Source organism: Lates calcarifer, linkage group LG15, assembly GCF_001640805.2.
Source record: "Lates calcarifer isolate ASB-BC8 linkage group LG15, TLL_Latcal_v3, whole genome shotgun sequence".
In the NCBI taxonomy this organism is placed as follows: domain Eukaryota; kingdom Metazoa; phylum Chordata; class Actinopteri; family Centropomidae; genus Lates; species Lates calcarifer.
Window position 1 is genome coordinate 13839858 of NC_066847.1, and position 62886 is coordinate 13902743.

General features: G+C 43.2%; 1 pseudogene; it reads right to left on the reverse strand.

Annotated features, from left to right (window-relative positions):
• Positions 1-3577: 3577 nt before the first annotated feature.
• On the reverse strand, positions 3578-44300 carry LOC127143372 (uncharacterized; annotated as a pseudogene).
• Between the last annotated feature and the right edge of the window lie 18586 nt (positions 44301-62886).

Sequence of the window (62886 nt, forward strand, 5' to 3'; positions counted from 1 at the left end):
TGTTGGGGCAGTCTGATAATAATGAATTACAGTAGTCCAGCCTAGAAGTAACAAATGCATGGACTAGTTTTTCTGCATCTTTTTGGGACAGAAAATGTCTAATTTTGGAGATGTTACGCAGATGAAAAAAAGGCAGTCCTAGAAGTTTGTTTTATGTGTGAGTTAAAGGACAAATCCTGATCAAAGGTGACTCCCAGATTCTTTACAGTGGAGCTGGGAGCCAGGGCAATGCTGTCTAATGGAGCTACATCATTAGAAAGTTTGTTTCTGATGTGTTCAGGACCAATTATAATGATTTCAGTTTTATCTGAGTTTAGTAGTAAGAAGTTGCTTGTCATCCAGATTTTAATGTCCCTAAGACAAGCTTGGAGTTTGGCTAGATGATTGGTTTCATTAGGTTCCATTGACAGATAAAGCTGTGTATCATCTGCATAACAATGGAAATTTATGGAGTGTTTCCTGATAATATTGCCCAAGGGAAGCATATACAGAGTGAAGAGGATTGGTCCAAGCACTGACCCTTGTGGAACTCCATGTCTAACTTTTGTGTACATGGAGGAGTAGTTGTTAACATGTACAAACTGAAGCCTATCAGATAGATAGGACTTAAACCAGTTTAGTGCCGTTCCTTTAATGCCAATAAAGTGCTCCAGTCTCTGTAAAAGGATGTGATGGTCAATTGTATCAAAAGCAGCACTGAGATCTAACAAGACAAGTACAGAAACAAGTCCGTTGTCTGATGCTATCAGAAGGTCGTTCGTAACTTTTACAAGTGCCGTCTCTGTGTTGTGATACAGCCTAAATCCTGACTGAAAAACCTCAAATAAACTATTGTCCTGTAGAAAGTCGCACAACTGTTTTGCAACTGCTTTCTCCAGGATCTTAGAAAGAAAGGGGAGGTTAGATATAGGTCTGTAGTTGGTTAATACATCTGGATCTAGAGTGGGCTTTTTTAGAAGAGGTTTGATTACAGCTGTTTTATACGTCTGCGGAACATAACCTGTTAACAAGGACAGATTTAACATATCTAATACAGGACTGCAAATTAAGGGCAGAGCTTCCTTAAGCAGCCTAGTTGGGATGGGGTCTAAGAGACAGGTTGAAGGTTTAGATGCTGAGATAATTGATGTGAGCTGGGCTAGGTCGATGGTAGAAAAGGAGTCAAGGTTAGGTTTTGCAGCTGACTCTATGGATCCTGTGTTATGGCATAAATCTGTACTGATTGAAGGCAGGATGTGATTAATTTTACCTCTAATGGTAGAGATTTTATCATTAAAAAAGTTCATAAAATCATTGCTACTGAGGGTTATAGGGATGCGTGGATCTATAGAGCTGTGACTCTCTGTCAGCCTGGCTACAGTGCTGAAGAGAAACCTGGGGTTGTTCTTATTATCTTCTATTAATGATGAGTAATAGGCACTTCTTGCATTACAGAGGGCCTTTTTATATCTTTTGACACTATCCTGCCAAGCTAAGTGGGATTCTTCCAGTTTGGTGGAACGCCACACTCTTTCAAGCCTACGTGCTGTTTGTTTCAGTGAACGGGTTTGGGAGTTGAACCATGGAGCTTGCCTCTTTCTCTTTATTGTTTTCATTTTTAGGGGGACGATGGAATCTAAAGTGGTACGTAATGAGTCTGCAACACTGTCTACAAGATGATCAAGCTGGGAGGGAGTAGCTTCTGCAAAATTAAGATGAGGCACTGGACCTAAGTTAGTGGGAATCATTTCCTTGAATTTAACTACTGCATTATCGGAAATATTTCTAGTCAGATAAGGTTAACTGAGGTTGTGCTGACTCTGAGATGTGTAATACTTGACAGTTAAAAATTTAACTTTATAAGGCAAAACACAAAGGTCTCTATGTGGGTGTCAGAGGGTTAAAGTGTACAGGGAGCATGTGTGAGTCTGTGTCTGTGTGTGTGTGTGTGTGTGTGTGTGTGTGTTGTTAGATGGGTGGGGTGGGAAAAGGAGAAATGGTTCAGTCTGGATGTTGTCAGTGTGCTGACAGGCATGTATGAAAGCAGGATAATGGTTTCTGAGATATTTGGGTCTACATTCATGGAGATAGGCGGTTCATATCACTGAACTCCCAAAATCCTTTTACTTCAGATGGAATCATAGCACTGTGTGAATAATCATGTCTCTACTTGTATATCTGGTTCCAGTGTATGTATCCCTTGAAGCTTTACCATCTTATCAAAGAAAAGAGCCTGTGTTAGTCACAGTGAGCTGTCTGTTTGCCTTCCAAACTGTCTGCACTATTTCAGGTTTTCCAAGGTGTCCAGCTGATCCAATCCAATCCAATCCAGCTGATGATGTGCCAACACAGAGACATGTGAACTGGTGGCAGCAGTGTGATAGAGGGGAAAAGATAGACATAGGTCATAGGTCATATATATATATATATATATATATATATATATATATATATATATATATATATATATATATGTGTGTGTGTGTGTGTGTGTGTGTGTGTGTGTGTGTGCCATATTCTATCATATGTTGCAGGTTTTCTCCCGATATTGTAGTGCAATACAATGAAAGTTTAATCAGTTTAATCATTTGTGATGGTAGGTTCTCTGATGTCTAGTTTACCAAATCATCAGAGCCAAAAAAGCCAAATCATTGGATCTTGTGGGATTTCAGACTCTGATGTCTTCTAGGTAAAGACAAGCCCGGATCATATGTAATCACCTTCCTTCCACTATCTTACACCTTTGGCAAATGGCACAGGTATTCCCATTGATTTTATGTAATCTGTGTGGGGTGAAATCAGTTCTGTGAAAGATATGAAATTGCATTTGCTTGTGTTAGAAATGAGAACTATTTGGGATCTTTCCAACATATTTTGCCAGTCAACGTCTTCATAATTACAACCTAGGTCTGTCTCCCACTTGGTTTTAATTGACAGTGTGTCAATTGACAAATTTCTGCTTAGAATGTCATATAAAGGGGATATCAGTCCCCATGTGGAGGAGACTTGCATATCAAGCAGATGCTTCTCAAAGGGGGATTCATTTGGTATACATGGGAAATCAGCAGAGTTATCTTGAAGCCAGTGTCTGAAAGGAATTTAAAGTGGTTATTTTGTGGAAGATTAAATTTGGAGGATAATTGTTGAAAGCTACAGATAAGGATGAAATTATTAGCCCCCCTATGAAAATTCCATTGTTTTAAAAGTATTTCCCAAGTGCTGTTAAACAGCAGGTCTAGACCATACTCTTTAAAATAGGTATTTACAGAGAGAGACCCAACAGTTCCCACCATGAGCAAGCACTAGGCGACAATGGCAAGGAAAAACTTCCTTTTAAGAGGCAGAAATCTCGAGCAGAACTGGACTCAGGGTGGGCGGCCATCTGCCTCGACTGGTTGGGTTGAGAAAGAGAGAGAAGGGGGAAGAGGATGAGAGGGGGTAGAGAATAGCGAGAGAAGAACATAGCATAACACAGGTTCCATGTAAAAAATGTAAAGTTATACCAGTAATACAGTAATAGTAATGATAGTAGTGATAATTAAAGTATTAACTGCTAACGGAGCAATAAAAGTAATGGCAGTACAAGTAATTTCTAATTCTAGCAGCAGGTGTTGAGTGGAGCTGTTGAGAGACTTGTCATCACAGATCAGACTCTACAGCTCCAGAGGCAGAAATACCTGCAGGAAGTGACAGAAGAGGAGAGAGAGACGGAAGAGCACAATACTACAGGAAAGGGGAGATAATGAGTTAGTAACATGTAACATGAGATATGAATCCATATTGAGTGGAGAGAGAGGGAGAGAGAAAGAGTGAGAGAGAGAAAGAGAGTGAGAGAGAGAGAGAGAGAGAGAGAGAGAGAGAAGCTCATTGCGTCATGGGAGATCTCCCGGCAGTCTAGGCCTATAGCAGCATAACTAAGGGATGGTCCAAACCTGAGCCAACCCTCACTATAAGCTTTATCAAAAAGGAAAGTTTTAAGCCTACTCTTAAAGGTACAGAGGGTGTCTGCCTCTTGGACCGAAGTTGGGAGAAGGTTCCACAGTAGAGGAGTGCAGTTTTAGTGGGACTGTAGGGGACTATGAGATCTTTAAGGTAAGATGGGGCCTGACCATTGAGGGCTTTGTAGGTGCGGAGGAGGATTTTGAATTCTATTTTGGATTTGACTGGGTGCCAATGTAGAGAGTCCAACACAAGAGAAATATGGTTTCTTTTTCTACTTCCTGTCAATAATCGTACTGCAGGATTTTGGATCAGCTGCAGAGTCTTTAGAGACTTGTTGGGGCAGCCTGATAACAATGAATTACAGTAGTCGAGTCTGGAAGTAACAAATGCATGGACTAGTTTTTCTGCATCCTTTTGGGACAGAAAATGTCTAATTCTGGTGATATTACGCAAGTGAAAGAAGGCAGTCCTAGAAGTTTGTTTTATGTGTGAGTTAAAGGACATATCCTGATCAAAGATGACTCCCAGATTCTTTACAGTGGAGCTGGGAGCCAGGGCAATGCCATCTAATGGAACTACACCATTAGAAAATGTATTTTTGATGTGTTTGGGACCAATTACAATGACTTTTAGTTCAAGAGTAAAAAATTGCTTGTCATCCAAGTTTTAATGTCAAAGCCTGGAGTTTGGCTAGATGATTGGTTTCGTTAGGCTTCACTGACAGATAAAGCTGTGTATCATATCATACCAAAAGCTGCACTGAGATCTAACAAATACAGAAACAAGTCTGTTGTCTGATGCAATTAGGAGATTGTAACTTTTACAAGTGCTGTCTCTGTGCTATGATACAATCTAAATCCTGACTGAAAATCCTCAAATAAACTATTATCTTGGAGAAAGTCACACAACTGTTTTTCAGCTTCTTTCTCCAGGATCTTAGAAAGAAAGGGGAGATTAGATATAGGTCTGTAGTTGGCTAATATATCTGAATCAACACTTTTTTTTAGAAGAGGTTTGATTACAGCTACTTTATATGACTGCGGCACATAACCTGTTTCCAAGGACAAATTTAACATATCTAATACAGAGCTGCAAATTAAGAGCAGAGCTTCTTTAAGCAGCCTAGTTGGGATGGGATCTAAGAGACATGTTGAAGATTTAGATGCGGTAATGGTTGATGTGAGCTGGGGGAGGTTGATGGTAGAAAAGAGTTAAGATTAGGTTTTGCAGTTGAGTCTATGGAAGTCTGAGTTTTGACTTAAATCAATGCTGGTTGAAGGCAGGATGTGATGAATTTTATCTCTAATAGTAGAAATTTCATCATTAAAGAAGTTCATAAAATCATCACTGCTGAGGGATAAAGGGATGCGTGGATCTATAGAGCTGTGACTGTCAGCCTGGCTACAGTGCTGAAAAGAAACCTGGGGTTCATATTATCCTCTATTAATGATGAGTAATAGGCGCCTCTTGCATTACAGAGGGCCTTCTTATATCTTTTTAAACTATCCTGCCAGGCTAAGTGGGATTCTTCCAGTTTGGTGGAACCCCACATTCTTTCGAGCCTACATGCTGTTTGTTTCAGTGTACGGGTTTAGGAGCTGAACCGTGGCGCTTGCCTCTTTCTCTTTATTGTTTTCATTTTTTTTTGGGGGGGGGGGTGGAGTCTAAAGTAGTATGCAGTGAGTCTGCAACACTGTCTGCAAGATGATTAAGCTGGGAGGGAGTAGCTTCTGCTAAATTAAGATGGACCTAGGTTAGCTGGAAGCATTTCCTTAAACTTAGCTACTGTACTATCAGAAATGTTTCTAGTTAGGACATTTTTACCTGTGGGAAGACTGTTACATGTTCAATGTCAAAACCATAGGCTAAAACAAGATCGAGAGTGTGACTGAGACAGTGAGTGGATTTATTTACACACTGAGAAAAGCCAATACAGTCGAGTAATAAGGAAAATGTGGTGCTAAGGCTGTCATTACTGACATCTACATGAATATTGAAGTCACCTACTATAATGACAGGAACTCTGAAAATTCAGATAAGAAATCAGAGTATGGGCCAGGAGGGTGGTACACTACAACAAATAAGACTGGCTTTAGTGTTTTCCACCTTGAGTGGGACAGACTAAGAATGAGGCTTTCAAATTAATTATAATTGAGTTTAGTTTTAGTGTTTGTGATTAGTAAACTGGAATTGAAAATGGCTGGGACTCCACCTCCATGACCGGTGTCTCGTGGGGTGTGACTTGGGGTGGGTGGGGGGTGGATTCATTCAGGCTAACATGCTCATCTTGTCACAGCCAGGTTTCAGCCAGACAGAAGTCACAGTCTCTATGGGGTAATGGGGGGTGACTACTCTAAAGAAGGCACAGAGAAGCAGGTAAGACTACAACTCTGTCTCCTGGCCTGAACTCTTGATTGTCAGGGCTTTGGCTTCCTAATAAACACTGTCAGATTTCTAGATATGAGAGATGCTCCATCAAAAGTGGGATGAATGCCGTTTCTCCTAATCAGACCAGGTCTCCCCCAGAAACTCTTCCAATGATCTACAAAGCCCACATCGTTTTCTGGACACCACCTCGACAGCCAGCGGTTGAGTGAAGACTTACGGCTATACATGTCATCATTGGTCAGATTGGGCAGGGGACCAGAGAAAACTGCTGTGTCTGACATGGTCTTTGAAAATGTACACACCCATTCTATATTAACTTTTGTGACCTCCGACTAGCGTAGTCAGGTGTCATTAGCGCCAACGTGAATAACAATTTTACCATATCTACGCTTATCCTTAGTCAGCAGCTTTAAATATGATTTTATGTTGCCTGCTCTGGCCCCAGGAATGCATTTAACTATCACTAGAGTCGCTATCTTCAGGTTCAGCAAAATGAAGTCGCCAATCACTAGAGTTGGCTCCTTAGCGAGTATGTTGCTAAATGGGGAGTATCTGTTTGAAACGTGAACTGGGTGGTGGTCGACAGTGGGCTTCTGCTTATGACTACACCTGTCCTTACGAACAGTCACCCAGCCAGCCTGCTTTCCCGGCTGCTTGGGAACTGCTGGGGGAAGGCTAACAGGAGCTACGCTAGGCTGCTCTGCACCGGCTTACAGGGGGCTGTTTAGCATTAGCTGCTGAATTAGATTCTATGGTGCAGAGCTGGGACTCTAATTCACTAAGCCTCGTCTCAAGTACAGCAAACAGACTACATTTATTACACATACCATTATCATTAAACAAAGCAGAGGTGTAACTAAACATCTGAAACGCAGAGCAAGAGGGACCAGGAGGAGGAGGAGGAGAGTGAGAGGCCATGGCCGTGAGTTCGTCTAAATCAGTAGCAGAAGATATCAGAATCAGCCAAATAGTAGCATTTAATTTTAATTAACTTCTTTTAGTATAAGGGGCTTGGAGGGTGGTTAATTTTAATTACTTTTTAATTTTACTCTGGAGTTTTTATTTCGCCACAAAAAGGAGGTGGTAACTTTGTTGATCTTATTGTAAAAGCTCATAGGGACATGCAGAGGAATACACTGGAATAAATCAAGTTTTGGTAACACATTAATTTTAATTATATTGACTCTGCCAATTAGGGATAGAGGTAGATCAATCCATCTTTGAGTGTCTGCCTTTATTTTCTCTAGGAGATTCAGGTAGTTATCTTTGAGTACCTTGTCAAGTTGTTTTCTAATATTTATGCCCAAATACTTAAACCCATGAGGAAATACCTTCAGTGGTTTAACAAGTGCTCTAATGTCCAAGTCCTGCATGTTTAAAGGCAAGACCTCGCTCTTTGTTATGTTTATGTTGTATCCAGATGCTGCACTGTACTCCTGAAGACATTGAAAGAGTGGAGAAACTGAGTCGGCTGGATCAGTTAAATGGATCAAAATGTCATCTGCATAGAGAGAGATTTTATGCTCAGAGATACCAACTTTGACACCAAAGATGGCAGCATTAGTTCTGATGGCAAGGGCAAAAGGTTCAATGGCAAAAACAACAACAGGGAGACACAACAGCCATGTCGGACCCCTCTAGAAAGTGAAAAGGCACCCGACAGGACCCCATTAGTTAATTTGTGCTTTAGGAGCTTGAAAGTGTTTTAATATACTGAATAAACCTTTCACCAAAATGTGTTTGAAATAGAAAGGTAGGTTTGATCCTGTCGAACGCCTTCTCAGTGTCCATTTGATATTTGTCATCTGTGCAGATTCAATTATATGAAATAAACGGCGGACATTATCTGATCCTTGCCTATTCCTGATCTGAGTGTATTATTTTTGGCATATTGTCATCTTATCTAGAGGCGAGCAACTTAGAAATAACTTTGTAATCAGCATTCAGGAGACTTAAGGGCCTGTAGGAGCCACACTTTTGTCTGTCTTAGTAGCTAATTCAAGGGAGCCTGGCAGGGTCTGCTCATTCAAAGCTTCCTTGATCATATTTGTAAGAGGTGAAACAGCTTTAAAATACTCAGTGGGAAAGTCATCTGACCCTGGGGCCTTATTATTCAGGGCAGCTGTGCCGAAGTATCCTTGGGCAAGATACTGAACCCCAAATTGCCTCCGATATGTGTCATCGGTGTGCGAATGTGTGTGAACACTTTGTATAGAACAAGTACTGTGTGAATGGGGTGAATGTGATCTGTAGTGTGAAGCGCTTTGAGTCGTCGAAAAGAATAGAAAAGCGCTACATAAGTACAGTCCATTTACCATTATTCTGCAAAGATTTCATGGCCAGGAGAATGTCTTTCTCAGTTATATCAGCATCCAACCAGCTTTTATCTTCAGCACTGTTCTGTGGGAGAGGCAGATCTTCCAGAAATCACTCCACTGTGATATTGCTAGTATTGTATTCTGATTTATGCAGTGCAGTGAATTCTGCCTTAGTCTCCAATGGGTCAGTCAGAGACTGAAGAGAAAAAGAACTCTTTCTTATTGGGAATAAAAGTACGCCAGACATCACACAGTCCCAGTTCTTTTATGCCATGGTTCAAAATTGATTTAGATGATGAAGTGACTTAGACAATGAGTGGTAGATAGTTGGGTTTAAAACCAAATTAAAATCCATATTGAATATTAAATATTTACTAATGTCACTCTATTCATATTCAGAACACAGTAAATGAGCAAAAATCTACCAGTCTTATAATGTTCAAATTGAATTCAGTTGAAAAAGATATTTTTATTTACGAGCACAGTAACTCATCTCGCATTTCAAATGTTCAACATCAGTGAGGCGCATTTCCTGAATGAATGCAATACTATAGCTTCTTTAAATAAGTAATAATTTTGTTCCTCTTTATCAGGGTGTTAATTCCCTTCACATTTCAGGATATACAGTTTAGATGACTATCCATGTGAGTGTGTAATTACTTGAGTAGTGAAGTGTTGACCATACCATATGAGTATTGTGTTGCATAATCTGGACATATTGAAATACATATGCATTTAGTGTACCATTTCATTCCCCAAAGAAACCCAGCTAAACAACTAACAAAAACAGAAACTTGAACATCAGGTGGGTTACTCTTCTTACCTATATGTCAGCCTCAACAGTTACTGTAGGTTTTAAACTAAACAACCTCTATCCATTATGTTAGAATAACTGGGCCAGGGAGCTTAGATGCCCTTATAGCTTCAAACCAAAGCACACAGAGAGAGAAAATATCATAATAAAATATATTAAATGAAATCAAAAAACAGCTGTAACTTACTCAGCTCCGTTGAATAAAACAGTCCAGTGGCGGATCTTGCCTTAAGGTCCAGCAGGTTATTCAATAATAAAACAAAAACAAAAAAAAACAAAAAAAAAACTAAGAATGATGGCTCATCTGGATTTAGTTCTTCAGGTGGCGCAAGGAGTCCCTGACCTCGGCAGGTGAAGTGAACAACTTCACGGTTCCCTCATGAGGGATGTGGAGCCTGGCTGGATGATGTGGGTTGTACTCAAGGCCCTTCTCTCCCTGTATCTTTTTCATTGCTTTGAATGTGTGGCGACACAAGGGGGGACTGAGAATACGAAATAGTCAGATAACGCCACCCTGGGAATTTCACCCAGAGAATTCTAAGTTGGTGACGGTAGAGCCCATCAGGTGCCCTGGTCTGTCCTACAAACAGGTAGGAGACGTGGTTCCAGGTAAAAGAAAAATACTTTATTACAAAAAGGCTAAAATTGTAACACACACACTATAACAAAATAAGGGGGGAAGAGCGATCAGGGCTGAGGCTTACCAGTGGAGGAAATGGGTCACAGAGGGGGTGAGGACTCCCAAAATAAACAAAGAAAAACAAAGATCACCCCAGTCACACGTGGCAAGCACACACATGCACCATGTCGGCCCGTGCCACGTGCAGGGCCAGCCAACCAGGCCGACTCCCGTGCTGGCTATCCACCGCGAGCAGAGCAATCAGGCGCCGCGGCCGTCAACAGTCGGCCCACGGCACTCCAGGCGGCGGTTGGGCAAGCGGGTTGGAGGAAGGGCAAGGCGATTAGCTGTAACTAAACAAACATGAACGGTGATCAACCGTGAGTTGCGCCATGCTCTTCAATATGACCGAGGCAGCCAATGCCACGTTACCTGCCAGGGGAGACCGGGGCGAGACAACCCGGAAGGAGCGGACTCGAAACCGACGAGCAAGAGAGAGAGACAGGAAGGGCGCCTCGTCCCTTTATGAGGTGGCCCGGAACGCTGGTTGGTTAACACGCAAAAGACACAATCGATACACCTGTGCTAGGGGCGGATGATGCCTTTCCTGCTACAAATGCATCCTTCTTTCACTGTGTCTCCGAGCGGCAGTCAGGGTAGTTGGAAATCCTTCTGTTTTCAAAAAAGATCTCCTTCATTTCCCTGGCTCGACTGAGCACCTTTTCTTCTTAAAGTTGAGGAATCTGGCTATCAGTGGCCTGATCTTGTTGGAGGCTTTGCCGAGCCTGTGGTATCTCTCAACAGGTGATTCGAAGGTGACAGGGTGGAGGATCTGTGGGATAATCCACGCGAGGAAAGCAGTGGCATCCTGGCCCTCTGACTTTTCCAGTATGTTTTATATTCGTATATTATTTCTCCTGCTCCTGTCCTCGAGGTCATCCAGTTTGTCTTTAACATATCTCAGTTCCTTCTCCATCTTGTGTAGTGGTTTGAGAATGTTGCCTACGTTGTCCTCAGTAGCCAAGATCCGTCCTTCCATCTCCTCAACTTGCTTGAAAGTGAGGTTTCAATCTTTGTAAGTGTGGTTTGGATGCTGGCAGTTTTTACATCAATCTGCATGGATAAGTCCTCTTTGCTTTCTTGTATCGCCATCATCACAGTTTCAAGCGGGAAGGTTTTTTTCTTTGTCAGCCACCATTTTTGTAGGAGATTGTTTGGCTTTGTTGAGTATTTCCAGTGAAAGTGTCTTGTTCCCACAAAGATTGTACTGTGCCGCACAACTACCTGCCGTGTTAGGTGTTTCTTACCTTGCGTGGTCAAGGTTCCAAGTAAATGAGTCCAATATTAAAAGTAACTGTTAAAAAATTAAAACTGAGAGGCAAACTGGCGGATCTCACAATTGCATGACTGTCCTCTGTGCTAGCTAAACCAGAAGCCCATAACCATATTTTTTAGTCTCATTCTCCAAACATGTCACACAACTGGGCTATGTTGCCTTTATCAGGGTGGAGATGAAGGTTTGGTGAGCTAAGGATAATGTACTGTGAAGAGTTGAGCCTTTTAACTTCAGTGGATTTGCATTGAACCTCACCCTGCTTTGCACCTCACCATGTCTGTGTTGTAAGAAATAGTTAATGTATATCTAATTCCAGTTCTTTCAGAAAATGAACACAGAATAAATTCTGCATGAACTAAGTCAACTGAATAGTCTTTTAGTCAAATTTTATTTATATAGCGACAATTCACAACAGAAGTTATCTCAAGGCACTGTACATATAGAGCAGGTCTTCTACTCTTTATCTTATAAAATTTACAGAGAGAGACCCAACAGTTCCCACCATGAGCAAGTACTAGGTGACGGATGCAAAGAAAAACTTCCCTTTAAGAGGCAGAAACCTTGAGTAGAACCAGACTCAGGGTGGTCAGCCATCTGCCTCGACTGGTTGGGTTTAGACAGAGAGAGAGAAATGGGGTGGAGGGGAATAAGGGAAAGACAACATTGCAAAATACACAGTCTATGCCAAGATGTAAGTAGTAATAATAATAATAGTAATGATAGCTATAGGAATAATAATGACAGAACAGTGAAACATTAATAGCAGTATCACTACCATCAACACTAATACATTTTAAATGTTGTGACAACATCCATTGAGCTGGATTGTGGGAGCAGCAGGAGACTCTACAGCTCAGAGAACCTGCAATAAGCGACAGAGAGAGAGAGAGAAGCACAGCCTGGGCACTAATGTGCTTGAGGGAAGTGATGCAGCAATTTTAAAACTGTTTACAGTAATCTCGTCGGCAGGACAACATGGACAACATTAACTAACTACTAAGCTTAACTGATGCATTGAGACTGACCCAACCCACTGAAGGTAAAGTGGTAACCAGTAAAGACTGAAAAAGAAACAGAATAAAGTGCTAACTGAAAATTAAGGCATAAGGATGAGTTTTTAGTTTGGATTTAAGGGCCTCAATGGACTCAGTCTGTCTAAAAGCAATAGGGATGTTATGGAGAGGAGAGGGGCCCAGTAGGAAAAGGCCTCTAGCCTGCTGACTTTTTTTTAATTCTGGGGACAGACAGCAGCACTCTGAGAATGCAGAGCACGGGGAGGAATGTAAGGATTAAGAAGATCAGACAAGTATGAGGAGGCTAGCTCATTTAGAATTTTGTGGGTCATTGGGAGCACTTCAAAGTCAGATCTAATATGAATAGGGAGAAATGAAGGGATGCTAAAATCAGAGTAATGTGGTCAGACTTTCTAGACTTAGCATTCTAGCTGCAGCATTCTGAACCATTTGTAGACTTTTAGTGCCAGCACATGGCAGGCCTGAAAACAAAACATTACAGTAGTCAAGTCTAGAGGAAACAAAAGCGTGAACTAGAATTTCAGCATCTGCCATGGAAAGGAAAGACCGAATTCTTAATATATTGTGTAGGTGAAAAAAGGCGGTTTTGGTAATGTCTTTAATGTGCTGATCAAAAGAGATTCTTGGCTGTTGTACTTTGAGAAATCACACAGTTGTCAAGGGATATAGTTACTTGATCAAACTGGTGTCTGTTTCGCACCGGGCCAATAACCAGCATTTCAGTTTTATCTGAGTTAAGAAGCAGGAATTTTTGAGACATCCAGCTTTTCAGAGAAGACAAACAGATTTCTAATTCCCTAATTTGAGAGGCATTTTCAGCCTATAGGCACATACAGCTGGGTATCATCAGCATAACAGTGAAAATTAATTCCATGACTCTGAATAATTTGGCCAAGAGGAGAAATGTAAAGAGAGAAAAGCAGGGGACCAAGAACAGAACCCTGGGGATTCCATGTATTTTAGTCAAACCTGGTGTCTAACATTGTTGCACATAAAGAATAGAGAATGTCATGACTTTTAGTAGGGTAGGCATAACCTTGGCTTATCACTGCCAGCAGTATATCCTTCAATCACTCAGCTCTGGAGAAGACAGACGATTCAGATAGACTATGCTCTTCTTGGTCTGACATTACAAACCTAAAATCAACATTTGCCCTGTTAGTAACTGCAATCATCATCTTTTCCTAACGTTAACAATGCTATAGCTGCATTGTAGAAAGTCAGTTATGAGCCAGCTGAGGTGGTTTGGAATGCTGATCAGGGTGCCATCTTCCTCTGGAGGTTTTATGGGCATGTCAACCATGGAGGAAAGGCCTTGACAAACCCCAGGCACACTGGAGGGATTATATATCCCTTCTGGTCTGGGGACATCTTGAGTTCCCCTACTGGTACTGAAGGACATCCCTCAAGAACAGGGGACTGCAGCTACGTTAACTATGGAGTGGCACTTACTGTGTTGGCAGGAGCTTAAAAAAAGAAATGAATATAACTGACAACAAACACTGCTTTCCTTAGACCACCTCTGAAAACCCAACCATCACTTTACAGCCTGAAACCATGGATTATGTCCATGTGTTCATGTACAACATCCAGAGACAATCACACATACATTAGCATGGCCCACAATGAGTATCATTCCTCCCCAGTCCAGATGGATTACGGATGGCACTGCCAAGAGCTGAGTCACTTACCATGGGACCAAGACTCAATTGGTTGAATCTACACTCGATAATGGGTATGAATATACCCGGTTTCTGTCTGAAAACAGGTTTGTATTAATTCTCTGGATATTGATTATATTTAATATATCAACATTAAATACTGATGGTGAGAGCCATATCTCTGTATCATAGAACTAGTTTATAACTGAACTGCTGTTTTTTATTACTTGCAAGTATGCTGCTGCTATGGGTTCTTGTAACCTCCCATTACATTTCTAGACCTGTATTGTTACAGGTTGTTTCAGCTCTTAACTGGAGTTGTTTTGGTAACTTTTTAAAGAAACCTTCACATAAAAAGAGAAAAAATAAGAACTAATCTTAACAATTTATTTTTAGTCCTGGAATCGTTACTTTATGACTATTTAAGTACTTTGCTGCTACCAAATGTCAATATTGTGATATTTGACCTGGTTCCAAGTGAAGATGTTTGCCTTAATCACAGATTTTTCTGTCCAGTCTCACCGGTTGTTATGGGTTTTACCCTTAGATAAATATTTGGGCTTGTTGAGTTTTATGAGCAGTTTGTTTAAAGGTTGGTGAGATTGTAAATGTAAGCATGAGACCAGGTGTCACTATCCTGCACTGGAGCTTTCCTCCCATGAACCCACCTGAATCTCAGTTCTGGACCTGCATATGCTAACACACACACGTTGGTCAAATAGCACCAGAAATCTGGCCAGTTTAACGCAACTGCAGTTAGTTTGTGTGGGCCACCAGTTGCTAGAGGAGCTTGTGTTGATGATGTCAGAGGTTGCTGGATGGCCTCCCAGACTTCCCAGTCCGTCAGACCTATGAGGAACCCAACTGTGACTCAGGCTCCCACCCACTGACATTAACTCAGTGAGTGTGTGTGTGTGCACACATGTGCATGGCATTTTGATTGTACTTGTACTTGATTGTAAATTCTAATTAAAATTGTAATACTTTTCACTCTGGATCAGTGTCAGACCAACAGACAGATTTCAGTGGGGTGTCCAGGCTGAGTCCAGTACTCACTATGGGGTGGAACAGAAGTTTGTATCTTAAACAGTTTTTTTTTCTGCTGCTTTAGGTGCGTCTAAAGCAAGCCTGTGATAGTTCGTGGATGCACAAATAATAAGAGATAAAGTGTCGTTTTATTTATTTACAATTTTTTTATTTAATAATATTATTAGCTGTTCTCTTATCTAAGGTCTTTTGACTTTCACCAGCAGATTTTGGCATCTCTGTTTACAGACCCATCCATAGCAAAGTATGGTGCTGGGTTCCTAGTGACCTCCACTCTGTGCATGTGTGCAGTGTGCTGCACTGTTCCATGGCCTTGAACACAAATGAATTCAGGAATTACTTAGCAGAGCAGTTAAGCACAAGATCAATTATAATAATGAATGCTTTAAAACTAGACAGAGCCTCAAGGTCAGGCAGTAAATGTTACTGGATCCTGTGCTTTTAATATGTATATTTCCAAACAAACTTACACTTAATCAAATGCCACTCAATAAACTGAGAATTTGGGCCAGCTGGCCACCTTCCCTAGATGGTAATCTTTTTTTTTTAGCTCACCACCATTTTACCATTTTATTTTATCTGAGGTCTGTGTGAAACATTTTGCTATCCCAAGATGGAAGGGAGGAGTTACTTATTATTCCAGTGATGTCATAATTTGACATCCACTGCAATGGTTACATGAGTGCTGGATGTGTGTGTGTGTGAATGTGTGCGTTAATTTGTAATGTGAGTTCATGGCGCAAGGAAGCTGTGCAGTCATGACACTCAGCGTTTCAACAAGGAGGGGAGGGGGTCTATATTTACCCCCCTGCCTTAATGTAGCCCTGAGTACGTCCTCACCTGGAGCAGCCAAGGAGCAGCAGTCACAGGACCTGAGGTCTCCTGCCCTCAAAGCGTAGCTGCAGATCAAGTACAACACAGCACTGAGCCCACACCCTGGTCAGGTGACCACAGCTTGGCTCAAACCATGGTGCCAAAACAAGGGCATGCAGGGATTGCTCATTATATCTTTGTTACAAGTGTGGACAGGGCTATATCCTCACATTTGTACAGAGAAAAACATACACTAATCCCTATGGAAGAATTTTGGCTTCTACTGTCAGTCACTGGGAGCTGCCCTCTGCAACCGCTGAATCCGAATCAGATTTTATTGCCAAGTAAGTTTACACATGCAAGAAATTTGTCTTGGTATACAGGTGCTAAAAACAGATAGTAACTCAAGATAGTAAATACTATATTTCAAACAAGTCCCACTAAATAACAAAATACAAAAAATTACTGAAGGTTGATTATCAGCCAGAGCCTCCCCAAAAGAACCATATGATTACAGAAAGAATTCCAAGACTCCAAGAATTTGAGTCTATTTTGACCTGTCACCTCTGGTTGAGGTTCGATTAAGTTTGGGCAGCTAACTACTTGGGGAAGGTTAGGAAAAGATCATGGTTCATGGTCAAGAAACCAACACTGGGGGAAACTGTAGGCAAACAGTGGACTCCTTTCCCAATTTGTATATAGGTCATTTGAAGTACTTGAATTAAATAAGCTTTGTTGTTTTTTGTCTGCTGACACTCTACATAGGGGAGGGTATTCTTTTTTTCACTACAACCATTAATCTGTTTATTGTGAGCAGCAGCACCCCCAGCCCCCCACTTGTAATAAACAATAATAATCTCATAAAGCACCTGGTGTCCAGGCTCAACAATCACATATCCATATCCACAGTTTGCTCAGAGCCACCTGAAACCACAGTCCATGATGGGAGTGGAATACTGCTGCTCTTCACACAGAACCGAGACTCTACGATCAGTTGGACATGTATCTACACTTGCTCATTTTATTGCTGTATAAAATCAGATGTCAAAGAATTGTACTTTTCACTAATAAGAGTGGAAGATCACTTCTTCCACTTCCACAAAATAAATCTGGTCATCAGTACCAGAAGTGACAGTTGGACTGGTGTAGAAACTCTTGTTATGATATGAGGTGTGCTGAGGCAGGTATGTAGCATGTTGGCTAAAAATTGAAAGCAGCATGATAGTATGGGACAACATTAGCACTGGCTGACGTATGATGGGAATCCATGGGAGTCACCTTGTGTATTGGTGGGAGGGAGAAGTCAATATGATGAACAGCAGTAACCTGTATGAGGTAATCAGCAGGACTGTAAGGTTTACCACAGGACATGCTCGGAGATACCGTAATGGAATATTTTGATACTGTCACAGCACAGGGTCAATGCATGACATGGATACTAGTGGCATACAGAGTAAACTACTGCCAACTTTTTGATTTTCCACCTCACATTTCTTACATACTATAGTTATGTCCTGGAAGATCCTACAGTTATGTCCTGAAAGGTCAGTAGTCCAACCTGTAGAGCAGGTGTTTCCAGCTGGAACACCAGCAGTAACTGTGCTACACTTCGATTTAAATTCACAAAATGAAAACTAAAATCACTTCAGCACAACTTCTTAAAGTTCAGTGAAATAAGAAGAACTTAGACAGACTTCATTATCTAAGTATATAATTGTATAACAAAGTGATGAATGTTATTCACTTCAGCTGTCAGTGGTTTTAATGTTATGGTTGATCGGTGTATAGCTTATAGTCAAACTATGATAACAGTGTAACTTTAGTTACCTCATCTACATGATGCTACATGATACAACACCTGCTGCTAGAATTAGAAATTACTTACACTGCTATTAGTTGTATTGCTATGTTAGCAGTTAATACTTTCATTATCATTACTATCATTACTACTGCTGTATTACTGGCCTCACCTTACATCTGATATGGAACCTGTGTTATGCTATGTTCTTCTTTCGCTATACTCTATTTTGCAGCACTCTATTTTTTGAATTGAATGCTGGCCAGTCAATCACATTCAGTCTCATTCATGTAGTTGGACTGGCCAATGGGAGTACTGGGACAAATTCTGGTGAGTCTTCAGTGAAGGTCAAATAATCCACAAAGATCCCTGTCAGTTTCTTTACAAGCCCCCTCTCTGCCTGTCATTCAGGGTGCTGCGTGTGTCTTCCCGCAGGTAAGTCCAGAGCGTTACACTGCCACCTGTAGACCTTCCCTCCACAACTTCTTGTCATGTCACTGTATGCAGTCCCAATCAATTCCATTCAAAACTCCACATGGTCTCGCAGTGACAGAAGCATAAACTACTGCTTGTCCTTTCCCAGTAATCCTCGAATTTATTAGAGTGCCATTGTTACGCCAAGCCTAGGGAAGACCTGAGCGCAGCATAAAGAGTGACTTCCCCTTTCCCTCCCGAGAGTGACCAGTCCCACAACCGAATTGCTGTCCAAAAACACAAACCTACTGTATGGCTACAGTAACTCGGATTACAACCGTGGTGAGCTTCATCTTAGTGTGAACACTACAGTGTACACCTATAGCCCTGAGGTGGATGAGCTACAATAGCAGAAGAACATGTCAGGTTCCACTCGTAAGCTAAGAACAGAAATCTGAGGCTTCAGTGGACACAGACTCACCAAAACTGGAAATTTTGCCTACCTACGGAGTGTTACCAAAAGGATACTGAGTACAGTTCACTTTATGGCCACCAGTGTGGGTTTATCTGAATGTTACAGAACCTTCAAGGGCTGTTACAATGTATCTGTCATTTAATTTTTAACTTGTTGCAGTGCTATGCATCAAAGGTACAGATGAGGTAATATTCTAACACCCAACCATTAATATTACATATAATACATATAAGTCATACCTGCACTTAAATTGGTAGACTGGCACTGATGGGTAGAAACCATATAGGTATTTGCTCTCTACTCACACAGATCATTCAGTGACTGCACTGATCATCAATGAGACAAACCAGTCTTTAAGTGTTGAAACCACTGAAACCACTCCCACAAGAAAATAGGGTTAGTTAGGAGGAAATAGGGCAGTATACTCACTGTTATATAATAACCTAAGATAACATAAGTTATGCAGGGTCATGTACAGAATACAGTGTGTTGAGTAGGAATGTGTTTGGTGAAAAGAACACTGTGCAAGAGTATTGTATAAGATATAAGTTTAGAACATAAACACTACCACAGACCTTTTCAATACTACACATGTATTCATGTGCTCATTTTGGGTCAACTTCAACTCCTCTATGAAGCCTGGAACATTTCCTTTTCTATTGTTTAACATTTTACAATTTAATGTAAAGATGTGTTAAGTCCAACAGAGCATTTTTGTGTCGCACTCCAGGCTCCATACACTCTGGGACTTTGAGGATATACATTTAAAAACAAGCAAACAAGTAATAGCCTAATTATAATATTGTACTGTTTCATGAGAAGCTAACGGACCTACTGTATGGCAACAGTAACTCAGATTACAACTGTGGTGAGCTTCATCTCAGTGTGAACAACACCTCAACCCTGAGATGGATGAGCTACAACAGTAGAGGACCATGTCAGGTTCCACTCCTGTCAGCCAACAGAAATCTGAGAGTGCAGTGGACACAGACTCACCAAGACTGGAAACACATAGCCTGGTCTCATGGATCTGAATTTCTGCTGGGGTAGCAAAGGGTAGTGCCAGAATTTGGCTTCAACAACATGAATCCATGGAGCCAACTTGCCTCGTGCCAACAGCCCAGGCTGGCAGTGGTGGTGTAAAGGTGCAGGGAATTGTGGAATTGTTTTCTTGGCTCACTTTTGGCCCTCAACAGCAATCAATCACGGTTTGAATGCCACAGCCTATCTGAGTAGTGTTGCTGACCACGTTCATGGCTATAGTGTATCATCTTCCAATGGCTACTTCCAACAGGAATATGCTCCATAATCACAAAGCAAAAGTCTTAAACTGGTTTTATGAACATGACGGTGAGTTTGGTAAACGTCAGTGGCCTCCCCAGTCACCAGATTTGAATCCAGTAGAACATCTTTGGGATGTGGTAGAACAGGAGATCGGCAGCATAACTGTGAAGCTGACACATGTGCAGAAATGATGTGATGCAGTAACATCAACATGGAGCAGAATCTCAGAGGAAGGTTTCCAATATCTGGAGGAATCCAGAGCAAAGAGGAAGTACCCAGTGTTAGTGTGGTGTTCCTAATTAAGTGCTCATGAGTACATAGTATGTGTAGTTTGAGGAAACTTTGATAAATATACACATATATAATGTACTATAAAATAGCAGGGGCATTTGTTGCTGTTGTACTCATTGAGTACACACACCATCCCAGTGCCAGTACACAGTGGCAGTGTGGTACACCCTTGGGTGACCTCCTGGGGATGTTTATGGACCAAGGTCCAGGTCATGTTCTCAGTGCTGTGTGGGAATCACACGCTCTGTGAGGTCACCAGCCAGCTGACCATGGATAACATCTCTGACATCTGCAAATAAACTCAGAAGGGGACGTGGAGGGGCTGTTGCTGTGCTGACACTACAACACTGTCCTGTAAACAAAGTTGAAACCCTTATAATACATATATACATAACTGTAAATTGATTTACATAAAGCTTTTCTAGTCTTAACATCCACCCAGAGCACTTTACACTGTCACTGTGTCACACGTGCACTCACACACTGATGGTATATCATCGGGGGCAATTTGGGATTAAGTATCTTGCTTAAGGATACTTCAACACATTATCTCATACATAAACCAGTTTCTGTTGTGAGTTAAATGGGATCTAGTGGGAAGCATAATGCTGTTGACATGGTCACCTGACAGATGATCAGAAACACATATTTTTTGTTGCCTGTGTCGCTGAACAAACTGCTGTAACACTTCCTCAACAAGACAGGACACATACACAGCTGCAGAAAAATGAATGAATTGCTGTGTTCCAGTAGCACTAGGGTTATAGAAGCTCCTATCTGTATGTCACAAAAATATCTTTTTCAGAATGTTTCATTTTATTCTTTATTTGTTTTGCTCATGGTAATGCACAGCTTCAAAAAACGAATGAAAATGGTGACCAAAAATGAGCAAGGAGCAGAGAAATCTTATCTACCCATTATTCAAAACATGAATAAATGTATAGATGGTGGGGCAGCTGTGGCTCAGGAGGTAGAGTGGGTCACCCACTAACCCACTGTTTAAGGTGAGCTGCAGTTTTAGTTGTTGAGGTGCTGGAAAGTGTCTACCGTGGATGGCACTAATATACAACACAAATAAAATGGGTTGCTATGAAAATGTGCTGCACAACTGAAACACAATGGCCACAGTGCATTGTTTGGTGTGTATTTATGTCAGTGATCATGTCAGGTTTACACAAGGCTCTAACTGTACAGCTACTTGTTTGACAATATCAAAGGGCACACATCACCTGAAAACCCTCTGTAAAAAGCTACACACATGCATGTGAAGCCAAGCAAAGGTCACCTGGATGGTTGAAAAAGTGAGAGGCCCATGGATCAGAATTTCTGCTGGGGTAGCAAAGGGTAGTGCCAGAATTTGGCTTCAACAGCATGAATCCATGGAGCCAACTTGCCTCGTGCCAACAGCCCAGGCTGGCAGTGGTGGTGTAAAGGTGTGGGGAATTGTGGAATCGTTTTCTTGGTTCACAAAACCCTCTGTAAAAAGCTACACACATACATGTGAAGCCACGCGAAGGTCACCTGGATGGTTGAAAAAGTGAGAGGCCCAGAGCAGCACAGGACCCTCTAGGTTACTCTGTTATTAGCAGCAATGACAATCACTCAAGATCAGAAAACCTGGAGGTGTCTGTACCAGCAGTCAAGCCAAGCTTTTTGCTCTGGTTGATTTTGCCATTACAACATGGCCTGTATCTGACTGGTCCAGTGAAAACTTGTGCAATGAAAGGCTTCCATTTATAGCAGCTGCACATGACGACTGGGAAACCTAGTGAGGAGGCAATCTGATACAGGAGTGACATGCTTCTCTTGGCAGGGTGACAAAACAGATATTTTGAGGGAGGGCAGCCCTACAGGAAGCAAAAATCAGAGACGCTTATGAGTCTGACAGCCTCCACATCCCTAAGTGTCCAGTACACAAACACATGCACATCAGGAGTCCTTATCCTGTCACAACAGGAACGTTTGCAGACATACAGACAGACTAACACACACAGCACTCACTTCAATTTGATATTCACTGGTCTTGCCTCAACTGTTGTGTGAATGTCCCAGGGAACATGATGAATAAGTAAGTAGAAACGGTGCAGCACTGCATTGTCTGTGTTTAACTCTGGCCTTCTTGATGAACTCTCACAAGTTGGACTGCAGATTTGTTTGCAGGTGTTTCCCTACTGACAGGAACATAGAGACAGCTGACCACTCTGCAGTTTAGCAGCAGATGGCAGTTTCATTTGATTCATCATGACAGGAACCCCTAACTGTCCTCAGTGACCAAAAGATTTAGACCGACATTGTTGCTTCAGGAAGTATTCAGATCCCTTCACTTTTTACACTTTATTGTGTTGTAAATTTAATAATCAATTTAATAAATTGTTAAAATTGCCAGTTCACACATGTTCTCTGGGGTTTAAGCCTGGTCTTTGGTTGGTCCACTCAGGGACAGTCAGAGACTTGACCTGATGACACTCCAGCCTTGGCTGTTTGCTTCAGGTCCTTGTTAGGTTGATAGGTGAACCATCAGCCCAGTGTCAGGTCACTCTAGATCAGATTTTCTGCAAGGGCCTCTCTGTATTTACTTACTTCCCTCAGTTCTGACCAGGCTAGTGACAGTTAAATGATGACTGTATGTGATTACATGTCCAGCAGTTCAGCAGCTAAAAAAATAGCCAATGCATTTTATAGTTTATCCAACAGGTTTTGAAATAGTTTCAAATTTGTAAAATCATGTAAGCTTAGAAAGAAACAGGCTTTCAGCCAAAACTCCCACGTAGCAATATTCTCTTTAAATTAACTGAGGTCAACATCAGCAAAAGGCTGAAAACAGACCTGTCTTCACACTGAGCTGTCAATCATTAGAGAGGCTTCAGAATCAACCGTGCTCAGTGTTTGAGTGCTGAAACTTTATCACCCTCAGAGAAATGGCTGTCCTCTTACTACTGTGAAACAGGCTTTTTAGCTCCGTATCTGTGTGGTTTCCTTGGTTCCATCCATACATACTTGTTTATTAGAGAAGTTGTATGTGAGTTTGTGTTGTCATCCCTGCAGCTGATAATAGTAAAAGAATGCTCCCAGTGAAACATACCTGTTTACCTAATCTGTGGTTATACTGGTGCATGGGTGTATTAAGAGAAGTGAATGCTGTGTTCCAGAATGGTGCCTGATTCATTCCAATGTACGTGGTTCCGCCAGATGTAAACACTGAAATCACTTTTTAGGGTTTTGAGTGACTCCCAACACACAGAAATGGCATGAAAATACTCACTTTTTGTTTTTTTATTGGACCTCATGGCTCAAAATACAAAAAGAGAATGAGTCATCATTTCTCTGGTAATGACAGTATATGAGGAAATGTGTTTGGCTATGTGGTCATGTGACCTGCAGCTCTAACTTTGGCCAGTGAACATGAAGCAACCACACCCCCTCCAAACTGCCTTATTTTTATGTGACACAGTGTTTGACACTGAGCTGAAACACAGTGCAGGTTTGAAACCAGGCTGTCCTCAGGACCCCATGGTGTCACTTTTTAACAACCTAGATCCCACTGTAACATAATTTTTCTGATAGACTGTTCTGTGATGTGTTGAATGTTCGAGCAGAATGTTGAGCAGACTGTAGCCCATTGTCTATTGACACATACAGGGTGAGAACGCAATACAGTTGAAGTCACAGTCAACTTTTCCTGTACTAAATCATAACCACCATTTCTCCTAACCTGAACCACAACACTTTTGTTGCCAAAAGGGACCTAGACTGAACCCTGGTCTCTGGTGTGACAGTGGTGCACTTTGTATGCCCATTGTCTATCTCAGCCATCTTCTGGTCACTCTGCTGGTGTCAAGAAATGTAGCGCTTCATTCATTCAAAGAACTTGTCGCCTCTGTGTGTTGAAAAATACACGTTAAAGTGACACTTTCTGATGTTTCTGACTTTCTGATCTTTTCATTCTGATGGTTCACATGTGACAAGTTTGGAGTGAGAATGCATTGTTGAAGCTGAACTGAACATTGCTAACAGATTGGACTCAAATTGTTCCAGTACGGGTTTATTGGTGTGAGTTTGTTTGTCTGCTTCCTTCACAAAGGATTTCAGCCTCACCATCCATTATAAAGTCAGTTTCAAAACTAAACAAGCCACATGGAAAAGAGAAAACTTAGGAAAGAGTGAACTTAACAAAAAGATCTTTTAAAATGATTGTGTTTTTTTCTTTTTAATTTTACCGTGATCATATTAATAAAATAATAATTCATTGACTTCATATTTTATTATTTTCTTTATAGCTCTTTTATTTCTTCCAGTTGATTGTCTTTACTACTTGATAATTACATTTTTGTGTTCAGACACAGAAGCACATCCTCTGTTGGTCACTTTACTGATCATGTAGGCAGGGACTGGACTGTCCACGGCCTGAGGTTAGTTTATGGACATCCTGTCTCACAAATCAAACGTGCTTCATTTCCTTCTTATTAGGAGCTATTAGTGGCCCAGGCTAAGAGATGCCATATTTGTTGCCAGGGACAGCTGGAAGACAGATGTGTGTCTCATGTTGATACAGAGGGACTAATGCCTCCCATTAACATTGAGACCTGTTTGTTCCACAGGAGAGCACTGCCAAAGTACACAGTGATGTATCAACAGGTGGAGCAGAAAGCTTTACTAAAATGGAAAAGAGAAGTAGATAAAATGATGGGAATCAAGAGTATGAAATGAAGGCCCATTGTTTTGGGATCTTCTCTAGAGATACTCATTTTGGCATAACTGTGGATCATTTATCTTGGAGAGAGGTTTAATTGTTTCCAAAACTTAGCCTCTCTGATAAAACCTCTGATCAAACTTCAGTCCAGTGTATTTTCTACATTCAGTTTTCAGACTGTCAGTCTTTTTTCATCATGACTTTTAGTCACAGCAAAAATTGACTAATTATTTCTGCAGTATTAATATTATTAGTCACTTTCCACTTGTTTTATTTCCTCTAAGTCATTACAAACTCCTGCAGGTTAAAATGGATAAAATGAAGAGTGGGGGCTTATGAGCTTTAAAAGATATAAAGAGACTGGTCTGTAGATCCATAGCAACATTTAGGTTAGAAACAACCCATGATTAATCTTCACAACAGCAGATGTTCAAAGAGAGAATAGCATTGATATAGCATTTTTCTAGTCAACCACTCAAAGATAGCATGTGCTGTTGTGAAAATCTAAATGCTATGTCCTTGGATACGATAAAACCCTTCTTTATCAAAAATAATATCCAAAAGTATAACCTTAAACAACTTCTAATCATTTGCAGTTTTTGTAAACTCTTTTGATCTGTTTGATTATCACATGAAAAGACTCAAAAATTCTGACCTCTATACTGTATGAATATTCTTAACAGCAGTTAAATACAGATTCAGATTGTTTTATGTAACAAACCTAGCTGATATTTTGCCCTGCAAACACTTTCCATTAGGTCTCAAAATGATCATGATTTGTCATTATACAGTTACCATGGATGAATTATAAGAACTGAATTCCAGACTCTAAAGTACTGTCTATTCCATTTTGAGTCTGAGTCTGTCTGCAGACTCTGGTAGCTTCTGGACTCACCAAATGTTCTCATGTACCAGATGTTCTCTTTGGCATTCTGTACTTAAAAGGAAGTGCTGAGGGCATCAGGTGTGCATTAGAGTTGGTTTTAAGTCAAGCTGAGTTTGTATTAGAGCTTCCATGTTAGTATTGCTGGTTAGTTTGGTGGCATAGAAGCTGATTAGAAGGGAGAAGGTTAAAGTATTTGTCATGTCTTTACAGCATACAGCTGTTGCCTGGAAATAGTCTGTGTGTAAACTCAGTTTGTATCAAACTCACAAAGAGTAGAAAAGTTTACTTTGTTCATTTTTGGACAGCAGTCTTCGACATGCAACAAAGGTCAGGGGATTTTTTTTGTTGCAGTATCACAAGTGACAACTAAATTGTCTGCTCATGAAGACACTGCTAACATACTAAAGATGATGCTAATATTCGTTAATTAGCATTAGCCATAAGCAAATGTTCCTATATGACAGGTATTTGGCCATGAATCAAAGTGCTGATGAGAGGATCATCAAAGTTATTACATTTCATCCTGAGAGGAACATTAATGTCTGAACCAAATGACACATTTTACAACAACAACAATAATAATAATAATAACAAAAATAATAAAATATCAAGCCCATGGTGGAGCTAGAGTGAGAGCCACACCACAGTCAGTAGGATTCAGGAACAAATGTCATGGCAATCCATCCAACAGTTATGTGGCTGCTGCTCCTACATGTGCAATCTCACAGAAAAAGCTGAGTCAAAGTGTCCCCGGTCAAAGCTTCACTCATCATTGTCTGTCCCTTAGAGAGGAAAGCATGAGCTGAACTGTAAAGTCTTTGTTTTTATCACTTCAGTTTTACAGAGCCATCTATATCACACATCTCTCAACACACTGTCACCCCTTTATCATACAGGGAGGATCCTGCATTGCCACATCGTCATTGGGGTGAGTTGGAAGAAGCAGTGACACGGTTTGGTAACCAGACCTGGCATCCAACAATCACAGTGGGCGGTATGGCCATCTGCATTTTTTACCCATATTGCACCAATGTTATGTAACACAGCAAGGAGTGAGAAAGAGGAGCTAAACTTTGACTCTGTGGCTGTCTATGACTGTCTGTGTGGTCGGCAGGACCCAGAGACTGTGACACTAAAGGCATTTCTCAGCAAACAGGGTTCAGTGTGTTGGTGAAGTATCCTGAGGCAGCTGGCTCAACCATGCACATTATCTTTACTGTACACTAAACAAACATTTTACTGTCCATAACATGAGATCTGTGTGTAAAACTGGATTTCCTGTGAGGCTTATGGCAGATGTGATACAACCCGATCATGTGGTTGGTGAAGATGATCAGGATTAATCATGTTTTATATACAGTATGTTCCCCACAGTGTTTACATTCTGTCATTACCTGGTGATAGACAGTGATTTACCTTGTCTTATTTTGATGTCTTGGTTTGATGTTTGATACTGAAAAGAAGATAAGAGCTTTTTTAAAACTTGCTTCATGTTGTCTTCACCATGAACAATCTGGACAAGCATCAGAATCCTGTAGATTATAACACTGTTTATCTAATGTAGCTGCTGTTGCCCTGACATGTAGAGCAGTGTTTCCCAACCTTTTTGAGCCATGGCACAGCCGCACCGTTGTCTCACTCACAGCATGACTATGTACTTTCGTATTTAGCACGATACTGCCTCTAGTGGAAGAGCATGTAATTGTTCTGCCTGTCACTACACACTGCTCGCTTAGTGTACCAATCAGGTGAAATTGGATAATCTTCCACGGCACACCTGATGATTTCTCACAGCACACTTATGTGCCGCAGCACACTGGTTGGGAAACACTGATGTAGAGACATTTCTCTGGAGGTGCACATTAGCTCCAGTGCAGCCACTGTGGTGGTTACATTAGTAGCCTCTGTTACAGCGCAGCTATAAATCTGCCTTCATTTTTGTCTCCATGTTCTCCAGCCTCCACTTTCCATGTTCCTCCATGTATATGACATGGAACATGGAGGCTGCTGGGAGGTTCACTGGATTTACTGAAGGTATTAAGACTGAAGTGAATATTCACCTTATGTTATTTGACCTCTGGACTTCTTTTGCAGTGTTTATTTTCCCCAGACAGTCTGTGCACCAACTGTACAGACATTAGCTGTAGACACTAGCTACCATTTTATACACTGACATTGTGTGTGCTGAGAATAGCTGTACTGTGAGTGTAACTCAGCCTGAAGAATTTCAAAACATGTCAGGAACTCTGCTTCTTTCTGTCATACAGTCACAAGATTTGATTTGATAAGGAGGGCTTTTTTCAATACGGGCATGTTGTTACTTCAGTTCACTTCTACTCATTTCTTTGTATTGACTTTTTATGCAATCATACTGTCTCACGGGTCTAAATACACCTATGACTTGGGCCAGCCCAGGCAACATCAACTTGGGAATGGCCAGGAGGAAATTTGCATACTATTAATAACATGCTTAGATAACTTACATGCACCAATCAACAACAACTATCTTTTCTAATATGAAAATGCTAATATGGCCATATTAGACTGAAGAGGAAAATGTGTGATGGGGAGCCACATCAGCTCCCTCTCAACTAATCAGCATTACAACAACTTTCAGAAAAGCCTGCGGTGTAAATGTCACATCAGTATCAGTGTTATCTCTGGATTTCTTCAAACTAAAATATGACCACATGATTTATGTCATTTACAACCTTCTGTGCCAGAGATCTGTGGAGCCTGCAGTGTTTAGGTCCATAACAGTCAGACATGTCTTCATGTTCCCGTAGGTGTCTACAATGTCTCCCAGTCACAGCTCAGCAGGTTCCCAGTGCCTCAGGCTAAAATAAGATCTGTGCTATAATGGCAACCATGTAGTTAAATCTAAATCGGTGCATGTGTATTTGCGTGGGCGGCATATTTTATAACCAGGAAAGTGAAAGCATGGATTTGAGGAAAAAGCATGGATTTGTGCCAAGGGGAACCGTAATGATAGGGCCACGGGCTGGAAGACATGAACACTATCATCCACGTTGCACGACAACCTCAGGGGAAGGGCGAGCCTGCCAAGGATGCTTGGTCAGATAAATGTGGGCCATGTCACATTACTTTGCTGTAACAAGCTTTTTTACATGCAATTACAGGCATGCAGAATGAGTTTGCTCAGCATTAACAGAGCATTTTTAGGGCCTCACAGCACTCAGTTAACTGACTGACCTTGTGTCACTCTGCATAGACTATTTTCAGGTTGGAAACAGCCTTTTTCCACATGGAGCGTGACAAATGACCTCGTTGCAACAGGTCTGCGTGCCAGAGAAAGGCAAAGAGGAGAAAATATATTGTGCATATGCTGGCATGGCCCATATTATGCTGCGGTTGGAGAAGCTTGTTTCCTGTGTCTTTTGTTCCATCAAGTTGAAGGATTTTTGCACCAACACGTGGCTGTAAATAGCTACATATTCTTACTTGATGGACATGTCATTTCCTTTGCTATACAGAAGTTGTTTCTGACCCTATAAATTACTGAGTTGCATGTTTTTCCACCAGTCACATTCTTGGTTTTTCTTCTTTGGAACTTAACATAAACTTGAAGTGTATGAGCTTGAGCCTGCAGCCAGAAGTGCTTGAATTTATCTGTTACGACTGAACGTCCCTGTGCTTCAGTGTGTGTCCGTTATATAAGGACATATCACTCTCAGAGAGTCTTGTAGTGCTGTTCTCTGTCACTCCTGTGTTTCCCTGAGGAACTGAGACGCTTTGAGTCCTGCCTGTGTGTGTAGTTAGGTTCATTGCAATAAAACAGTTTGGTTAAGGACAGAATAGACTAAGAGTCTTCAGCTACCCCAGCATCTCTGTGAGGTCATTCACATGACAATGACAAGCTAAATCATTGCTGTTAACCATGTTCATCATCTTAGTTTAGCATTTGAAAATAGGCACCAACCATAAAGTGGTGAGGCAAAGAACTGGATTGATTATATTTTGATCTGGGTATAGCACTAAATGAAAAGTCAGAAAATCTGCAAAGTTATTCCAGTTCACTCTGAGGGGAACATGAACCTCTGAACTGAATTTCACAGCAAACAATTTAACAGACATTTAACAAAAAAACACAGATGCCAGCATCATGGTGTCACCAGATGAAGTCAGCAGATCACAGCAGTCAGTAGGATTCATCCTCAAGGGAACATGTTTGTAGTAAATGAGATGGGAATCCACTGTAGTCTGGACCAAAGTGGTGGACAAAGCGATGGACTCCATAGAGCCATGGCTGACTAAAAGGTAAACACATCCTGTCTGCAGCTTCAAGTCACTGTTGACTTTGTCAGTGTTTAACCAACACCACTGAGGCTTTGAGTCGCCATAATAGAACCATAAAAACATTCATCATGCTTTAGTTGTTGTGAGTAGATATTGTGGGAAGACCATTATGTTTTCAAAGAATGTTTTGGAGACATTTCCCTGCTACACAGATAAAAACTGATCCAAGCAGCAGGACGGTTCAGGTCAGTTATATAATCATAATTCTTAGGAGACAGGATTGATTAAAAGATAAGTGTCATGGTCTGTCTGCGTCGTGATCATAAGTTGATCCTGTGTTTCGCCAGTCCGGTTCCTTTGAGTATTTGTAGTGCCCTGCGGATGTGTTTGGTTGTGAGTCTTGTTAGGTGTTGTGTGTTCCAGTGTTTTCCTGTGTTCCCTTGTGTCTTTCTGTGTTCCTTTTGGATTTGTTTTAGACCTCTTGCTTTCTTGGACTTTTTCCTGCGCCTTTCGCCAGTGAGTTTTTGTTGGTTTGGCTTTTGTTAATAAATCTTTTGTTTTGTCTGCATTTGGGTCCTTGTCCCTGTGTCCTCGCCCCTATCTGTGACAATAAGTCTGGTGTTAGTCTGTGTTTTTCCTATTGTCAACAAATGTCGTGAAAGGATCAAATGTACAGTGTGTTAGTCCATTTCTCAACACCTCCTGACTTCCATACTCTATCTGTGGCTCTCAGCTTCAACCACTGGTTCCTACTGAGGACATAGCTCTCAGTGAAAGACTCATTGTCTCACAGTCATTTCCACAAACAGCTGCTCAGGAGGAAGCTGGGATTTTGTTGGGGACTATTTTTATCCACTAGGATTAATGGGGACAGGAGAACATAGCATAACACAGATTCCATGAGAAGATGGTGGTGTAGATGATACAATAGTGGTAATAATAGTAATAACTATTAAAGAAGTAATAACAATAATAGCAGTAGTAGTAGAAGTAGTAGTAATAATATCTAAATATAACAGCAGGTGTTGAGTGGAGTTGTAGGAGCATCAGGAGGCTTGTCATCACAGATCTGACTCTACAGCTCCAGAGGGTGAAATACTGTCATGATGCGGCAGCTGAGGCCGCATCGGGGAGGGTTCAGGGATTATTTTCTGTTTTGTGTTCTTTTCTCGTTTGCTGCAGGCTGGGAGGCGGAGCCGGAGGTTGAGTTCTCTGAGTAGCGACGACCAGGCACACCTGCGCAGCCTTCCACACCTGTCTCCACTTTCCCCTCATCACTCTCCCTATTTAACCTGCCTTCTGTTTTCCCTTCCTCGCCAGTTCTTCATTGCAGTTCACCACTGATCATACCATATGCTCCAGGCTGTACTGACTCCTCCTGCTGCTCCCCGGTTCCTCGTCCCTAGCGTGTTTCCACACCGCTGTGCCTCCCTTGGGTTCCTGGCTGTTCCCTCGCCTGCCTTCTACCTGCGCTATTCCCCGGGCCCCGCTCTGGTCACGGACCCAGACCCTGCCAGACCCACCGCTCTTTTGGCGGCCTCTTTGTGTTCTTCCCCAGCCCTTTTGGCTCCTTGTTTTCTGTGGACAATAAACGCCCTGGTAAATCCGCATCTTTGAGTCCTCCCTTTTTCAGCGCCAAGGCGCTTCATAACAAATACCTGCAGAAAATGACAGGAGAGAAAGAGAGATGAAAGAGCACGGACTACGGAAAAGGGAAGATAACGAGTTAGTAATGTGTATTTATAGTTGACTCAGGCCTGAGTCAACTAAGCTTTATCAAAAAGGAAAATTTTGAGCAGACCATTAAAAGTGCAGAGGGTGAGGATTACAGATATATCAGGCTTCTTTTTCTTTTTTAACCATGAATATTTTGAGCTGATTTGGGCTGATGTTGAACTTAATCTCCTGTCTGATGTTGCATGCTTCCTGGCTCTAAATCATTACCAACCTGTTTTTCAGGTGGAACATTTGGTCCAGTTAATCATTCTCTGTACATCTCTTCAGCCTGTCTGAAGCCATGCTGGGTTTCTGCTGTGTTCACTGAGGCTGGGGTGGGATCATGGTTCTGTCAGTCACACTCACACCACTCTCATGACTGTGCTGAAATGCTCTGGTTATTTTGGTTCCACTCTTCATACCATTTGCGAGTCACCACAGTGCGGGTGGAGGCCCTGTGAGTGTATGGTCAGTCTGACACTCTCCCAAACTGAGACACACCCCCTTTTCCATGTCCTTATGTGACCTGACGACCTCATTTAAGCCATCTACTCACACACACACACACACACACACACTTTGACATTCACACTTGCTCTTTCACAATGTAATACACATCCACTGACCTCTAAGCAGACCTCTATTTCAGTCCTTGATTGTATTCAGAGCTCTACACTTAGATCTGATTGGACTGTATTGGTTCATGTGTTCATCTATAGATTTTTTTTTTTATTCTTTAATGATTTCCTGTAAGTAGATACATTATGTAGACTTGTTCTAAGGCAGAGCAGTCTGATTATCATTGGAACCACATCAATCTAAGAAGAGTTCAGCAGTCTTTAATAAGCTCTGTTGTCTCTGAGAGGCACAGCATTGGTATTTTTCATCAGGACAGGAGTCAAGCAGCAGTTACACCACAGCATAACATCCCCTCATCCACCTGAACTATGTGGTGCTGAAGCTTGATGATGATGTCTGGCGTTTTGTTCAATAAAAAGTCCCTGAAAGCTCAAGACACAGTTTATTCCAAAGAGACATTACATAGAAGTATTGTCTCCCATTTTTACTCTGACAGAGGAGCATCAATAAGAGTGAATGATGTAAAACAGCTACTGATACAATACCCTGCTCAGCAGGACACAGGCAGTGCTGATTAAGGTTTCATTGGATTAAATTAGCCTCCAGAGGATGCTGGCTGCTGGCTAGAGTTCGCATTCAGGAGTTTTTAACTCCTCTGTTCAGTTCTATTGCCCGAATGTCATGTGTCTCCGGTCACTGTAAGGAATCTGAGATCATCCAACATGGAATCTTTACTGGCAACATAGAGGCTATTTTCACTGCAGCTTAGATGTTATATTTTGATGGTAGATTTTTATTCCTTACATGTACATGACACAAACATGGTGCCACATTCATAGAACATCCTCAGAAACAGAAATAACAAACAAAACTTTTCAGAACCAATCTCTCTCAGTCAGGACTCATGAGTCACTGAGCCTTGCTCACTATCAGCCACATGTTACAGATAATGTTCCTAATCTAATAATAATGAACTTTTAAAAGCACACGTGGATGCTGGGTGAGTTTTTAAAAATAAGATTAAATGCCTGCTGTTCACAGCACTGTTGAACTGAAAAATAAATCATTCCTCACTTTCCAGATCCAGTTCATGAAGTGTGCATTAAATAATCAACTTTTGAAATAAATAAATCATTGATGGATTATTTGTAAAAATATTCAGTCAATACATGAGACAGTATTATAAAATTATACACTTTGATGAGTTATGAAGAAAGAGTGAACTGTGTCTTCATCTCCTGTGTGTCACAGCCACAGCCAGCATCTATATGTACTACAGTCAGATCCTTTATCTGAGGAACAGAAACAGCTGATGTGTGTGGAAAGTGAACAATCTTAAAATAGTCAGAAACATCTGTAAACTGAAATAGTTGCTTGGGAAGGTTCTTTCTTTTTCCATTTGTTACTGATTGAGGTTAGTAGTAGTGTGTGTTTGTTGATTTTTATTTTTGTATATTTTGTTTTAATTTTGAATCACATGCATTGTCAATTTGATCTTTTTTTTTTTGGGGGGGGGGGTTCTATGTAGCTTTAGTTAACCAAACTTTCTAAGAGCAGCTTTGCTGTAGTTCAGCTTCGTCCAGTGTGAAGTTATTGGTAGCTTGCAAAGTTATGCTTTCTTGTGTTTGGGCACAGATAGTCACATACAGCTGCCTGGTCCCTTGGACAAAAGTATGATAAAGGTGTGAAGCAGAGGACAACACAGAAGAAATGTCTCCCAGCTCATTAGTGCCACATGCCTCTCACTGAGCTAATTTTAGGTGTTGTTTATGGTGCTGGGTTAATCAACTTTGTCATTACAAACACAGCATTAGTTATATATATGTAATATTTAGAGTATTCACAATAATCACTCAAAATCAGCAGACACAGTTCTATTTACAACCATAGAAAGCAAGCAGGCTAAGAAATCAAACCAAGTGACAGTTCAATAGACCACTATCACACCTATACACAGCAAACAGTGTTGTCAACTTCAGCCTGCTGAGGGTCCCACTGACCCACTGGTTTGAAGAAATAAATATGAATATGTTTTTAACATTTTACCAGTTTCCCCCTTGTTGCTGAGGTTCAAATCACAATAACATTGGCTCATGTGACAACCACAAAAGTCTCTCTCTCTCTCTCCCTCCCTCTTTTTCTGATTTAAAGAGCAAAACAAGCAAAAAAGGCAGACAGTTACATGTAACTGAAGTTGTTCATGACATTTTTCATTCTGGTTTGTCATCAACTTCACAACCTCTCACAGTCATTATCAGTACTACAGACTGAGTCTTGCTTCTTTCAGTCAGGCACAGAAATGGACAAATATAGAAATTCCATTTTTAGACAAAATTTCAGCTATCACCAGCTTCAATCAAACAAATATTAGCCTTTAAATTCAATTTGATTTAACTGTTATTTAAAAAATACTATAAATCCCTAGCTTGTTTTATATGCTGAGCTGTAGTTGATATTCCACTGTCATCAAAATAAGGAGACTGGATATATTGCATGTCTTTGTCTTTTAACTGTCCTCAGGACCCTATTGACCACTCAGCTGCAGTGGATAATTTGAAACATGAGTCAGTGTAGATGGAAGCCAGATGGTGAGAGAAAGGGTAAAGTGCCTCTTGAAAGGACAGAGGGAACACTTGCTCCTACTGAGTTCTAACATGAGTTACGTAAGACTAGTGTTTTTCCATAAAGGGTCGAGTGTTGAATTATTAGCCATGTTTAAACTCTGCCACACCAGGGAGATCTCACGAAGACTCATGTGACATGTTACCTCAGAAATGTTTGATCTGTGGTCAAACGAGTCGAGGAGTGCTCTCAGTAGGTCTGACTGCAAGAAACCCAACTCCTAACTGCTCACTTGTCCTATATTAATGTAGGTTAGATGTTGTCCTTTCTAGACCTGCTAAATGTAATTGAAGTTTAAGATTTAGATAAGTTTATTTTTTTTATCCACATAGATAACCTTACTCTGATATTAGTTGGTAGTTAACCAAGTCACAAATACTTCTCCCATAAGTGCTTAATCATCACTTAAACCTCATAAACAGGAGCTTTAGCTTGTGTTTGTAATGTTAATCATTGCTTTACCAAAGGTGAGAAGGAACTGTATAAGTGTATAAAAAATATCACACCAGTAATATTTGTGTTATAATACTGTGGGTAAGGTTGCTATAAGTCATTCACAGGCAAAGCTTGAATGACATGCCAGATAAAAAAGTGTGATACAATACTGCTGTTGAATTTTGTGCATGAAACTGCAAATATGTTGTTAAATGTGTCACTTCCAGCCATTACTACCATATATAAAACTACATTATTAAAGCAAATAATCCATAATGCTCTCAGTAGACATTTCTTGTTAACTAGTATAGAGCTATTTGCCCATCCATCCAGCTCTCCTCAATCTTTCAGAGGACCTCGGTATACATACATCTTGTGTCTGAATCCACCTTTCAACAGTGCAATCGAGGGGGCTGTATCTGACAACTTATGCAGTCTTTCCTAAACTGACAACCTGACATTCAATCCTGTTTTACATACTTATTGGCCAGGTGTGTGGACATGTAAAAATAGCTCCTGTTTGTCGTTCTTTACACAGCTACTTCTGTCACTTAGCATATGAAAAGCCAAGTGCAACACCATGAATGTCTTCAAGGAGAGACTGTCTGAAAATTGTGCTACTGTCCCATTTGTATGATTCATCGTGTCCTGCACCTCTCTACACTGGCAGGCTTTTCACCTCGCCTTCAGGCAAGTATAAACACTTCATTTTAGTCATGGCCAGAGGACACTATAATCTCTGTCTATGAGTCCATTCATCTATCTGAGTCACTTCTGTTTGTCGATTGGTCTATCCATCAGTCCTGGGTGATACGATATGCAGGCATCAATGAAACACATTCACTTCTTTCACAGTGTGTGCATGTTTGGAGGTGACATGTTTACAACAGAGGAATTAAAGGAGGCACAGTAGATGGCAGATTAGATATCATGTTGAAATGAACCAATCATGAATTAATAAACTGTTAATTAATTTAATTTATTCAATTACCGTAAGTGTTTCATCAAGTTGGCTTCATATTTAATTTGGAGCCCAGGCAGCACGGTTTCTTGTCATCATTTTAGAGCTCAGAGGCATTCTGGAGTCAGCCAGGGAGGAATATTATCCTAATAGCCCTGAAGGTAATGTGAATCAGAAGTGTTAGTGCACTTACACTCCATGAGGACACAGGACCTGTAATCAGATATCAGCTATTTGGTACTGCTATGATGTGGTCATGTCAAAGCCCTGAACTTAATGTTAGTGTCTAGTGCTCAAAGGGACTGTTGTCTGTAGAGTGTGAGTAGATGTTTCCACTTAACCTTTGGGTGGGTATGTCAGCCTTAGGTGTGTAAGTAAATCTTGGCATAGATTTTGGTGAACTAACTACTTTCTCATTGCTAACCAGTAAAGAATAAGGAACCCGGAGAGTCCGAAATGATTAAAGCCACTATGTTAGCTTTGTCATGCCATCCAATTTCATGCAAGCCTATATTTATAAAGTTACACGAAAGAGTTGAGGCATGGTTTACAGTCAGTCTTGAGAGCTCAGTAAATGGTACAACATTCTCTTGAGGTCTAAGTATGACTTGTCATCCTACCACGTCTAAAGGTAAAAGGTTTATACCTGTTTCAAATGGACTCACTCAATAGCGGGGAAGAAGACCAGCTATCATAGACAGGCGTCAGGGGAATGAGATGTAGAAATGGGGAAAACAACTCAAACAATTTTAGAGATGTTCTTCTTGAAAGCATTTATGGTGTTGCACATGTTAGCATAAAAAGCGATAGAGGTAAAATGCATTCATCCATCCGTTATCTTATCCATTAAGGGTTGTGGGAGAGCTGGAGTCTATCCCAGCTGACACTGGGCAAGAGGCAGGGTGCACCCTGGACAGATCACCAGTCCATCACAGGGAAGTAACTGCATATAGAAAGAAATAAGACAGTCTGTTGCCAAGCTAACAGCTTTGTGAGGCTTCAGTTGTCATTGTAGGGAAAACCAAACTATAAGACAGAAACATATTTAGTAAAAGTGTTGTGCAAATTAAATTTTGACCTGATGGCTCTCTCTGGTGACACTAAAGTGACACTAATCTAAGGTTTAGGCTTTTCCACCCACAAGACAATAACTCTCCCTACAGCACAGTCATCTGTCAGCGATATAAATTCTGTCACCTGACCTGTCCCATGTCTTATTGCCATCCCAGAAATGACCCCAATAGTATGAGCCCTTGGTTGATACTCCTCTTTTAAACATTAACCAAGCAGCAGCTGCCTTTATCTCAAAGCCCTATGAGGAATGTTTTGACCACGGTAAAAAGGTTGGTCTTCACTGGCTTGTTGATGGAGATCCTCACAGACTTCCACACAGTGCTGCTTCTACTCCATAGTGAAATCACAAACATACATCTGCAAGTAGTCCCTTCCTTGTTCCTAGAATCAGTTTATAGTACCAGGGGGCATCACACCTAGGTTTCTGCACTTGTCTGCTGCCCTCCTAATAATGCACCAATGCATCTATGATCAAGTGGATCAATGCTGGGCCACCAGATGTTAACTGGTAAGCTCCTCTCACAGTTCTGACTCCAGCAGTGGGGGCTTTTCTGAGGAGGAGGAGAGACTTAGAAGAAAAACCTGCATGAATCTGGATTAGAATAGAATTTTATTGTGCACAGGAGAAAGAGAGTTTTGGCGCTTAGACCCCAGCAGGAAGTAGATCCCCATGGAAAGCATTCAGATTTTAAGTGGTGCTACCCCCCCAAAAATTAAGGTAAACCATACCTGACACATCATGCTAAATGGGAAAAGGAGCAAAAAAAATTTTTGATCTGCACATAAAAGCAGCTACCATGGAATGGTAAAGAGGAAAGAGTGGTAGCTATGCTGGGAAGAAACGTGAGCTATTAGGGATTAAGGGGCTGGTGAAAATAAAGAGGTCAAAAATCATTAGAGTGGGGAATGCTACATGATGCATGAAGAGATGCTCTAGGTGATTGTGAAAGGTGGTGATTGAATGAATATAGCAGTGAGTAGGGGAAGCTTAGCAGAGATGGGAAACATTCATAAAATTCAGATGACGTGCGCGGGGGATAGCTTTCCTTAGTGAAGTATCATTTCAATCAGGACAATATAATAGGAGTGTTAGGATTCAGCAGTATGCCTCTCTTCCCTCGTGTCAGTGTGTTTCCCTTCCTTGTGTCTCCTGTTTGTCTCCCCCTGTCTGTGTTTGTTCTCCAGGGCGTGGCCATCCGGTTGTTCCTTCCTACCCGAGTTTCCCGCCACTCACTCAAGCACTCCTGTCTTCAATCTGGCTGATTACCTCACCTGCCTACTGCTGTATTTATACCCGTGCCCTTCACTCCAGTCTTCGTCAGATCGTCCGTTTGCCTGCATGGTATTCCTGCGCATGACTCCAAGCCTTTTTGAAACTCTCTCCCTGAACTGGCTAACTTTGTCTCTCCTCCTCACCAGATCCCAGTTCCTCACCTCTGCTCGCCTGCCACACCCTGGAGATCTTTTCCTGAAGTTTTTGACTCATGACAGAGTCCACCTTTTGTTGGAAGCCTGCCTGCTTGCTCTTTTGTCCTGAGTTCTGTTTTGTCCTTAATAAAACCTTCTTCGTCATTTCGAGTTCTGCATCTTGGCTCCTTTACTGTCGGTGAATTACAACAAGGAGAACAAAAGACTGTGAGAAAGAAGAGAAATGAAGAGGGATAAATTGCGTGAACATGAAATAATAGACTTGAGCACGGAAGAAGATTGCAACAAACCCTTTACTGTGCAGAAGAACCTCCCCCCAAAAGTACGGTATACTGTACCTGATGAGCAACCTAAATCAGAGGAGTTTGATTGGAAGCAAACAAAGGGGAGTACCATGAAGCAGAGGAATGCAATGGTGATGCACCGAAAAGCAGTTGCTGGGAGATGGCCATAATGCGAGAATGCAACAGGGATGCAGGAGATGTGAGAATGCAGCAGAGATGCAGGAGAAATGCAGGGATGGCCATTATGCAGGAAATGTGGGGAATGATGCTGGAGACCAATATGCAGGGAATGCGGGGAATGCGGGAGTAATGCGGGAGGAATGCAGGGATGGCCAGTATGCGGGGAATGATGCTGGAGAAAGGCAGGGATGGCCATTATGCAGGGAATGCGGGAATGATACGGGAGAAATGCAGGGATGGCCATTATGCAGGGAATGTGGGAATGATGCTGGAGAAATGCAGGGATGGCCATTACGCAGGGAATGTGGGAATGATGCTGGAGAAATGCATGGAATGGTAAATGGACTGTACTTATAAAGCGCTTTTCCACCACGACCACTCGCAGTGCTTCATGTTACATGTCACATTCACCCAATCACATGCACATTCGCAGAGAACTTATTATGAACATGGTACTCTTCTTAACACACACACGCAATTTTGGGGTTCAGTATCTTGCCCAAGGATACTTCGGCATGCGGACTGGAGGAGCCGGGGAACGACCACCCACCTCAGTAGGTGGGCGACCGCTCTACCTCCTGGGCCAACGCTGCCCCATTATGCTATTATGTGGGAAATGCAGGAGTGATGTGGGAGAAATGCTGGAAAGAGGCCATGATGCGGGGAATGCAAAAGGGATGCAGGAAAATGCAATAATGTGGGAAAGGCCAAAATGGGAAATGCAACTGGAATGCAGGAATGCCACGATGTATGAAATGCAAGGTGAAATGGGGAGCATGCAAAGAGCCACAGAGAATGCTTGTGACACCACCCCCACCACCAGTATATGCAAGACATACATGTAATCGGCCTACGAAGCTAGCTGAGCAGCCAAAGCTGCAGAATCTAGACTGCAGAATCTAGACTGCAATGAGTAGGTGCAGGAGGAGCAGAGGCCCATTGTTGAAGAAAGGCAGAGTGGATTTCTTGCATTGGAACTGAGGTGACAGTACCTATTCTAAACAAATAACCTGAATATGCTGAGGAGATAGATTACACTTGTGAAGAACGTTATGAGTGAAGATTAAACCATGCTAAACATGGGGTGATTGCCTGAATTTAAAACATGACCCTCTCTAAGCAGGACAGAAGCAGAACTTGAAAAGTGATAGGGCATCTGTTACCTGGAGCAGAGGGAATCAATAGCAGTTAAAGCAGGGGAATTGCCAGTAATGATGCTATTCTGCCCCTGCTTGTGTACGTCCTCTAGCCTGCTACACCAGCTCAGCAGACAGCGAACAGTTTCCCAATAAAGAAGATGAGATTTCTTTCCCACTTTATTTAGGAATCACTGTAAAACTAAACAAACATACAAATATATGTTACTCATTTCATCATAGAATTTTAACGAATACATTCACATACAAACATAAAGTACCATGTTTAAACTGAGAAACGAGTCCGCTAGCTTAATGCCAACTTATATAGGAAAATACATGGTGATGCTAGCGGTCAGCATGTACGGATTAGCAAATGTATTTCCTACTGAGCGAAACATTCTCTAAATGTGTTACAACATCTAAACACATATAATACTTACAGGCAAACGTTTTCTGGCCATATAATGAAGAATAAACAAAGGAATGTGTAATTGAGTTTTCCTGCTGTCTGTATCTCCATGACGACCTGTCGTCTGATCCAGCTACGGAAACACTGAAGGCACAAAATTAACATTACTGTGTTAAACTCGAACCAAAAACCACAACGTCACACTCCCCGCCTGTTATAATGTGTTATAACACTACTTTCTCTTTACAGGCATCACAACCTCTGAAACAGGTCTAGAGTATATCTTCTGAGTACCATGTCTGACTACTTTAACATCTACCTTGCGGACTTTAGAGTCTTTGCTAGGAATGGCGTTCACCACCACTCCCACAGGCCACTCATTTCTCTTGACTTGTGCATCTTTAAGAAGCACAACATCTCCTTCAATCAGGCTCGGCTTGTCCACATGCCACTTACACCTTGGTTGAAGTGACATCAGGAACTCTGGACGAAGGTCCATGTGCTGCCTTTCTCTTGAAGGTAAGTTGTCAGTTCAGGGTCTTGAGAGTTAATTTTTAACTCCTTGCATGCCCCAACGAAGTTTGTTCCTCGATCAGAATGGAAGAGGCGAACAGGACCACGGACAGCGGTAAATATTCTCAATGCATTTACAAAGCTTGAGGAGGAAAGAGATTCAAGCACTTCAATATGCACTGCTCTTGTAACTAGGCAGGTAAAGATGACTGCCCAGCGTTTGTTCTCTGCAATGCCACCTCAGATTCGTCTTGTGCTGATGATCCATGGGCCAAACACATCAACTCCTACATTTGTGAATGGAGGACCTGGTTCGAGTCGTTCAGCAGGTAAGTTTGACATTTTTTGTTCTTCCATTCTTCCTCTTAGCTTGTTACAGATTACACATTTCTGTATGATGTTTGACACCAGCCTTTTGCCTCCACTCAGCCACAGACCAGCAGAACGTACAGCACCTTCTGTAAGGTGCCTGCCCTGATGTGCCACCTGTTCATGGTAATGCCTCACCAATAAAGTAGCTACATGGTGTTTCTTGGGAACAATGATCAGGTGTTTCTCTTCCCAGGGGATGTCAGCCAAAGGGATATATCCTCCAACTCTCAGCAGGCCATCTGCATCCACAATTGGGTTCAGTTTTCTCAGGGGACTAGATTTGGAGATAACATCACCCTTAGAAAGACATTTCATCTCTTCAGCAAACACATCGTGTTGAGCATTTCTGATGATTACTAGTCTTGCTTGTGTCAGAGCATCTGTCTTGCTGTTCAGGTTTTTTGTGTGTGCTCTGGCCTTGTCTATGAGCTTGGCCATAGCCTGATTGATTATCTTCCAGCTAGAGAAGCGTTCAAATCGGTGTGAACTAAGCTCTCCTTCAAAAGCTTTGGTTGTGAAAGTTGTGACCTGCTGTGCACGTATATCTACATCAGCATCAGGTTCTATAAGCTCAAATGTCTCTGGTTGAGGGCAGGTGTCTCTGGACAAGAAAGATGGACCTTTAAACCAGTTGGTTTCTTTCAACACGACGGCTGGAACTGAGCGGGTCCCATGGTCTGCAGGGTTGTGCTCTGTGCTGACAAAGTGCCACTGTTCAGGGCTTCTGGACTTCCTGATGCGGGCAACTCTGTTGGCTACATATACATAGAATTGTCTGCTTGTGTTGTGAATGTAGCCCAAAACAATCCGACTGTTTGTGTAGAATGAGACCTTGTGGATGTCTACGTCCAGTTCATCTGTGATTAAGTCTGCCATTTCGGTGGCCAAGACAGCTGCACAAAGTTCTAAACATGGGATGGTGTGTGGAGGATCTAGAGCCAGCTTTGACTTGCCCATGACGAATCCAATGTAAGTGTTTCCCTCCGTGTCTACTGCTTTCACCATGCGGATCTGGTCTTTGAGGAAACACTGGAGGCACAAAATTAACATTGCTGTGTTAAACTCGAACCAAAAACCAGAACGTCACAGATGCTGAGAAAATTAGAACATGAGCAGAAATCATGACCAGTATATTGTCAAGAAAGGTTGAGATCTACCCACTCCTGACGCCAAAAGAAAGGATCTAATGCTAGATTCTCCCCATGGTAGTAAGATGCACAGTTTTGATTAATCTCTTAAAACGTTAATCAATATAATGTGAAGCACTGTAGTCGATGTGTGGTGTGTGTATGAATGAAATGAATGGAAAAATCATATGATACTGTGATTAAGCAATGGCAGGATTGAGACATGACTGGAAAGTACCAGATGGCCTGTCTGGTCTTAGAAAAAGAGAAGTTGGTAAAACACTAAGATTGGTATGAGAGTATGAAAATCATGATTTGTGATTTAAACAGTGATTGTAATTCAAAGAGTAAAAGACGAAGAATAACTGTACCGATGGTATTATCGAATGTAATGATTAATTGTATTAATGGTAACTAAGAATAAGAATGATTGAGAGAAGCGGTATGTAGGATGGGTGCGGTCACTATTGGTAAAGATTTGAAGCCAAAAAGGATTGCAACATAACGGACAGTACCAGACCTGAGGGATTGCGACAGCGTTGCCGGAGCTGGCATTGTCGAAAATGGTTTGGTAAAGGAAGTCAGAGCGGGAGGGTTGGAGAGCTGGCGAAAACCAGATAAAAGGTGATGTACCAGACAACTTATTCGGACTCTTCGTTGACCTTTGGTGGATCATCACCTAAGGAAGACCCCTCCTCGACCATCATCGAGAGAGCTGGATTCTGCAAACTTGTCTTCATGTAGAACTAAGGAATCTGGGAGATTATTTGCTGCCAAGAAGACTAAAGGCACGGGGAGTTTCACAAAGGATTATTAATTTCCCTACTGCAGTGAAGGAATTGTTCTCTGAAGATTTAATACGTTCACCAGGCCCAGAAAGAGGAACTGTGAATCGGGCGAGGTCCTCCGGGACTTTGTAAGGAGTCAGGAGGCTCACCCCACTCAGGACCGGCCTGAAAAGAGGATAGGTCAGCTAAGGCCAAGCTGCCAACCCCTCCATCTCTCACTAAATTATTCACCCATCCTAGTGACCAGCTTCAGCATTTATTATGGGAATTAGTGAGTTACTCATTCCAGAACTATACTAACTGGGAGATTGATTATATTATCTTGACTTTTTATATGATTATGCTGTATGCTTTGCCCTTGCTAAAATTATATTCAATAAAATTTATAAACTGGATCTAGGGATAAGTCGTGGACAGTTGTTCTGTACTTCTCAGAAAGGTAAAATACTAGGTCAGAGTGAGTAATACATTATAAGGTTCTTAAAAGGTTATTTCAGCCTCTCAAATTAACAGACCCTTGGAGCTTATAGAGTCACTAAATAATTTCCTAGCACCATACCAAGTGCAAAGGTCTCTAAGAGGAGAGCTGTCGTAAACAGGTGTGACTGGTGATCATACCTGACCCATAGGGCTACTCGGTTGGGTGTGACACTAGTGGTAGCACAGTAGTGGACTGGAAGTAGACAGTTAGTAGCTAGGCGTATCTCCTCACCACCAGCTTATAAAGCCGCAGAAACTGTAAGTTGGGTGAAAACACGACAGCTGTGAGCTCGGACCCTTTAAACGGAGAGCTGGTCCAGACCTTCTGTACCGGGGTAATACTGGCGATCTAACACATGGTGCCCAACGTGGGGCTCAACGGAGAGACAGCCGACAAGCCAACAAGAACCAACCAACTCAGTCTGCAACTCGTCCCTACTCAAGATGCAACAAGAGGCTTCAAGGAGCAGACGACTCGAGACAACAAAGATGGATGGAGTGTCAACGGAGGACAAATCTTCACCAGCACGCAAAGAGCAGCACTGACAAAGACCCAAACCAGCAGCCAAGGGCAGCTGCAGAGAATGGGGAAGCTCCACAAACTCCCGTGGCTCATAAGATATCGACCATAATTATACCATGGGGTAATGGAATAACAAGTTGGAATCAGAAAGCAGTTAACTTCCTACAGCAGTGCAACCCGAGTGTAGGAGCTGACGACCTCCCAGAGGAGCTGAGTAGGGCCATCACCAGTGAAGGTTATCACTTCTCGGCAGTGAGGTATGAGGAGCAGTTGGTGGTAGTGGTGAAAAGTCCTACCAATGCCGGCGGAAAAAAGGACACACCAGACTGGATTGAGTGGTGGATTGAAATGCTGAAGAGTTCCCGAATAGGCAGGGTGGTAGAGCTGATGAGCCCTACACCCCAGTATGATGCTATCATAAAGATGCTGGCCCAGGAATCGGGGGTCCCGGCTGACCTAATAGGCTCCGAAGTCAAGGCAGCGGCCAGGCACAAGGACTTCAATGAGGCTCTGGGGAGGCTTGAAGCCTGGGTGCAGCAGAACAAAGAGGAACTCCAAGGTGAAGCCGATCGACAGAGCCTCCAAGATTACACAGATGCAAGGCGGGGGGATGAATCTGAATGAATCTGACCAGGAGGAAGACCCGGATGGGGCACCTGGAGGGACAAGCCAAAGTGAACCAGATTCAGAAGGAGACTTGATAGTCCACCAGTCAGGGGTGAGAGCTTACCGCCATATAGGAACACCATGGGACATCAACGGAGACGGACTGGTCGTGTTCAGTAATGAGAAAATGAAGATCCGGAACAAGAAGTTCCTGAAGGAACTGAAGAGACGAGCTGGCCAAGGATACCAGCAAGAAGTGGAAGACAGGCGAACAAGTGGAGCTGGAAAACTTGGCCCAGTAAGACTGGTGAGTGGAGTTGACCTTCCTTACTATGGAGTACTGCATGTCATAATAGAGGAGTACGGGAGCACGGAGAGTCTTCCCCAATACCGGGACCAAATGCTGAGAGCCCTAGAAAAAGGATTGGATGCCGCAGGGAACCTGGGGCTCAGAAGGGTGGTCATCTGCACGGACGATCTCAGGTCAGGCAACCTGCCCTGGGAGGAGGCAGAGAAAGCTGCGCTGGCCATGGTAAAGATGTATCTGAAAATGATGCAGGGAATAAGCCCTCTCAAAGAAATTGTAATTGTCACATCAGTTGAACAAGACAATGAGCACAAGAAGGGGGCACTGGCCCTCATGAGGAGTGAGAAAGAAGAAAGGAAAGACCGGGAGAAAGAGAGAGAGTGCCCAGCTGAGCCGAGGAGCCTGCTCCCACACCAGAAACACCTGCCAAGCCGAAGAAGGCCAAAGCCAAGTCCGCTGAAGGAAGTGCAGCACTGCGAGCCAGAGCCAAGGAAACGGGGTGGAAGCCCGCAGTTTACCAGGACCAACGGCACCGAAGAACAAGACGAGGAATCCCAGCTAACCCAGGGAATGGCAGGGCTCGGCTTATATGGCTACGGCATAAGAGGAGAAATATCAGGTGCAGGCGACTATGACAACCAGGAGAATGACACGGAAGATGAAGGCAGACTCCCTGAGGCAGAAACGGATGACCAGGCATCAAACGGTGAAGGCCCGGCCAGCCCAAGCTTGGTACAGAATCCACCAGTCCCAGCATACCCGGATTTGGGTACAGGTAACAGGCCGCTACAGAGGGACCAAGCATCCAGTAAAAGTAGTCAGTGTGTACAAAACCACTGAGAAGATGGCAAGAGACATCAGGTATGATACAATAGAGACCACAGATGGAAAACAGGCCTACACTCCAGAGGTTGGACAGACGGGATATGAGGTTCCTGATGGATGGATTGATCGGCTGGAGGAGAAAAAGACCTTGGAGGTGACCGCCAAAATAGGCGAATGGGCAAACCTGCTGATGACGCCATCATACAGCACACTAGCAAACTGCAAGGAGCTGACATGTAACTTCAGGACAGCCTACGTGGCTGTGGTGTATGATGTGATGAAGAAAGCAGCCCACCAGTATGCGAAGGAAGTGACTGAGGAGACGCGCTAGGACTTCTCGGATGACGACGACGAAGCACCTGCGTCCAAATCCTCAAAACTCAAAAAGAAAGTCAAGATGCTCCTGGGACCTCTACACTCAGATGAGGAAGAGCGGGAACCTGGAAAGGCATCACAGGAGTCAGCCAAGACAGAACAAGCAAATTTCCAGGAGTTCAAGAAACTCAAGATCGTGATAAGGCCAAAAAGAGATCGGGAAAGCACATCTGAGTACCTGAAAAAGGTGTGGGGCTTAGTGGAGAGTTGCACCAACTGGGAGGAGGCGATCAGGTTGTGGCTGGCACACGTAACCTCCCAGCCCGTTCAGGCAGGAGAACCAGTTCGAGAACATTACCAGAGACTGGTGCTTGAGGACCTGGATGCGTACATCGAAAAATCTTGAGCTAGGATGGAACAAGGGCAGTCCCTGGCACAAGCCTGGCAAGAGTTAAAGGCTGTGGTGACCCCAAAGAGGTATGTGAAAGCCCTGAGGATAGTGACCAAAGGGTCCAGAGGGGAGTTGGCCTTTGCTAAAATGCTGGCGGATAATACCACAGTCAAGCAGTTGAATATAGCTGTGAAGAGTTACAACCTAGAGCGAAGATACTACGAGGAAAAGAGAAAGAAGGAGACACGGCAGTCAGCCAAACCAGCGTACAAGCCAATGCCTAAAGCACCTCAACCACCACTCTACGGATTTTCTCCTCTAGTCCATAGAGGGGGAAATCATCGTCCTCTGGTGCCGTTAGGGTGAAAATCTCTTCGTCAGGTATCGTCCCAGCTTGTTCTTCAGGCTGGGGCTGATCCTCTGGTGTCACTGGAGCGTCCCATTGGTCGATCACTTCCAACTCATCCAGGCAGGTGGTCTTAGGTGTTAGTGCTTCCACCTCTTTTGGCCCCCCTAAGACTGCTTCCAGAGCGTCCACTTCTGCGGTTACTTCTTTCACGTCTTCTGGCAGGGGCGGTGGCAGCAACACCATATTTGGGCTAACTGGTTCTAGCTTGAGATCAGTTATCTGAGCCTCTTCACCAGATCTGATGTTGCTCAGAGCGTTGGGTTGCTCCCAGATTTCTTCCTTCATCTCTTTTATGTCTTCTGCTACTGGGCTCAAATCCCAAAACGGCTCCAGATCCTTTTTCTGTGGCTTGATAGCTGGCAGCTGTGGTCCTATGGCAATGAACCTTCCATCGACCAGGTGAGCCGTAGACACTCGTTCCCCATTTGGGTATTCCCACATCTTGGTGTACACTGGGCAAAAGACTCCATTGCTGTAGTAATAGGTGTTCACACCTTGTTGCCTCATAGTTGATGCAGAATTCTTGAGTGCCTTGGTTTGCGCTTCTATTTCCAGGGAATATGCCATGGGCACTGATGGTAGCTGAGGGACATTTGTGTGACTGAAGATCCCCTGTGCCATTTGGATTGGAAATCCGTCGATGTAGCACTTCGTGCACCAAAGGGTTTTAGCGACCTCCCAAAGGTAGCTTGCTATCTCTGATGTTGTTCCACACTTGATACAGCCATCTCCCTCCTATGGATCCAATAACACAGTTAAATACAGCATTTAGCGAAGACTCAGCTTTACTGCCAAGCCTTTTAAACTCTTGTGGAGCACCTTTGAGCCAGCGCAGACAACCATGGGGATTGAATAACTGGTGGTGTAACCCCCGGGCTAGTTGCTTGTCTTTCTGCAGGGAAAAATGCAGCATAGGTCATGAACCAGGCCACTAGAACCATTTGGGTTATACTGCCCATCCAGTATAATACTGTTAAGGCTCCCCAACCCAGGCCCCATAGTATGACACAGCCTATTTTGATCAGCCAGTGCCCTCTTCCCCTTTTCTGGAGTCCCATTGTCAGGGCAATGAGATGGGCCAATAAGCCAAGCACCATTAAGGCTTCACATGCAGTGCTCACTATGGCTAATGGCTCGTAAAACAGTGAGATAGTATCGATGATCATCCATCCACCGACCATCGCTCCTTTGTAGAGGTCCTCAGGGGTGGTACCGAGATGATGGCGCCCCATAATGTAGGATGGCAAACAGGGGCAAGACTAATTTTTGTTGCTTGTAAAAGAAGTTGAGTACTATAATTCTGACCCATCCGTGCAGTAAGGACAACGGCCTTAGAAACTGCTCAGCTGACCATTCCCCCTAAACAGCTGTAATACGTCTAGATGACTTGAATCAGCCAAAATTCAAGTGTACTCACTGGCTAGATGTTGGTGTTGCCATGAGTGGTAGTGCTATTATTCATGGTTTTTGTTTGCTTCCCTTTTCTCTTATGCTTTTTGTATGCTAGCTGTCTGTTCGTTGACTGGCTCTGGCGCTCCGGTGCCCTAATTCTTATAGGTGCATGTGCTCCTCCTTTTTCCAGAGAAGGGGTTTCTGATTTTCCTCTTGCGATATTCTCCTCCCACAGGGACGCAAGGCAGCCTTGATCCCACCTTTCACAATGATGTACCCAATGATTCCTGCAATGACGATTCCTACAGCCATCAGGAGGTAGGGCCACAACCGGGCGAGTAAGTCTCCAATCCAACCTTCTAACATGGCAATTCCTTCCCCAATTATGCCAACCGTCTACTCCACTACTGTAGTGAAGACTCCTGAAATCATGGCTCCTGCAGTCTCGTACCAAGCACATTCATGCTCTTCTTTTCCTGAGCCGCATTTCATTCAGTGTTCTTCTGGTGAATGACAGGTTCCATTGTTGTAGAGTCGGTTAGGGCCCAACCACTTGTACCCTGTGATCTCCTTACCTTCGCAGAGGCTTTTCCTGAAGGCATGCCCTTCGGCCACTAAGATGTTAGGGCTGGCTACATAGGGAACGACACTGCCATTTACATTTTTTCTCTGCATCATACCATGCCCTAAGATTACTTTGGCACAGCCGACTTTCATAGGGAACGTTCTTCTCCATACTCCTTGGATCTTTTTCCACACAGCTTGTTGCTCGTACATATGATATTCATTTCCATAGTGGCTGTCACAGTGATCCTTCCATCCTGGGATGTCACCACAATGTCTTCTGGCAAGGCTAATGTTGCAGGTGGTGTTGGCTTTGTCGCATATCATACTCCAGGGTCTTGGGCTGACGTAGGGCTCCGGTCTACTCCAGAAGAATGGCCAAATGTCACGATCTTTCACATACACTGTGGCCACATACTGATACTTCACCCAATAATTGTTAGTTTGCATTAGGCACGGTTTTACCCAGCTCCTTACTTCTTCCTCTTGTAGTCCCCACCAAGTCGTACCATTGTCTCTTGTGTGCACTTCTTTCCAGGCTTGCAATACCCCTTTCACTGTGTTGTTTTTCTTTAATTGAGTACAGTCATACTTCCAGACTCCCCACACCTTTTACCATTCCTGCCACAATGGGCAGCGAGGAGAATTGCCTGTGTTCATGTAGTCTGTGCCATTCAACTCCTCCACTATTTTAGCAACCACGCATTCGTCTATTTTTTGAAAGTCCCCACTTGTCACATTCATCAACTCACTGGGTTTTGGAAGTTTTTGTACATACATTTCGGCTTCTAGGGGTCCCTGTAGTCCTCTGCCGGATCTTGCATATCCTGCTTGGAAGGCTCCTTTAAAATGAATTAGTTTTACCTTCCATATCCAAGGCAGGGTCTCATTAAGCCAGTCCTCATGGTATGCACTCAGTGTTGAACCATATGTTGCTTTGTTATAATAATAGATTGGTTTCGTGGCTGGTGTAATAACCTGGTACTTCTGAGTCTCGCACTTTGTGTACAGGTTCCAATAACATGGGTTTAGAGAGTTTTTGGTTGACGCATTCCTCTGCGATTTGTTGGGATTTGCTGTGCCTGCGGGCTCTTACTTCCCCAAAATCGGGGTCTATTATTTGTAGTGTTGATGAGCTCGCTGCTTTGGGTGGTGGTGTGGCTCCTGGTGGAGGGGTGATGGGTTCTGTACTGTTGGTCTCTTTTCGGGGTGTTGGCTCCGTTTCCAAATGCCAGGTGCTACTCCTGCTTTTGGCTTTGTGGATCCGGGTCTTGGGATTCTTACAAGTTAGGTTATAATTTCCCTAAAACTGTCCCCACTTCTGGATTATCGTGAGGCACGACTTGTTGCGGTACGGTGCTTCGAACTTAACTTTGTTATCCCAATATCATTGCTTCTTGATCCCCTCCAACGGTATGCAACCCCACGTGCAGTACCAACTCGGGGTATCTCCCTCTGGGTGTATCCAATTACACTGTGCCTTCTTTCCTTCTGGCTTTACTAGTACCAATAATTGGAACAGCAGTCCATCTTTTAGTACCTGTATGTCCTCCAATGACCATTTCCCTTTAGTCGGGCTCAGGGTTGAATTGTCTCAAGTGCTGTTTATCTCCTCCTGCCATAATGTCACATTTTGGCCTGAGGTTTGATATCGCTGGGTCAAGTTTCCTTGAGTTCCGTTTGTGTCCCATGCAACAAACGTGTCTTTTGGTTCCACCGTCCAACAAGTTTGGTTGAACTATTTAGTTCCATAATGGACCTTGGCATGGGTTAAGGCCCAGGGTTCACTACCATATTGGTATAGGATGGCTAGGACCGTTGCTACTCCGGTCATCACTAATATGATTTTAATTGTCAGACAAAAACAAAATAATCCTTTTCCGTTCCTTGGTTGTTCCTTTGTCGTCAGCCACTGCTTGTCACCGGTTCTTAGGTCTGATTTGTTCAGGGTTTCATAACCCTCTTTTGGTCCCTTTCCTCCAATGGCTTTTGGTTGCAGCTCCATTCCTTCACCGTTGATTGGGGACTGGTGCGCCGCTGCTGGAGTATTCTACTAAGAAATTGTTTCTTCTGTTTTGTTAGGTTTTGCAGACTCTTTATCATGGGCGGACTTGTCTCCCAGCCACGGCAGGTCCTTCTGGCACGACCTTTGAGAAGCTTCATATATAACGGTGATGGGAAACGACTGAGTTCTGGGTCCAACCCACGCCACACCCACCTCCAGGTGGTGAAGATCAATTCTTCAAGTTGGGGCAAGGGTCCAAAGGCGTACTTGAACTCATGCTCTTCTTCCAGGACAAGGCCGTCTCTTGCCGTTCTGTGAGCTTTCCCTTCTCCTCGCAACCTAGATAGTTCTGAATAAAGTGGTTCATTCTTCTCAGTCACTAACTCCACCATGGTTGCCCAACCATCTCCCCTGAAGCCATTCCTGCGGTGGAACTGGAATCCTCCCTCATCTATTGGAGGAAGAGTTGGTATTAAGATATCCAGCCGTTTACAAGCTACTCTTAATGGCAGGTGTTGGGTTTCAAGGATGTATCTTTCGGGGTCACTGGCTCGTTTGTTGAGCTGCCTGTGCATATAAGGGCTGGTAGTCCAAATCACACAGGGTCCGACCCAGATTTCAACATACACTTTCTGCTCCTACCTCGGTTGGTGATCCATTGACTGTGAAGTAAACCGTGTTCAGTATCCATGGGGCTGATTTTGGGCAAAGTGGCACTGGCTGCTCAGCCCAATATGCTGGACATAAGACATTTCTTCTTTCTTGTAGTTGCTGCCCTGTCATCACATGTGACTTCAGTAATTACTGCCCTGCTATCCGCAGGTCTGTACTTCGACTGTATTCCTTTGTTGTACAGAAATATCCGCCAGTGCCACATCCCCAGAATGTTGGTTCAAAATCTCTTTTTGGGTGGTCCAGCCATATGATCTTTCTAGGTAACTTTAAATAGGGTGTACCGTAGGTTCTTTGTTTTCTCTGCTTGGTTCTAGCTCCGGCTTCTCTGGGGTTAGTGGTGCATCATCCAGCACCTCTATTTCTGCTCCCACCAAGTACACGCCTTTGTATGGAACTATTACCATCTGCACTGTAATCCTAACCTTTACTGATTGGTCAGGTCTGATGGGCATGGCCGCTCTTGTGGCCTTCGTCCCTGGTGCCTGCAACACACCTCCACGATGCCATCCCTCCGGAGTTACTATGAAGTCAGCGCTTTTTGCCTTAGCTCTGGCTCCAGGCTCTTCCCAGGCATCGAGGCTCGTGCTGGTGTAGTGCAGGCTTGTTGTTCTGGCTCCCTCTTCTTTTGGAACCTCTGGCAGGTCCTCCAGTCCCACCTCTGGGTCTTTAAGGACCTCTCCGATCAGTTTTCCCCAGGTTGTAAGCTCCCAGGGCCCTTCCCAGCCATGTTCACGGGCTTCCTCCCGCTCTTGATCTCCCAACTACTCCATACCAGTACTGTACCCTGGTTTAGTAGGGTCCCGATACACTCTGATAACTTGTGCTGTGAGTTGTGCTAAGCAGGGGGTTCGCCAGCTGTCCACAGACAGGATTATAGGGCCATGATGCCCTAACTGCTTCTTCCAGGAGCGTTCGATGTCGTGGAGCCACGTCTTGACAGCCCTCCTCCTCCCCTACCGCTAGGTTGGGATAGATCAGAGTGGCAGTCGGCCCCCTCCATGCCTCTTCTCCTGGATTTCTTACTGGTGCTCTTTGCACCAAGGCTGCTTCTGAGGTTTCCCCACTTCCTGGGGCAGGCTTCGCACTCATAAGGGGATCCACATACCTTCTCACTTGCCATCCTTTGGCCTGTCCTACCTGCAACAGCCTCCCAGTTCGTTGTTGGAGAGCACAACTATTGCAGGGGAACAAACTTGTTCCATCCCATTGGCATGAACAGCTGGATGGTTCTGGCTTCGTCCCTTTCAGGTCCCATTGGGTGATGAAGACCATTCGGGGTAGCATGGTTATCCGACACAGCCCACAGACGTGGCCGTCCATTGCCTTCACCGGCTTATGGTACATCCCCTTGTATTTGTGCTTCTCCCTTTGAAACCGAAGCGGCTTCTCCATCCCTGGTCCTTCCCACAGGACAGCCAGGGTTGTTGGTTTCAAACACACTACACATGTGTTCTTAACTTCTCTCCACTCTTATATCTCCTTTTCATATGACAGGAGTCCTCTTTTAGCAAAATCCAATTTTCTCAAGGCTTTGCCTGCCCAGAGCCCTAATACTGTTCTTCTCATAACAACCGCCCCATAGACAGTGGCCAGTCTGACATAGGGTGGTAGGTCTGGTGCGTTGCTGGCCATCTTGGTTCCTGGTTCTTCTTTCAGCTAGGAATAGGCTTAAGCTGCTCTACTCCCTGGATTTCTCTCTTCTTTAGTAACACTGTGTTACTGTCTAAGATTTGTTCAACTATGTCGGTTTGCTCGTACTTAGCTTTTACTGCATTGTTGGTTGGATGGTCTCTAGCCTTGATCTAGACTCGTTGCCCAACCTGGAGTGGGACTTTAAAGCCCGGAAGTTTCTTCTTATCCTCAGTGCTCCGCCCCACTTCCTGTGACATAAACAGGCGCTGGTTAAGCTCCTCTGAGGGGGAGGGACTGTCTGTCCGATGACGGTCGTTCAGGGCCACCCCTATTTCTAGGGCCTTTGTGCTCCACTCTTTGGTATTAGCATTTTTGCCTATCCAACTTTTTACCAGGCCAATGGTTCGCTCCACCACTCCGTTCGCTTGGGGGGTGTACGGTGGCGAGTAGATCCTACTCACGCCGTTCTTCTGACACCACTGGTCCACCTGGGCATTTCAAAAGTGGGTGCCATTGTCTGTTCTCAGTTCTTTTGGCACTCCCAAATTGCTGCATGTTTGGTCAAGCATGTTCACTACACTGCTGCCATTAGCCTTCCTCACCGGCTTAATGACTACATACCCTGACATAGAGTCCACAAGCACCAGCAAGTACTTTTCTCCCTTTTTCCCTGTCACTCCCATGGGGCCTGCTACATCCATGCATACTGACCCCCATGGTATGGTGCTCTTTACTGTGAATCCACATACTTCACAGTCTTTGAGGATTTTATGAATTGGGCTCTCTGGAATCCAGATTTGCTGCTTTTCCAATTCCTTCCGTGTAGGAAGGGTGCCTGCATGGCCTAGCGCTTCATGTATGACCTGCACCACTTCTGTCACGAATTCTTCTGGGACCACCCTTCCTTTGGGTGTTTGTTCCCATTTCTCGATCCCGACAAAGATGATTCTTTTCTGTTGCACGAAGCGGTTGTGGTATATTAGATGGTGATGTTGATGTGAAGATGATGAAGAGAAGATCTCCGCTGACACTGACTTACTTGTATATAGAAGTTTATTACAAAGTAGTTCAGCATCGGACAAGCACTGCAGTAGCCTGTGAGAGGATCCGAGCCAATATGGATCTCTCTCTCTAACAGCTCTAAACACCAGTATATATACATTGGTTGTTTACATGGTTCATAGGAGACATCTGGACCTTCATTCAATGCCTTCACTGTCAAGAGGAAGAAGATGGGTGAGAGGAAACCCTCACCTTTAACCTCTACTAGTCTAGGGGTCACATTCTTAACTCTTATCCTAAGCATAAACCCCAAGGGCTAACTCAGACATAGGAAACTCATAAAAAGTGAAAACATCTAGAAACCTTCAGACATTCCAAAAAGACAAAAACATACATAAAACATCCTGTATACTACACGGTCCACTTCAACGTTTCCCCAGTGCGCCAGTGCGTTCCTTCCTTGATGTGAGCCCTCTGATGCACGACATCCAGCTCCATGTTAAGCCTTATTTTGGCTATCTTTTTCCACAGATCCTGGTGAGCCACTGTTTTTCCTTTGGCCCCCTCGAACCTGTTTTCTTCCCAAATGGCAAGGTCTTCTTTGAGTGCTTGAGCACAGTAATGACTGTCTGCTATTATTCTGGCTCTCTTCATTTTTCTTTTCTCCATTTCTAGGAGTCCTTCCAATACTGCAGTTACTTCTCCTGCCTGGGCACTCCCTTGAGTTTTACCCCTCTGTCTGAAGCATTCTTTCTCTTCCTGTTTCAGAATATAACCCCAATATGTGACGCTGTCGCCTCCTTTCTTGGATCCGTCTGTGTAGAGGACTCACTTGTAGGGTTCTTCTTCTGTCTTCTCTGTTTTTGGTATTTTCTTTCTTGGCGGTACTGCTGGACCAATTTCAAGGTCTGGATCTAGCAAAATGTCTTCCCATCTTCCCCATCACATGTTAGTTGCCTTGGTGCTCTCAATGGTTCCTTTCCTGAGGAATCGGTGAACATGGCTTTGGGTGATGACTTTTATTCCTTGGCCCTGAGCCAACTCTTTCAGAGCCCCCCAGTACTTGGCCAGGACTGCCAAATCCTTCTCTTCTGGTGGATATTTCTTTTCCACTGATGATAAGGTATAGCTCCATAGTGTCACCATTCCCCCTCCTTTGTTACTGACCTTTACCACAGCATCATCTTCTTCACAACTTACTTCTGTGACCAGCCTTGTTGTTTGGCTCCACGGCTCCAGCCGAACTGCTGCTTTTATTGCTTGTTTCAGCTTTTCCAGATTGTCTTGATCCGTTGCTGTCCAAACCCATTTCTTATTGGCTTTCCCCTCCTGGTCACCTTGTTTCTTCTTGAGGCATGCATACAGCGATTTAGCATACTTTTGGAACGTGGTCCCTCACATAGTTAAACAATCCCAAAACTTTTTGCAACTCGTTCTCCGATGTCGGTGGGCTCACTTGTTCCAGTTTTTCTCAGTAGCCATCAGAAAGTCCCAGATCTGTTGCCACTTGCCACTACTTGGAACCCCAAGTAGTTCACCTGGAACTGTCCAAACTGGCACTTCTTGAGGTTGAGTTTCAGTCCCGCTGCTGTAAGCCTTTCAATGATTTCTTGCAATCTTCTTAGGTGTTCCTCTTCAGTGTCGTCGGCTATGAATACATCATTTATGTAGATGGTGGCTCCAAGCCCATCCAACACCTCCATTACCGCTGACTGAAAAACATTTAGCGAGTTTTTGTAGCCTTGAGGGAGACGCTGCCACACATAAGATTTTCCTTTGTGTGTGAACACCGTCTTCCCCTGAGACGGCCAGTCTCAGGGAGAAAAAGCCATTAGCCGGGTCTCTAGTTGTTATCAAGTCATATGGCCCCTTAATCCACACAATCTTCTTCCAAACTCCAAAAGGCATCTCCCCATTTGCCAATTGGACTTTCAGGTGTCCTGCCGTTTCGAGGCTCCTGCGGGTCATCGACGTAGATGTCGTCCCCTACCCAGTAGGCATTTTCCAGGGTGACCCGTGCCTCTTGGGCCATTACTTCGTGGCCCCTCCGGCTCCCGCCTTACGGGAGTCCCGGAGGGCCTGCTTTTTCTTTTGTATTCTTCAGGAGACAATATGCATAACTTACAAAAAGTTCAGAGAATACTGAGCTAGAACTGAGTGAAATATTAGTGAAACAATATTTCTTAAAAGACCCCAGGAAAATTATATGATTTAAGTGACAAAAGGCTAAACCCTCTATGTGCAGATCTGGCTGAACCTCAATATAAAATTTTTCCATAACTAGTGCAGCTAGCATTAGTTATGGAACAGTAGTTATGGGACAAGCATGGGATTGGGCCTGGCAGTGACTCTGGTAGATCTGAAAATGAACCAGGATAAGTGTCAGTGATTTACCAGGCATGTGCTGTCGGTGAAGATGAAGTTATGCCTGATGACTGACCAGGTGAGGCGCCTCATGAAGAATGTGATTGCATTTAAAGGGGAACCCCATATTTATTTATGCAGGCAACTACCGTGGGGTAGTTGCCTGCATAAATATACATATTATATGTATATATAATACATATTTATATATAAATATGTATTATATATACACACTATATTTACGTGCTCTCCATGGCTGAAACTAAATGTTCATGCAAATTTGGGACTTAGATACTAGATGATATCTTGCATATAAATAATCTGCTTGAGGATTCCCCTTAGCATTATTAAAGCATAGGCATAATAGAAGAGAAAGGAGGTTTGTTCAGAGAAGTTTTTTTTTTTTTTTTTTGTTAATTAAACCCTCCAGCTGAGGTGCTGGTGATGCAGAGGGATCTGATCTACACTAACGTAGATTAAACAAAGACTACAAAGCCCAACAAACGTGAGATTGACTGAGAACAGGAACGATGCCACTGAAACTTTAACTTGCTTGTGGGGTTTTGTATGTATATGAGGTGAAATGTTTGCTTCTGTGATGTGAGGCTTATCTAGCAGAGGTGCAGGACTGGGATGGCAGAGGCCAGAGAGTGGGGACAGCCTCTGGTGCGCTTACAGTAGGCTGGAAAACAAAACACGGCTGAGATGTATGGGTGTGAGCTATGAACGCTGAAGTTAAGGCAGTTTAAGCCTGAAGACTGAGTCAAAGCTTGAAGTGATCTCACCGGCATTTGTAGGAGGACGTCAGGTGCCGGCGTGGCTGGAACAGCATGACGGCATGGTTGCGGCTGGAGCAGCTGGAGGAGCAGTGGTCCGTGTGGGAGAAGAAGAACACCTACTAAAATGATTGCTTTGCAGCGTGCTTTCCGGCTTGTGAACTGAGAGAGCAAGAGTTTGAGGCTGGAGAATGTCCTAACTGATAATCTGGTACACTTATCCTGACTGCTAGAGTCATACAACGTTGCGATGCTGAAATTACAACTGAATGATAGCAGAGAGAGAGAACATTTTAAACTGATACACCTTACAGGTGATTGGCTCTAGATGGAAGTGTCAGGTTGTAATTAGATGAAAACAGAATTAGTGGGTGGGGCTTAGAGATAGCAGGAAGCAGTTGTGATTCAGCAGGCCAGTGCAGATAGACAGTCTCCCTGATTGAACTTTCGCTAGGCTTCATTTCTGGTTTATCCAGAGTCTGTGAAAAACTCTCTGTCTGGCCTCTCACTTGAAAACAGTTTGTCTTGGAAGACCTTACCATGAGCTACTGTCCCCAGCAGAACATCTGCCAGTTTCACAGGATTGCACAAACCTTTTCACCATAATAAGTTGGTGATATTCAGAGGGGTCAAACTAAAACTGATTTAACAATTGGTTGGATTGCTGTAGAAGTTAATTACAATCACTGATGTTACCTGGAGGATGTATCCTACTCACTTTGCTGATTGATCTGACTGCCTTTTAGCACCACCCTGAGGTTGACTTTGTGGTTTTGGTGCCCATAGGATGGATCCTAATTACATTAATGATCCCCCGACATTTCCTGTAGGAAATTGGTAGGTGGGGCTGACTGGATATATAGACATTTGTCTGAACATGAATGTATATGAGTGTGGTGTATTGGAAACCTTTGGAGATACAGGGAAAATGTTTTAGAATTATTCTAGAACATGTGTAGTAAAGTAAGAAAACCACAGGTTTGTCATTTCATTAAAAAGCATTAAGAGTAATGAGTCACACAGAATAGCCACCATTGTCAAAATACAGACAACAGAGAACAAATGAGGCTTTCTAGCATGTGCAGAGAGGCTGAAGGCATGATACATGAAAAATATATTCATTAAGAAGTATATGTGCTTCTAGCAGTGGATATGTCATGTCACTGTGAGAATGGCATCTATAGCAGCCACCATAACACTTTCACTTTCTTTATATAAGGGGACACAGAGTGACATTGCTGGCCTTTCACTCTGGAATGGCTGTGTTTGAATAATGTCTAGTTAAGCGCGTAACTGGGTTGTGCAATCCTATTGCTTATAATAGGTCATTTAAAATGGTTAATTGGTTTGGTCATACATGCTGATGGTCACATCCAGAGTGTTAGTTTGTGTCAGTGGGTTGCCAAGTCAATACCCTGAGACAGACAGGTCCATCAAACCCAGAACAACTTGGCTAAACTAATTACAGGTTATGGGATATCAGTGAAATCAGAAAAAGAAAAGTAACTTCCAGAACATGCCAAGAAATGTTCCTGTATTCAACCAATACTGAATAGAACAGCTGAAAACATTGAAGCAACTGGTGTGTGTTTTCATAGATGGTGAGAAGAACTAGGTTATAGATAATACTAGCAATGATTACATACGTTGCATGTCACCAACATCTTCTACATTTCTAGCAGCAAATCAGCTGCCCATCCTACCTTTCACCCTACCTTTTTGGGGTGACAGTCAGGTTACATAGAACATCATGTCATGTCCACTGTGACTTTTGAAAACCAGCATGAGAGCCTTTTATCTATCTGGTAAATTCGCTTCTCTCCCTGCACTGATCCCTGAGACAGCAGATCAGGAAGGTTGTAGGGGTCACAGAACAAGGGAAGCTGCTGTAATATGGGCAGTAAGTCAAAAAAATGGACTGGATTAGCTGCGGATGGCAAGTCACCCCGACTAATCTCATGCAGGCACATTTTGGATCAGAATTCAATGATCTGATAGTCAGCATGATGTTTATGATGATGGCCATAAATATTATGCTGAAGGAAGATCACGCAGAGACAGAGAGTTTAAGAGAGAGACACTGCACAAAAACAAAGAAATGCCCTGTAGCTAAAGAACTGTCATATGGACACCTGAGACAAACTTCTGCACCATTGTTTCCTGCTCAAAGGCCATAAGCCCAGTCAGCTGTGGTCTGTGGCAACCCGGGCTGGAGAGATAATAAAATATAAACATGAAATATAATAATAACAATAATAAAAAAAATTAAAAAAAACAAGGGGCATAGCACTACTCAGCCTCCCTGGTAAAGTTTACGCCAGGATGCTGGAAAGGAGGCTCTGACCAATTGTCGAACCACAGATTCAGGAGGAACATTGCGGATTCTGTCCTGGCACAGAACAGTGGACCAGCTCTTTGCCCTCGCTGGAGTGCTAAGGGGGTCATGGGAGTATGACCATCCAGTCTACATGTGCTTTGTGGACTTGGAGAAGGCCTTCAATCGTGTCCCCTGAGGGACCTTTTGGGGGGTACTGAGGGAGTATGGGATACTGGGGTCGCTGAGGCCAGCCATCAGGTCCTTATACAACCAAAGTGGGTGTTGTGTCAGCATCCTTGGCACACAGTCAGACATGTTTTCAGTGGGTGTTGGACTCCGCCAAGGTTGCCCCTTGTCTTCGATCCTGTTTGTAGAAGGCAGCGCATGTAGACGCAGTGGCTCGGCTCTCTCCACTTTCCCAGTTACTTCTTTTTGGAAACAATTATGCAACTGTGGATTTCAGTACTTCTTTTGGCCCCCTGGAGATGCTGGGTTTACCTGCCCACCAGTGAGGAGATGCCGACAATGGAGAGAAAGAACTCACTCCCGAGCCTGTTTGTCTCCAACGTCAGATCGATCATGGACAAGATGGACAAGAGATCAGAATGAGGTCTACACATTACTGCACAACCATGATAACAGAGACCTGGCTGAACAACAACATCCCTGATTCTGCCATTGAGCTGGCTGGCTGCTCTGTCCAGAGAGTGGAACAAACAGAGGAATCCAGAAAAGGTAGAGGAGGAGGCCTGTGTGTGTTAACAGCTGGTGCACATAAAACCCATAAACATAAAGATGCAGACCATTTTTCTCCTGAGGAAGTTCACCACAATAACAATCATAGCAGTATACATTCCCCCACAAGCTAAGGCTAAGATAGCACTGGAGAAGCTACACGAGACCATCAATACACAGCTGAAGGCTCATCCTGATGATGTGTTAATCGTAGCAGGGGATTTCTTTTTTTCCCCTTTTTTTGTCTTTATTTCTAATATAAGACAGCATTACAATACCAAGACCTACAGCTGACACAAAAAAAGAAAAAAAAAAGAAAAACAGAAAAGAAAAACCAACACAAAACAAAACATTCAAACAAAGAAAGTTGTTATATTTAATATTATTTTGTTACATTTGTTATCCCCATACTTATTACTCTTAGCCATTCATCTTTCAAATATACTGCTAGTGGGGACCAGTCCCTGACAAACTCATCAAGTATGCCTCTTAATACATATGATCTCTCCAGTAGCAAAATAGATGTTTTTCATACCATGTTGAAACATCAGGGGCTCTTCCTCTAACCATTTTTGTAGTATTGAGAAACATGCAGCATACAGAGCAATTCTAAAGGTGTTACTGTATCTACCTTCATTATTTAGGATCTAATCCCAATACAAAATTAAAGCTGCAAGCAGCGTTGAACGGGCCCTCACACCCCGTGCCTGTCAGGGGACAGGACCCGCAAGGTCCCAACAGGTCGTACGACACAGCTCTGCAACTGCGTGACTGCCGGACACAGAACAAATGAGTCAACAAATGAGTCAGAAGTCCCTTACTGTGTCCATCAGTTGCACATTTCCATCATGGATGAAGGCAGCCACCTGCACAGATAGACCCTAAGAGAGGCTTAAGCCTTTGTCCTTTGTCCTCAGACTGGACAATTACCTGCATCACTTTCTGACCAAATGTGAAATGGATCTGTGTCAAGCTACTGGGAGGAGTACATTGATGAATAACACGTCATTTCCTGTTTCCAGTAGGTGGCATTATGACAGTTGCTGAATATTGGCATGTACTGTAGATGTGTTCAGGCCATGACACTAATTAAACGTGAGATTTGGGGCAGATTGGATATGGGATTTACAACAACTTCCTGTTTAATGGCGAAGCATCAAGATTCACCACACCGTCATGACACTCAATGCTTGTCTGACCTCATTTGAGGTGGATGTAATCAACCCACTGGGAAAGCATATCAGTATGACATTTCCTCTTTCCAGTAGGTGGCACTGTTACTATGACTGAAAGCTGGTGTGCAGATGTGTTCAGGCAATGACAGAATAATAATTAAAGCTACAAGCTTTAATTACGCCCTCGCACCCCACGTCCGTTGGGGGACCTGTGGCTGTGGTGTCCGTGCGGGTCGTACAACAGAGTTCTGCAACTGCGTGACTGCTATACACAGAATAAATGAGTCAGAAGTCCCTTACTGCCCCCATCAGGTGGCGCTATGAGTATTCCCGTATATTGGCATGTACATGTGTTCAGGCCATGACACTTCACGTCAAGTTTGGGGCAGACTGTATAGTGCATGCAGGAGTTACAACAGCTTCCAGTTTAATGGTTAAGTATCGAAATTCGCCATGGCGACACAGCAAGGGCATCCCATGAAGACTCACAGTCACCATTATGATCTTAATGCTTGTCTGACCACATCGCAGGTGAACCAGATCAACCCACTTGGATGAAATCATTTCCTTTTGCCAATAGGTGGCACTATCACTATATCTGAATATTGGCATGTAGATGTGTTCAGACCATGACAGTTAGCAAACATGGCAAAGTGTCTTGGCCTGAGCACATCTACATGCCAATATTCAGGTATAGTCACAGCGCCACCTATTGGCAAC